The sequence below is a fragment of the Aegilops tauschii genome, chromosome 1, assembly GCF_002575655.3.
Source record: "Aegilops tauschii subsp. strangulata cultivar AL8/78 chromosome 1, Aet v6.0, whole genome shotgun sequence".
NCBI lineage: Eukaryota > Viridiplantae > Streptophyta > Magnoliopsida > Poales > Poaceae > Aegilops > Aegilops tauschii.
Window position 1 is genome coordinate 88,022,808 of NC_053035.3, and position 72,089 is coordinate 88,094,896.

Below are 72,089 nucleotides of genomic sequence, written 5' to 3' on the forward strand. Positions count from 1 at the left end.
CCAAATGGTAGTCTAACATGTTTGCCACATTGACATGCATTACAAAGAGAGGAATCATGAGAGACACTAGAACTAGGGATACAAAATTCCTGTAATAATGATGATAGTGTAGCTTTATTAGGATGACCAAGCCGACGATGCCATAGATCAACTGATGCAAGCATGGCGCGAGGAGTGGAAGTGGGGGCGCCATGAAGAGGATAAAGATCGCCTGTGCTATTGTACCGAGCTAGAACCTCCCCCGTTTTCAGATCCTTCACAGATAAACCAAAGGGGTCAAAGGTAAGAATAACTTGATTATCGATGGTAAACTGACGAACGGAGATAAGATTAGCAATTAAAGATGGGACTACAAGAAAGTTACATAAAAGAAAATTGTTAGAAGAATAGGGGATGTAAGAGTCACCGGTGCAAGAGACAAGAATAGTGGAACCATCACCGATGGTAATGGAAGAAAAAGAAGAAGGAAAACAAGCTGACAAAAAATTCATATTTGAAGACATATGCGTGGATGCACCAGAATCGAATATCCAATCCGTACCGTCGTTGTTGAGGGTGAAATTGTTCATGGCGGCGATGAAGGCAGCCTGATCCCAGCTTGGCGATGTTGTCGAAGGAGAGGGGGCAGGCACGTTCATTGGTGCATGCTGACCGTATGCGTACGGTGACGGGGTCGAAGGAGCACCTAGCGCATAGGGAACCAGGGCGTAGCCGGGCGGAAGCACGGGGGCGCCGGGCGGGGTCGGTATAGTAGTGGCGGTGTAGACGTGAGCCGGCGGTCAGGGTCCGAGGAGACCAGGAGAGCCGGTGGCAGGACGATGGCCCGGACTCCAGGATCTCGTGTATGCTGGAGGAGCGCCGTAAGGAGACGGAGCAGACCAAGGCATGGGCCATGCCTGAACCAGCCCGGTCCAGGGATCTTGCTGCGGGTGACATGCCGGTGGAGTAGATGCCGGTGTAGACGATGATGATGACGCTGAAGAGCTGGCGGAGCGAGGCTGGGGCGGCCGATAGACGGGATTCTTCCCGCGGTAGTTAGGGCTCGGGCGCCAGCCTAGAGGCGGCTGGGCAGGTGCCGGCGACAGAGTGGATGGAGCTGGCGCCGAAGACTTGGTGGTGGCGTGAAACACTTGCGGGCGAGTAGCCTTGCGAGCTTGGTTCTGAGCCTCGAGCTGAAGGAGAGAGCGGACCTCGCCGAAGGAAGGGTAGGGCCGCAACATGGGGATGAAGGCCACCTGTTTCTCAAACTGCTCACCGAGGCCGACGAGAAGAGCGTTTATGAGGACGCGGTCGTCGACGTGATCACCAAGCTGCCGTAGTTCATCACCGATCGACTTGATGCGCTGGCAGAAGACGGTGACCGGGGAGTCTCCTTGGGTGATGGTGCGGAGCTCGGTGTGGAGAGCGTTGATGCGGGCGTCTGAGTTGTCTTGAAACAACTGTTGAAGAGAGGCCCAAAGCTCGGCTGCGGTGGCATCGTCGTTGGAGACAAGATTGAAGAGCTCGGTTGAGATCCGAGTATAAATCCATTGGATGATCGTGAGATCGTCCTTCACCCAACGCGGATTGGCAGGCTGCGGGACAGAGGATGGATGTATATGGTGGCGTAGACTGCAGCGACCAAGGTGGATGTGGAAGAGATGGCGCCAGTGGTAGTAATTGTGGGCAGCGAGATCAAGCGAGATGGGTATGAACGACGCAACATCGGCAATTGTATCTGCTAGAGAGATTTGTGGTGGCGGAAGGGTGTATTGGTGGTGGGTAAGAGAACTAGGGTTGGAGGAGGAAGAAGAGACGGATGGCGATCTGGCGGCGTTGGACTTAGCCGCGGTAAAGAGAGGCCGCGCCGGGAGAGGTGGAGGGGCCGGCGGAGAGGCCATGTCGAGGAGATAACCTAGGCGACGGATACCATGAAGATTATTGAATTCTGAATATGTATTAGGGCCTCGAAGGGCTGTTTATATAAGATACAAAACTTGGGGGCCAAGGATAGTAGAGATAGATTACAACTTGAACTACCAAATATACAAACCGAATATATACTCTAATATAAAGACATCGCCGCGCGCAAGACATTGCCGACGCGGCTGGACAAACTCCTCCTCGACGGCGGCCATGCGCCAAACTACTCCGTGTTGCGGCACTCGCTCACGCCCAGCCAACAAGGAGTTGTCATTTAGATATCGGCTGTCCGGCACCCTTGCAGCTGGAAATAAACATGTTAGTGACGAGCAGCTGCATTTGTCCTGGCGCCCGGCCGGCGTCGAGGAGGAGTTAGTCGGCCGCCGGTGAGGATGTTTTGGCACCTGAACACCATCAACACGGAGTCGTCTTTTAGTGTAGCCGCCGTCGACGACGATCGGCATCTTGGTGTGTGATCATGATGAACGTAAAGTCCACCCAGCCAGCAACGCCGTCGGCGAGGCTCGCGTGGATGCCGGTGACCAGATCATTCGGCACGGCCATGGACGAGAAGTCAATAATGCTTCATTCCATGCGGCCACCGATGATGAGGTCCTTTGGCTTGGCCGTAATGAACGAGAACAAACAAACCCTAAATCGTAAATCGTTCTGTAATTGTGTACGTACATGTTCGAGCATACGAATTGCAATCGGGAATAGCAGTCGGATTGAAAATTAATCGTGAATAGCGGTTGGGATGCTTTGAGATTGTCAGTGCCAAGTGTCATCCATCAAGGTGAGTCTCACGTGGTGGCTTGTGAGACCTGGTCTCATAAGACACTTCCAACTCAAGTTTTTCTTCAAAAGATTTCATCATATCATCAACGATATGTTTAGTAAAAGCTTTATTTGGACCATAAATATGAGGAGAGTTCAACATGGATGCAACAAGTAAATATAATCTATCAAAGGACGATTATCATAATTAAAGTCCTTATAATTCAAAAGAGTGGGTTTATTGCTACTTAAAGTTTTGACCTCTCCAATCCCATTTTTATCAATTTTTGCATCAAGATCTATAAATTCTGAATCATTGAGATGCCTTTTAACTAAAGTTGACTCATCTCCAGTACCATCTTTATCAAGATTTATATTAAAAAACAAAGATTCAATAGGAGTCACATCAATCACTTTAAGATCTTCATCATTATTTTCACGAGAAAAATCGAAGAACACGCTTTTACAAACTAATCTTGCTTAGCACACACCCTAGCTGTTCTTTCTTTACATTTATCAATAGAAATTCGCATAGCTTTTAGAGACTCATTAATATCATGCTTGGGTGGAATATATCTAATTTTCAAAGAATCAATCTCAAGCGAAATTCTATCAACGTTCCTAACCAAATCATCAATCTTGAGCAATTCTCTTCAACCATAGCATTGAAAACTTTTTGGGAACTAATAAATTCTTTAATATTGTTCTCAAGATCAGTAGGTACTTTATTATAATTTCCATAAGAATTGTTGTAGGAATTACCATAACTATTTGAGGAATTACCATAACTATTAGAGGAATTACTAGGAAACGGCCTAGGGTTGAAATTACCTCTATACGCGTTATTACAAAAATTGTTCCTACCAACAAAATTCACATCCATAGATTCATTATTATTTCCAATTAAAGAAGACAAAGTCATATCATTAGGATCAATAGGAGCACTCTTACTAGCAAATAATTTCATTAATTCATCCATCTTTCCACTCAAAGTATTTATTTCTTCAATTGCATGCACCTTTTTACTAGTGGAAGATCTTCCGGTATGCCATTGAGAGTAATTTGCCATAATATTATCTAGGAGTTTAGTAGCTTCGCCTAATGTGATTTCCATAAAAGTACCATGCGCGGTGGAATCTAAAAGATTTCTAGATGCAAAATTCAATCCCGCATATTTTTTTTGTATAATCATCCATAAACTCAAACCATGCGTAGGACAATTTCTTATCATCATTTCATCCTCTCCCGAGATTGTGCAACATGCTCATGATCAATTTGCTTAAAATTAATTATATCGTTCCTAAGGGCGATGATCTTAGCGGGCGGAAAGTACTTGGAAATAAAAACATCTTTAAACTGATTCCATGAATCAATACTATTTCCAGGCAAAGATGAAAACCAAGTTTTAGCACGGTCTCGTAGTGAGAATGGAAATAGTTTCAATTTAACAATATCATTATCCACATCTTTTTTCTTTTGCATATCACACAGTATCAACGAAAGTATTTAGATGGGATGTAGCATCTTCACTAGGAAGGCCGGAAAATTGTTCTTTTATAACAAGATTCAGCAAAGCGGCATTAATTTCATAAGATTCCGCACTAGTGGCGGGAGCAATCGGAGTACTAATAAAATCATTATTATTAGTATTGGAAAAGTCACACAACTTGCTCTTGAGACATCGTGACAAAGCAAGCAATCTAACACATGAGCAAACAAAAAGCAAATGGAAAGATGAACGAAAGAAGGGCGAAAAAAGGCAAATATTTTTGTATTTTTCTGAAGACATTTTAGAAGTGGGGGAGAGGAAAATGAGAGGCAAATGGCAAATAATGTAATGCAAGAGATGAGAGTTTATGATGGGTACTTGGTAGGCTTGATGTAGACCTCCCCGGCAACGGCGCCAGAATTTCTTCATGCTACTTCTTGAGCTTGCGTTGGTTTTTCCCTTGAAGAGAAAAGGGTGATGCAGCAAAGTAGAGATAAGTATTTCCCTCAGTAAGAGAACCAAGGTATCAATCCAGTAGGAGGTACAATCAAGTCTCCAATCTATGCACCTACACAAACAATCAAACACTTGCACCCAACGTGATAAAGGGGTTGTCAATCCCTTCACGGTCAATTGCAATGGTGAGATCTGATAGAGATAGATATAAAAGATTACTAAAACGTAAAATAAAGTAAATATAAATAAAGTGCAGCAAGGTATTTTTGGTATATAGATCTAAAAATATAATATGGTAAATAGACCCGGGGGCCATAGGTTTCACTAGAGGCTTCTCTCTTGAAGGAAAATACTACGGTGGGTAAACAAAGTACTATCAAGCAATTGATAGAAAAGTGCAAAGTTATGACGATATCCAAGGCAATGGTTATGCATATATGCATCATGTCCACGTCAAGTAGACTGAAACGATTCTACATCTACTACTATTACTCCACACATCGGCCGCTATCCAGCATGCATCTAGAGTATTTAGTTCATAAAGAACGGAGTAACGTCTTAACTAAGATGACATGATGTAGAAGGATAAACTCAAGCAATATGATGAAAACCCCACATTTTTATCCTCTATGGCAATAATGCAATACATGTCTCGCTACCCCTACTATGTCACTCGGTGAAATCACGCAAGATTGAACCCAAAGCTAAGCACCTCTCCCATTGCAAGAAAAACCAATCTAGTTGGCCAAACCAAACCAATAATTCAAAGAGAAATACAAAGATATCAAATAATGCATATAAGAATTCAGAGAAGATTCAAATAATATTCATAGATAAGCTGATCATAAATCCACAATTCATTGGATCTCGACAAACACACCACAAAACAAGATTACATCGGATAGATCTCCAAGAACATCGAGGAGAACATGGTATTGAGAATCAAAGAGAGAGAAGAAGCCATCTAGCTACTAGCTATGGACCCGTAGGTCTATGGTAAACTACTCACGCTTCATCGGAAGAGCAATAGGGTTGATGTAGATGCCCTCTGTGATCGATTCCCCCTCCGACAGATTGCCGGAAAAGGCCCCAAGATGGGATCTCACGGGTACAGAGGCTTGCGGTGGCGGAAAAGTATGTTCGTGGACTCCTCTGATGGTTGTGGAATATTTGGGAATTTATAGGCCAAAGAATAGGGTTAGAGGGACTCCGAGGGACCCACAAGGCAGGGGGCGCCCCCCTGGGGCGCACCCTCCACCCTTGCCGTCGCCTCGGGACTCCTTTGACTTGGTTCTCAAGTCCTACGGGTGTCTTCTGGTCCAAGAAAAATCATCGTAAAGTTTTATTCCATTTGGACTCTGTTTGATATTCCTTTTTCGCGGAACTCAAAAGCAAGGAAAAAACAGAAACTGGCATTGGGCTCTGGGTTAATAGCTTAGTCCCAAAAATAATATAAAATGGGATAATTAGATTTATGCCCCTAGTTGTGTCCCACTCGTCTGTTTTACCCCTAATTCCCAAAAGTCACCGGTTCCGTCCAAGTCACTTTGGTCCTCTTATGCTTTTGCCCTTTGACCGTTTGACCGTCAGTTTAAAAACTTCATAACTAATTCATACAAAATCAAAAAAATGCAAATCAGATACCAAAATGTTCAGAAAAACATCACCTATATGTCAGTGTCACTTGCATTCATGAAAAAAGTGTTGGAAAGTGCACATCCTAGTTTTAGCTCTTTTGATACCACCATGAACAGTAAACTCTAAAAAAATTCAAAAAAATAAAATAAAAATATGGTGGCAAAGAATGACAAGTGTTGTAAGTGCTTGCCAAGTTTCATTAGGGAACGATATTCGTGGAAGTCGTGGCAAAAAAAATAATCTATTTTGGAGTGCTGAGTTTTTTTTTGCCGCGGCACCCACGAATGTTATTCCCTAATGAAACTTGGGAGGCACTTAAAACATTTGTCATTCTTTGCCACCAAATTATTTTTGAATTTTTTTGAACTTTTTAGATTTTACTATTCATGGTGGTAGCATAAGAGCTAAAACTCGGATGGGCACTTTCCAACACTTTTTTCATGAATGCAAATGACACTAACATATAGGTGATGTTTTTCTGAACATTTTGTTATCTTATTTGCATTTTTCTGATTTAGTATGAATTAGTTATGAAGTTTTCAAACTGACGGTCAAACGGTCAAAGGGCAAAAGCATAAGAGGAGCAAAGTGATTTGGACAGAACCGGTGACTTTTGGGAATTAGGGGTAAAACAGATGAGTGGGACACAACTAGGGGCATAAATCTAATTATCCCATATAAAATAGCATATTAATGCATATAAAACATCCAAAATAAATAATATAATAGCATGACACAATCAAAAATTATAGATACGTTGGAGACGTATCACAAGCCTACCGCACGGGAAGGACGCGGTGTCGCCGAAGCCAGCCGCGAAGCGCGCGGCAGAGGGACCGGCCGCGCCCGGCAAGACGGCCGCCAAGAGGGCGCGCCACGTCATCCCGTCCGCGACAGCAAGGCAGGCCATCCCGACGGTTATGGGGTTCCCGCGGACTAGGCGGCCATGGAACAGGCCTGGCTGGAGATGCCGGAGGGCATGGAGCCGGCGGAGACGGTCGTCGAGCCGTCGGCGAAGGAGGGGCGTGACCCAGACCGGGCAGAGAAGGCGGTTGACGACCGGGAGGTCATGGAGATCGGTGATGACACCCCACCCCGGACCGACGTGGTCGAGCGGGTAGAGGCCGGAGGAGGCAGAGGGGCAAGGGAACCCATCCTGGAAGGAGCGCCGCGAGCGACGCCGAACGGAGCGCCACAGGTGACGCCAGACGGGGCACCGCAGGTGACGCCGGACGGGGCATTGCAGGTGACGCCGGCAAGAGCGCCGGAGTCGACGCCGGCCGCGGAGGAGCCGAAGAGCGGTGAGCACGCCTTGGTGGTCAGGCAGCCGCAGGAAGCGCCGGGAAGCCACCCTGCCACCGGGTCGCCGCAAGCCCGGGCCGGGTCCAGCGGAGCCATCATCGGCTCACACACGCAGGAGGAGGCGGCGATGGATTTCGTGCACGGGCATCTTCGCGGACGTGCGGACCGGGTTCAGGCCTTTGCCCAGAGCGATCTGGAGCGGGCGCGCGAGATGGAACGCTCCGCAATCATAAGTTTTCTTGCTAGTCTTGGTTTTCCTTTGCAGCTAGTCAGTGGGGGCGCGCTAGCTCACTCACTTGGTGTAGCCCCCGAGATTTGGGCCAACTACGTTGTAGTTGGGTCGAATCTAAAAGATGTCTTTGTAGTTTGCATTGATCCTCGCTTTCTTGCAACACCTGGACAACCTTCGAGTCGGCATCCATAACCGGCTTTTGGAGAGACACCGCCAGGTCTCGGCCCAGCTTGCCGCTGCGGGGGAGTCGCTTCGTCTTGCCAAAGGTATGTCTTGCATGCTCTTAGTGGGGGCGCGCTAGGGCACCCAGTGGGTGTAGCCTCCGAGATTTGGGCCAACTATGTAGTAGTTGGATCAAATCTTAAAGGTGTCTTTCTTTCTTCCTTCCGGCATCTGACTTGAAATCTTGCCGCGAGCCGCCGCGGCCGAGGTGTCGGACCTGCGAACCCGGCTGATCGAAGCTGGCCAGCAGCACGACCAGGCGGTCGCCGATGTCGGCCAGCTCCGGGCTGAGGTGGAGCAGCTGAAGGCGGAGGCCGCCAAGGCGGCGGAGGCCCACCAGACGCTTGCCGAAGCCGACCAGCAGCCTGACCAGCTGGCTGGTGACAAGAGCCAGCTCCAGCCGAAGTGGAGTGGCTGAAGGCAGAGGCTGCCAAGACGGCAGAGGTCCACCAGGTGGAGCTCGCCCAACTAAGGGACGAGCGCGGGAAGGCAGCCGCCGCCAAGGACGACGGGCTAAAGGCAGCCGTCGATAAATGTGCAGAGCATGAGGAGGCGCTCGAAGCCCGTGGCCGCGCCGGAGACTTGGAGCGTCACGGTATGTTGTGAAAGGTGCAACACCTGGATGAGGTCTTCGCAAGTAAGTAATTCTTCGCCCGTCATGCCGGGCCGGTTGCAAGCCGGCCTACCCTTTACATGGCTGACCATTTTCCTCGTTCATTTGCCAGCGTACTTCCCGGAGAGGCAGGACACGGCGGACGAGGCCGTGCTCACCCACCGGTCGACCCCAGCGGGCGCGGGTGCCAAAGTCGATCCGCACGCCGCGAGGAGTTTCCCGGAGATCATGCATGCCACCGAGTCCCACCTGAAGGCCCTCGATGTGCAGACAGCAAGGCTCTCCGTCGCCGGGGTGGGCATGGCGGTGGCCCTCTGGCCAGGTGTGGTTGCGCCCAACTCCTTCACGTGGCTGGCACGCTGGCCGAAAGCCGCACCGGCACGGCTCCACGCATGGCGTGTCTCCACGGCATGCGCCGGTGTGGACTTGGCGTTGCGGTTTGTCATGTCTTGGTATCTAGGCCTAGACCTGAACCAGCTGGCAGCCCAGCGAGCCATCGCAGAGGCCCAGTTAGAGGCGGAGGCGGGCCGGATTGCCGCACGGGCCAGCTACCTTGCCTCATTTGCTTCGCATGACGAGTTCCAGGTGGAGCGGACCGAAGACGGCGTGGAGGTGCCGCCCGACAACTTCGGCCTGGCGCTTGACGACCCAGCGGGCAGCTCCGAGGAGTCGGGCCCTTACGCGGTGTTGGGGAACGCAGTATTTCAATTTTTTTCCTACGATCATGCAAGATCTATCTAGGAAATGCATAGCAACGAGAGGGGAGAGTGTGTCTACGTACCCTGGTAGACCGAAAGCGGAAGCGATATGACAACGCGGTTGATGTAGTCGTACGTCTTCACGATCTGACCGATCCAAGCATCGAACCCCCTCGCCGGCATCGACGGGGGAGGATAAGGACCCCCGCCCCCTCGGGCTCCTCCCTCCCTGCTCCACCCACTCGCCCACTTGCCCCCTCTCGGCCTCATCAGCACCCGAGATATTTCCCCATCGCTTGTTCCCCTCTCCCTCGTGCGCTCTCTCCTCCCAGAACACTGCCGTCGCCGTGCACTCCGAGATCCCGTGGCCACCAGTGTTTCCTCGCCCGTGGCTCGTGTCCATGAGCTTCGCCTCGCTTGCCTCCGTCAAGTTGGCGCTCTGCTTCGTCTCGGGGAGTAGCGCATCGACCTCATCGTCTTTGTCAACGGCCGCGGCCACCGGAACCTCGCCGTCGATCTTCTCCAACGCCGGCCACCACGAGCCCTCCCCGAGCCCACTCGTGGACACCTGCAGGACCACGATGAGCCCGCGGTCATCCCCCCTCGCTCGCTAGCTCGATCCCGCGCCCGTAGCTTCCCCCTCATCGTGCCCGAGCTCGTTGCCGTGGTGGTACTCGCTGCCGTGTCCACGACTCGCGTAGCTCGTTCCCGACCACCCCGTCATGCTCAGCGGCTCTGCCCGCTACCAGGCCCTTCGGCTCCCGCTGCTTCTGCCTCCACCGCTGTCTACAGCCGCTTGTCCCACGCCCACCCGCGTGTGTGCCGTCCGCAGCTTGGTTGCCGGCCCCTGCTCGCCGGAACCACCCCGCAGCCGCTCCTTGCGGTACCTCCCGCTCCCCCGCGCCGCGTGCCGCTGGCCCAGCCTGCTGCCCCGTGCCGCTGATAGCGGCTGCACCCTGCTCCCGCCGTCCGCCGCCCCACACCCGCTCGTCTCCATGCTGCTGCTCCGTCCGCGCAGCCTCATGGTGCTTGCCGCAGCCGCCCCGCCACTCCCCGCGCACCGCCGCGCCCAGCGCTGCACACGCCCGCGCCGGCCACCGCTCGCCGGCCCTGCCGCCGACCGCTGCCGGCGCCGCCTAGTCCCCTCCTCCCCGTCGCGCCTGCTCCGGCCGGCCGAGGCCACCGGCTGCGCCCCCTGGCCGCGCCACACCGCGGTGGTGCCCCCGCATCCAGAACGGCCGCGGCCGTCGCCCGGGTCTGCCCCGACGGGCACCCCTCGCCCGCGCCCGTTAAGCCCACTCCAGTGGGTTTTGTGCCACTGGCAGCTGGGGCCCTCTCCCCTGTTTTGTATAAAAAAAGAAGGGAAAAAATAATTTAATAAAAACAATTCACTTAATTAAATTGGTATATTTAGTTCTAATTAGAATTAATTAGCTTAATCACCTCGTTTAGTTATCTAATCAATTAGGTTAGCTGAGGTGACTATGACAGATGGGCCCCACTGCTCCTTTTGACCAGTCAACCCAGTCAAGGTTGACTGTTGACCCTGATGATGTCATGCTGATGTAATAACCCCATTTTAGATTTAATAATAATTCCATGAATTCAATAAATTTCTAAAAATTCATAGAAATAATCCGTAGCTCGGATGAAAAAGTTTTATACATGAAAGTTGCTTAGAACGACGAGACGAATCCAAATACGTGGTCCGTTCGTCTGTCGCATGCCCCTAGCATAGCGAACATGCAACCTTTCCCCTCTGTTTCATCTGTCCGGAAATGCCAAACTTCGGGAAAGCATTCCCGGATGTTATCCCCTTCGCCGGTATCATGTAGCACTGCGTTAGAACATCCCTAGCACCGCGTTTCGTCATGTCATGCATAGTATTGCACTTGTTTGCTCTGTATTTATTGTTTCTTCCCCCTCTTCTCTCTGGTAGACCCCGAGACCGCTGCTGATGCCCCTGTGATCGACTACGTCACCGACAACACTTCTTCCCTTTCAGCGGAGCTTTCAGGCAAGCCCCTCCTTTGATCATCCCGATATCGCCCATTCCATTCTCTCATGCTTGCATTAGATTTTGCTACTGTTATTGTTTGCTCCTATTCTGATGCATTGCCTGCTTTTGTAACCTGCTCATTGTACCTTACCTGCTTATCCTAAACTGCTTAGTATAGGTTGGTTAGTGATCCATCAGTGACCCCCACCTTGTCCTTGTTTCCCCTGCTTTAGCATCGACGACTCGATCAACGTGATCGACGACCAGAGCCTGACACCTCACATCACATCACACCCCTTTTGTTGCTCGACTCTGTAGAGCTACTATCAAGTGCCGAGGGTGAGACCTCACAACGCACTCCCGATGACAACTCTGTAGTGTAGCTATTCGGTCATGGTCATCGAGGGTGGTTCCTCCTTCACCATTCCCGATACGGCTCTGTCGTGCAACCCCTCAAGTGTGAACCTCGAGGGTGGTTCCTCTTACGTTCACCTTGATGATTACATCAAGTGGAATTCACCGGAGGTGATTCCTCAGGTTTTTCCCTTGGTGTTTGGACACACGGTTACCTTGACTTTACTTGAGACCATTGTTGAAGTCGGGTCGGCCCCGAGGGGTACCTGCGAGTCGATGTGAAAGTGGGGCGGGCCCGTTGAGCACCCGCGAGTTTTCTACGTGGCACGGCCGGGCAGTCTGGGCCCTTGCCGTAAGTCCATGAGACGGGGCGACGGGGTCACATTATCGTGAGTCTCTGCTCGTCTCCGCGAGCCCCCAATGCACTAACAGGTTTGGGTATTTGTTCCGAGTTGGCCTCTGGCCTTTACGCACTAACCACCACGTGAGAATAGATATGGGCCTCGATGTCGCAGTATCAGCCAAAGCTTTGTCAGACGTCCAGTTCAGCATTGTTGGCCTGTCGGGCCAGTGCCATCCAGTATGAGGTGGTGCTCGTCCCGGCTCGTCGCACAACGACCCGGAGTGCAACAGGCGATGGGCCCAGACCCCGAAGTGCTTAGGATGTAGACCGACGGGGACCTCACTTCTGAGCCTAGGTAGGGCTACGACGTGTTGATCTTTCGAGGCCGGGATTGACTCAGAAAAGTGTGTCCGGCCAGAGTAATCAAGCATGTTGGAAAACGTGGTGCACCCCTGCAGGGAAGATATATATTCGAATACCGTGTCCACGGCAACGGACGTTCAGACTTGTATCATGATCTTATACAACTAGAACTAGATACTTGAGATATGTGATGGATAATGTTGGCTCCGGGATTGCTTTTTGCAGGGAGTCGAGGAAGGATCTCTGGGCCGTAATGGTACAACATGCTTGTTAATTATAAATTGCTAATTCTTTACTCTTCTACATGCTGCAAGACACTTGGAGCAGCTTGAAGATGCTAGTCTTCGATAGGCTAGGCCTTCCCCCCTATTCTGGCATTCTGCAGTTCAGTCCATAGATGCAGCCCTTCCATTTGATACCAATGCATACTTAGTATAGATTTGATGCTTGCGAGTACTTTGGATGAGTACTCACGGTTGCTTTGCTACCCCTTTTCCCCCTTCCTTCTTCTTTCCGGTTGATGCAACCAGATGGTGGATCCTTGGAGCCAGATGCCACCGCCGACGGATGCTACTACGTGGAGACCGCCAACGACCAGGAGTAGTTAGGAGGTCCCAGGCAGGAGGCCTTGCCTCTTCGATCGTTGTTGCTTTTGTGTTTGCCTTCTTAAGGCATCCTTATTTAACTTATGTCTGTACTCAGATATTGTTGCTTCCGCTGACTCTTGTGTATCAAGCTATGTATTCGATCCCTCGAGGCCCCTGGCTTGTATCATAAAGCTTGTATTATTTTATTTGTGTCTAGAGTTGTGTTGTGATATCTTCCCGTGAGTCCCTGATCTTGATCGTACACGTCTGCATGGATGATTAGTGTACGGTCGAATCGGGGGCGTCACACCGATGCAGCTGAAGGAAATATGCCCTAGAGGCAATAATAAAGTTATTATTTATTTCCTTATATCATGATAAATGTTTATTACATGCTAGAATTGTATTCACCGGAAACATAATACATGTGTGAATACATAGACAAACAAAGTGTCACTAGTATGCCTCTACTTGACTAGCTCGTTAATCGAAGATGGTTATGTTTCCTAACCATAGACATGAGTTGTCATTTGATTAACGGGATCACATCATTAGGAGAATGATGTGATTGACTTGACCCATTTCATTAGCTTAGCACTTGATCGTTTAGTATGTTGCTATTGCTTTCTTCATGACTTATACATGTTCCTATGACTATGAGATTATGCAACTCCCGTTTACCGAAGGAACACTTTGTGTGCTACCAAACGTCACAACGTAACTGGGTGATTATAAAGGTGCTCTACAAGTGTCTTCAAGGTACTTGTTGGGTTGGCGTATTTCAAGATTAGGATTTGTCACTCTGATTGTCGGAGAGGTATCTCTGGGCCCACTCGGTAATGCACATCACTTAAGCCTTGCAAGCATTGCAACTAAAGTGTTAGTTGCAGATGATGTATTACGGAACGAGTAAAGATACTTGATGGTAACAAGATTGAACTAGGTATTGAGATACCGACGAGCGAATCTCGGACAAGTAACATACCGATGACAAAGGGAACAACGTATTTGATACTGGTTCTGTTGCTAATATTTGCAACTCGAAATAGGGACTACGGATTAAGCGGACACTGGCTAAGGACGAGGTGACGATGTGCGTGGGAAACGGTTCCAAAGTCGATGTGATCGCCGTCGGCACGGTACCTCTACATCTACCTTCAGGATTAGTATTAGACCTAAATAATTGTTATTTGGTGCCAGCGTTGAGCATGAACATTATATCTGGATCTTGTTTGATGCGAGACGATTATTCATTTAAATCAGAGAATAATGGTTGTTCTATTTATATGAGTAATATCTTTTATGGTCATGCACCCTTGAAGAGTGGTCTGTTTTTGATGAATCTCGATAGTAGTGATACACATATTCATAGTGTTGAAGCCAAAAGATGCAGAGTTGATAATGATAGTGCAACTTATTTGTGGCACTGCCGTTTGGGTCATATTGGTGTAAAGCGCATGAAGAAACTCCATACTGATGGACTTTTGGAATCACTTGGTACTTGCGAACCATGCCTCATGGGCAAGATGACTAAAACGCCATTCTCCGGAACTATGGAGCGAGCAACTGATTTGTTGGAAATCATACATACTGATGTATGTGGTCCAATGAATGTTGAGGCTCGCGGCGGGTATCGTTATTTTCTGACCTTCACAGATGATTTAAGCGGATATGGGTATATCTACTTAATGAAACATAAATCTGAAACATTTGAAAAGTTCAAAGAATTTCAGAGTGAAGTTGAAAACCATCACAACAAGAAAAATAAAGTTTCTGCGATCTGATCGTGGAGGTGAATATTTGAGTTACGAGTTTGGTCTACATTTGAAACAATGCGGAATAGTTTCGCAACTCACGCCACCTGGAACACCACAGCGTAATGGTGTGTCCGAACGTCGTAATCGTACTTTACTAGATATGGTGCGATCTATGATGTCTCTTATTGATTTACCGCTATCATTTTGGGGTTATGCTTTAGAGATGGCTGCATTCACGTTAAATAGGGCACCATCAAAATCCGTTGAGATGACGCCTTATGAACTGTGGTTTGGCAAGAAACCAAAGTTGTCGTTTCTTAAAGTTTGGGGCTGCGATGCTTATGTGAAAAGGCTTCAACCTGATAAGCTCGAACCCAAATCGGAGAAATGTGTCTTCATAGGATACCCAAAGGAAACTGTTGGGTACAACTTCTATCACAGATCCGAAGGCAAGACATTCGTTGCCAAGAAAGGATCCTTTCTAGAGAAGGAGTTTCTCTCGAAAGAAGTGAGTGGGAGGAAAGTAGAACTTGATGAGGTAACGGTACCTGGTCCCTTATTGGAAAGTAGTTCATCACAGAAACGGTTCCTGTGACATCTATACAAATTAATGAGGAAGTTAATGATGATGATCATGAAACTTCAGATCAAGTTGTTACTGAACCTCGTAGGTCAACCCGAGTAAGATCCGCACCAGAGTGGTATGGTAATCCTGTTCTGGAGGTTATCTTACTAGACCATGACGAACCTACGAACTATGAAGAAGCGATGGTGAGCCCAGATTCCGCAAAATGGCTTGAGGCCATGTAATCTGAGATGGGATCCATGTATGAGAACAAAGTGTGGACTTTGGTTGACTTGCCCGATGATCGGCAGGCCATCGAGAATGAATGGATCTTTAAGAAGAAGACTAACGCTGATGGTAATGTTAATGTCTATAAAGCTCGACTTGTTGCAAAAGGTTTTCGACAAGTTCAAGGGGTTGACTACGATGAGACTTTCTCACCTGTAGCGATGCTTAAGTCTGTCCGAATCATGTTAGCAATTGCCGCATTTTATGATTATGAAATTTGGCAAATGGATGTGAAAACTGCATTCCTGAATGGATTTCTGGAAGAAGAGTTGTATATGATGCAACCGGAAGGTTTTGTCGATCTAAAGGGAGCTAACAAGGTGTGCAAGCTCCAGCGATCCATTTATGGACTGGTGCAAGCCTCTCGGAGTTGGAATAAACATTTTGATAGTGTGATCAAAGCATATGGTTTTATACAGACTTTTGGAGAAGCCTGTATTTACAAGAAAGTGAGTGGGAGCTCTGTAGCATTTCTGATATTATATGTGGATGAAATATTGTTGATCGGAAATGATATAGAATTTCTGGATAGCATAAAGGGATATTTGAATAAGAGTCTTTCAATGAAGAACCTCGGTGAAGCTGCTTATATATTGGGCATCAAGATCTATAGAGATAGATCAAGACGCTTAATAGGACTTTCACAAAGCACATACCTTGACAAAGTTTTGAAGAAGTTCAAAATGGATCAAGCAAAGAAAGGGTTCTTGCCTGTGTTACAAGGTGTGAAGTTGAGTAAGACTCAATGCCCGACCAATGCAGAAGATAGAGAGAAAATGAAAGATGTTCCCTATGCTTCAGCCATAGGCTCTATCATGTATGCAATGTTGTGTACCAGACCTGATGTGTGCCTTGCTATTAGTTTAGCAGGGAGGTACCAAAGTAATCTAGGAGTGGATCACTGGACAGCGGTCAAGAACATCCTGAAATACTTAAGAAGGACTAAGGATATGTTTCTCGTTTATGGAGGTGACAAAGAACTCGTCGTAAATGGTTACGTCGATGCAAGCTTTGACACTGATCCGGACGATTCTAAATCGCAAACGGGATATGTGTTTATATTGAACGGTGGAGCTGTCAGTTGGTGCAGTTCTAAACAAAGCGTCGTAGCGGGATCTACATGCGAAGCGGAGTACATAGCTGCTTCGGAAGCAGCAAATCAAGGAGTCTGGATGAAGGAGTTCATATCCGATCTAGGTGTCATACCTAGTGCATTGGGTCCAATGAAAATCTTTTGTGACAATACTGGTGCAATTGCTTTGGCAAAGGAATCCAGATTTCACAAAAGAACCAAGCACATCAAGAGACGCTTCAACTCCATCCGGGATCAAGTCCAGGTGGGAGACATAGAGATTTGCAAGATACATACGGATCTGAATGTTGCAGACCCGTTGACTAAGCCTCTTCCACGAGAAAAACATGATGAGCACCAAGACTCTATGGGTGTTAGAATCATTACTGTGTAATCTAGATTATTGACTCTAGTGCAAGTGGGAGACTGAAGGAAATATGCCCTAGAGGCAATAATAAAGTTATTATTTATTTCCTTATATCATGATAAATGTTTATTATTCATGCTAGAATTGTATTAACCGGAAACGTAATACATGTGTGAATACATAGACAAACAGAGTGTCACTAGTATGCATCTACTTGACTAGCTCGTTAATCGAAGATGGTTATGTTTCCTAACCATATACATGAGTTGTCATTTGATTAACGGGATCACATCATTAGGAGAATGATGTGATTGACTTGACCCATTCCGTTAGCTTAGCACTTGATCGTTTAATATGTTGCTATTGCTTTCTTCATGACTTATACATGTTCCTATGACTACGAGATTATGCAACTCCTGTTTACCGAAGGAACACTTTGTGTGCTACCAAACGTCACAACGTAACTGGGTGATTATAAAGGTGCTCTACAGGTGCCTCCGAAGGTACTTGTTGGTTTGGCGTATTTCAAGAATATGATTTGTCACTCCGATTGTCGGAGAGGTATCTCTGGGCCCACTCGGTAATGCACATCACTTAAGCCTTGCAAGCATTGCAACTAAAGTGTTAGTTGCGGATGATGTATTACGGAACGAGTAAAGAGACTTGCCGGTAACGAGATTGAACTATGTATTAAGATATCGACGATCGAATCTCGGACAAGTAACATACCGATGACAAAGGGAACAACGTATGTTGCTATGCGGTTTGACCGATAAAGATCGTCGTAGAATATGTGGGAGCCAATATGAGCATCCAGGTTCTGCTATTGGTTATTGACCGGAGACGTGTCTCGGTCATGTCTACATAGTTCTCGAACCCGTAGGGTCCGCACGCTTAAAGTTCGATGATGGTTATATTATGAGTTTACGTGTTTTGATGTACCGAAGGTAGTTCAGAGTCCCGGATGTGATCATGGACATGATGAGGAGTCTCGAAATGGTCGAGACATGAAGATAGATATATTGGACGACTATATTCGGACACCGGAATGGTTCCGGGGGTTATCAGATATATACCGGAGTGCCGGGGGGTTACCGGAACCCCCCGGAGGTTATTGGGCCTCATGGGCCCAAGTGGTGGAAGAGGAGAGGCGGCCAAGGGGCAGCCGCGCGCCCCTCCCCCAAAGTCCGAATTGGACAAGGAGAGGGGCGGCGCCCCCTTTCCTTTCCCCCTCTCTCTCCTTCCCTCTCCTCTCCTACTCTGTGACGCCCCCGATTTGACCGTACACTAATCATGCACGCAAATGTGTACGATCAAGATCAGGGACTCACGGGAAGATATCACAGCACAACTCTAAAACATAAATAAGTCATACAAGCATCATAATACAAGCCAGGGGCCTCGAGGGCTCGAATACAAGTGCTCGATCACAGTCGAGTCAGCGGAAGCAACAATATCTGAGTACAGACATAAGTTAAACAAGTTTGCCTTAAGAAGGCTAGCACAAAAGTAGCAACGATCGAAAAGGCAAGGCCTCCTGCCTGGGACCTCCTAACTACTCCTCGAAGCCGAACTCCATGTAGCATCATCCTCGGGATCTCTAGCTCCTGGACTCCAGCATCTGGTTGTGACAATCAGGTATAGAAAGGGGAAAAGAGGGAGAAAAGCAACCGTGAGTACTCATCCAAAGTACTCGCAAGCAAGGAGCTACACTACATATGCATGGGTATATGTGTAAAGGGCCATATCAGTGGACTGAACTGCAGAATGTCAGAATAAGAGGGGGATAGCTAATCCTGTCGAAGACTACGCTTCTGGCAGCCTCCATCTTGCAGCATGTAGAAGAGAGTAGATTGAAGTCCTCCAAGTAGCATCGCATAGCATAATCCTACCCGGCGATCCCCTCCTCGTCGCCCTGTTAGAGAGCGATCACCGGGTTGTATCTGGCACTTCGAAGGGTGTATTTTATTCAGTATCCAGTTCTAGTTGTCATAAGGTCAAGGTACAACTCCGGGTCGTCCTTTTACCGAGGGACACGGCTATTCGAATAGATAAACTTCCCTGCAGGGGTGCACCACATAACCCAACACGCTCGATCCCATTTGGCCGGACACACTTTTCTGGGTCATGCCCGGCCTCGTAAGATCAACACGTCGCAGCCCCACCTAGGCTCAACAGAGAGGTCAGCACGCCGGTCTAAACCTATGCGCGCAAGGGTCTGGGCCCATCGCCCTATGCACACCTGCACGTTGCGTACGCGGCCAGAAGCAGACCTAGCCCCCTTAATACAAGCGCGAGCTTACGGTCCAATGTGGCGCGCGCCACTCAGTCGCTGACGTCAAAAGAGCTTCGGCTGATACCACGACGTCGGGATACCCATAACTACTCCCACGTAGATGGTTAGTGCGTATAGACCAAATGGCCAGACTCAGATCAAATACCAAGAACTCGTTAAGCGTGTTGTGTATCCGCGAACGCCGACCAGGGCCAGGCCCACCTCTCTCCTAGGTGGTCTCAACCTGCCCTGTCGCTCCGCCATAAAGTAACAGTCGGGGGCCGTCAGGAACCCAGGCCCACCTCTACCGGGATGGAGCCACCTGTCCTTTCAGCCCCCTCATCAGAATCACTTGCGGGTACTCAACGAGCCGACCCGACTTTAGTCACCACATGTGTCATGTATATAATGTATATAGTATATACCCGTGATCACCTCCCAAAGTGATCACGGCCCAGTAGTATAGCATGGTAGACGGACAAGAGTGTAGGGCCACTGATGGAACACTAGCATCCTATACTAAGCAGTAGGATAGCAGGTAAGGGTAACAATTGTAGTAACAAAGACAGGCTATGCATCAGGATAGGATTAACGGAAAGCAGTAACATGCTACACTACTCTAATGCAAGCAGTATAGAGAAGAATAGGCGATATCTGGTGATCAAGGGGGGGGGGGCTTGCCTGATTGCTCTGGCAAGTAGGAGGGATCGTCAACTCCGTAGTCGAACTGGGCAGCAGTAGTGTCGGTCTCGTAGCCTCCCGGAGAGAAGAGGGGGGAAGAAACAGTAAATACAATGCAAACATAAGCATGACGATGCGTGACATGACAATGAGCGGTACTAGGTGTGCCCTAACGCGGCAGTAGGTGGTACCGGCGAAGGGGGGGAACATCCGGGAAAGTATTCCCGATGTTTCGCATTTTCGGACAGATGAAACGGAGGGGGAAAGTTGCGTGTTCGATAGGTTAGGGAGGTGTGGTGGATGAACGGGCTACGTATTCGGATTCGTCTCGTCATTCTGAGCAACTTTCATGTTGAAAATATTTTAATCCGAGTTACGGATTAAAAGATATGATTTTCTAAAGATTTTATTAATTTCTGGAATTTAATTAATTATTTAATTTAATTCGAAATTAGGATTTATGACATCAGCATGATGTCATGCTGACATCAGCAGTCAACATTGACCGTTGACCTGGTCAACCTGACAGATGGGTCCCACCTGTCAGGGACTGTTTAGCTAATTAACAGTGATTAATTAGGTTAACTAGTTATTAGGTTAATTAAGTTTAATTAGTTTAACTTAACAGGATTAATTAAGTTAATTAATTATCTTAATTAATTAATTATTATTATTATTTTAATTATTTATTTTTATTAATTTAATTTATTATTTTTATTATTTATTTTTAATATTTAAAGTTTTAAAACATTTTCTAAATTGTTTTAATTCGCAATTAAATGTTAAATTGCTACGGGTACACAGAGAGTGTACCCAGCTATTTGTATGTGAGGATGATAGTGGGTCCCAGTTGACTGCTCAGTCAGCAGTTGACTGGTCCCTGTTGACTGGTCAAAGTGGGCCACGGGGTCCCACCTACCATTGACTGGGCTAGTCCTAGTCAGTAGTTTGACTGGTCAAAGGGCCCAGTGGGGCCCGAGTGTCATTGAGTGATTTGTTTAACAGACTTTTAAACAAAACCAATGAGATTAATTAGGACTGTGGGGTCCGATGTCAGTGGCTGTTAGGGATTTGGTTAGGGGGGTTAATGACGTCCACGTCATCGTGGTTAACGCCGGCGAGGAGTTACAGTGCGCCGGCGACGGCAGCAACGCGGGAACCCGCCGGGGCTTGCGCTACGGGCGTCGGTTCGATGCGCGAAGGGGACCGATGGGTAGCTAGGGGTCGACCACGTCGACCGGTGGTCGCGGGGCGGCCGGACTTGGCCGGCGTCGACGGCGGAGTCGACATCCGCGACGGCACGGGCAGCTACCGGAACAGGCGCGGTGGGGCGATGCGAGGCGGGCAGCGGGCGGGTACGGCGCGGGGAAGGGAGAAGGGACTGGAGGCCGGAGGTGGCCTCACCAGCGTTGGAGAGAAGCGGGGCGGCGAGGCTCGGGGGCGACCGTTGTGGAGGAGGATGGGGACGAGGCGTTGTCGCCGTGTCGGGGAGGCGGACGCAGTCTGGCGGGGAGGAGGACGGGGACGCGGCGACGGCGGGGCAGCATCAGGCGAGGTCAGCTCCGGGCGGCGGCGGTCCGGTGATGGGGCCATGGGTGGTGGCTCGGGCCGGGGTTGTCGAGGCCGACGCGGGGAGGCGAGGTGGTGGAGGTCGTCGCCGGCGGGCGGCTCATCCACGGCCGCCGGGTCGCCGGATGGTGCGGGGCTCGAGCGCGGGTGCTCCAGAGCCCAGGGTGGCGGCGATGGTGTGTGTGTGTCGCGTGCGTGCAGGAGGGGGGGGGGGCGGCGCCAGGAGGGAGACGAGGGAGTGGGGAAGTGGGGGGTTACGGCTAGGGTTTACTGGTGGGGGGCCTAGTAGGCCAGGGGCGCGGGGGGGTTGGGCCGGCAGGCCGCTCGGCCACACGGCCAACTGGGCCAAGGCCCAGTCAGGGGGGGGGGGGCAGTTGTTTTTCTTTTTCTTTTTTGTTTGTTTGTTTTAGTTTTAGTTCTTTTTCCTTTTCTGTTTTATTTTAGTTACACTTTATTCTTAGTTCAGTAAAACATGACAATAGCTCCAAATTAGTGTTCCAAAACAACCCACTACCCTAAAAAGTTTTACCTCAAGATAAAATAGTTTATGATTTTATAAAATATCAAAGGCATTTATTTAATAGTTTTACCTACTGTTTTAATCATTTAAGTGCATTTAAACTTTTTATAAAAATGTTGTTTCTTCACCATAACTACCTACGCAATATTTGTCACGATCCGAACATTTTAGTTTTAACATCTGAAAACTTTTGTTGTTTGCTTTTATTTAAATTTTGAATTTGTTTCGGTTCTGAACCATCGAGAGTTTATCAACAGTAACGGGGTGACGTGGCATCGTTAACGAGGGATTACTGTAGCTTAATTATCCGGGCGTCACATACTCCAACATGGAAGGGGGGGAGTCCTACTCCCGGTGGGAGTAGGACTCCTCATGAGGCGCGCCAAGGGTGGCCGGCCCCTCCCCCTCCTCCACTCCTTTATATACGGGGAGGGAGGCACCCCCTAGAGACACAACAATTGATCCCTTGGATCTCTTAGCCGTGTGCGGTGCCCCCCTCCACCATAATCCACCTCGGTCATATCGTAGCGGTGCTTAGGCGAAGCCCTACGTCGGTAGAACGTCATCATCGTCACCATGCCGTCGTGCCGACGGAACTCTCCCTCAAAGCTCGGCTGGATCGGAGTTTGAGGGACATCATCGAGTTGAATGTGTGCTGAACTCGGAGGTGCCGTGCGTTTGGTACTTGATCGGTCGGATCGTGAAGACGTACGACTACATCAACCGCGTTGTGCTAACGCTTCCGCTTTCGGTCTACGAGGGTACGTGGACACACTCTCCCCTCTCGTTGCTATGCATCACCATGATCTTGCATGTGCGTAGGAAACTTTTTGAAATTACTACGTTCCCCAACAGCAGCTATGTATTCCGCTTCACACGTAGATCCCGCCACGACGCTCTGCTTAGAACTGCACCAACTGACAGCTCCACCGTTCAATATAAACACGTATCCGGCTTGAGACTTAGAGTTTCCGGATCAGTGTCAAAGCTTGCATCGACGTAACCTTTTACGACGAGCTCTTTGTCACCTCCATAAACGAGAAACATATCCTTAGTCCTTTTCAGGTATTTCAGGATGTTCTTGACCGCTGTCCAGTGATCCACTCATGGATTACTTTGGTACCTCCCTACTATACTTATAGCAAGGCACACATCAGGTCTGGTACACAACATTGCATACATGATAGAACCTATTGCTGAAGCATAGGGAATAACTTTCATTTTCTCTCTATCTTCTGCAGTGGTCGGGCATTGAGTCTCACTCAACTTGACACCTTGTAACACAGGCAAGAACCCTTTCTTTGACTGGTCCATTTTGAACTTCTTCAAAATCTTATCATGGTATGTGCTTTGTGAAAGTCCAATTAAGCGTCTTGATCTATCTCTATAGATCTTGATGCCCAATATATAAGCAGCTTCACCGAGGTCTTTCATTGAAAAACTTTGATTCAAGCATCCTTTTATGCTATCCAGAAATTCTATATAATTTCCAATCAACAATATGTCATCCACATATAATATTAGAAATGCTACAGAGCTCCCACTCACTTTCTTGTAAATACAGGCTTCTCCAAAAGTCTGTATAACACCATATGCTTTGATCACACTATCAAAACATTTATTCCAACTCCGAGAGGCTTGCACCAGTCCATAAATGGATCACTGGAGATTGCACACTTTGTTAGCATCCTTTGGATCGACAAAACCTTCTGGTTGTATCATATACAACTCTTCTTCCAGAAATCCATTCAGGAATGCAGTTTTGACGTCCATTTGCCAAATTTCATAATCATAAAATGCGGCAATTGCTAACATGGTTCGAATAGACTTAAGCATCGCTACGGGTGAGAAAGTCTCATCGTAGTCAACTCCTTGAACTTGTCGAAAACCTTTCGCAACAAGTTGAGCTTTGTAGATAGTAACATTACTGTCAGCGGCAGTCTTCTTCTTTAAGATCCATTTATTCTTGATGGCTTGCCGATCATCGGGCAAGTCAACCAAAGTCCACACTTTGTTCTCATAGATGGATCCCATCTCAGATTTCATGGCCTCAGGCCATTTTGCGGAATCTGGGCTCATCATCGTTTCCTCATAGTTCGTAGGTTTGTTATGGTCTAGTAACATGACGTCCAGAACATGATTACCGTACCACTCTGGTGCGAATCTTACTCTGGTTGACCTACGAGGTTCAGTAGTAACTTGAACTGAAGTTTCATGATCACTATCATTAGCGTCCTCACTAATTGGTGTAGGAATCACTGGAACTGATTTCTGTGATGAACTACTTTCCAATTCGGGAGAAGGTACAATTACCTCATCAAGTTCCACTTTCCTCCCACTCACTTCTTTCAAGAGAAACTCCTTCTCTAGAAAGGATCCATTCTTGGCAACGAATATCTTGCCTTCGGATCTGTGATAGAAGGTGTACCCAACAGTCTCCTTTGGGTATCCTATGAAGACACATTTCTCCGATTTGGGTTCGAGCTTATCAGGTTGAAGCTTTTTCACATAAGAATCGCAGCCCCAAACTTTCAGAAACGACAACTTGGGTTTCTTGCCAAACCACAGTTCATAAGGTGTCGTCTCAACGGATTTAGATGGTGCCCTATTTAACCTGAATGCAGCTGTCTCTAAAGCATAACCCGAAAACAATAGCGGTAAATTAGTAAGAGACATCATAGATCGCACCATATCTAATAAAGTGCGGTTACGACGTTCGGACACACCATTACGCTGTGGTGTTCCAGGTGGCATGAGTTGCGAAACTATTCCACATTGTTTCAAATGAAGACCAAACTCGTAACTCAAATATTCTCCTCCATGATCAGATCGTAGAAACTTTATTTTCTTGTTACGATGATTTTCTACTTCACTCTGAAATTCTTTGAACTTTGCAAATGTTCCAGACTTATGTTTCATGAAGTAGATATACCCATATATGCTCAAATCATCTATGAAGGTCAGAAAATAACGATACCCGCCGCGAGCATCAACACTCATCGGACTGCATACATCAGTATGTATTATTTCCAACAAGTTTGTTGCTCGCTCTATTGTTTCGGAGGACGGAGTCTTAGTCATCTTGCCCATGAGGCATGGTTCGCAAGTATCAAGTGATTCATAATCAAGTGATTCCAAAAGCCCATCAACATGGAGTTTCTTCATGCGCTTTACACCAATATGACCTAAATGGAAGTGCCACAAATAATTTGCACTATCATTATTAAACTTATATCTTTTGGTTTCAATACTATGAATATGTGTATCACTACTATCGAGATTCAACAAAAATAGACCACTCATTAGGAGTGCATGACCATAAAAGATATTACTCATATAAATAGAACAACCATTATTCTCTGATTTAAATGAATAACCCTCTCGCATCAAACAAGATCCAGATATAATGTTCATGCTTAACGCTGGCGCCAAATACCAATTATTCAGGTCTAAACTAATCCCGAAGGTAGATGTAGAGGTAGCGTGCCGACTGCGATCACATCAACTTTGGAACCATTTCCCACGCGCATCATCACCTCGTCCTTAGCCAATCTTCGCTTAATCCGTAGCCCCTGTTTCGAGTTGCAAATATGAGCAACAGAACCAGTATCAAATACCCAGGCGCTACTGCGAGCATTAGTTAAGTAGACATCAATAACATGTATATCAAATATACCTTTCACTTTGCCATCCTTCTTATCCGCTAAATACTTGGGGCAGTTCCGCTTCCAGTGACCAGTCCCTTTGCAGTAGAAGCACTCAGTCTCAGGCTTAGGTCCAGACTTGGGCTTCTTCACTTGAGAAGCAACTTGCTTGCCATTCTTCTTGAAGTTCCCCTTCTTCCCTTTGCCCTTCTTCTTGAAACTGGTGGTCTTGTTGACCATCAACACTTGATGCTCCTTCTTGATTTCTACCTCCGCAGCTTTTAGCATTGCGAAGAGCTCGGGAATTGTCTTATCCATCCCTTGCATATTATAGTTCATCACGAAGATTTTGTAGCTTGGTGGCAGTGATTGAAGAACTCTGTCAATGACACTATCATCAAGAAGATTAACTCCCAATTGAGTCAAGTGGTTGTGGAAACCAGACATTCTGAGTATATGTTCACCGACAGAACTATTCTCCTCCATCTTGCAGCTATAGAACTTATTGGAGATTTCATATCTCTCAATCCGGGCATTTGCTTGAAATATTAACTTCAACTCCTGGAACATCTCATATGCTCCATGACGTTCAAAACGTCGTTGAAGTCCCGGTTCTAAGCCGTAAAGCATGACACACTGAACTATCGAGTAGTCATCAGCTTTACTCTGCCAGACATTCTTAACGTCATCAGTAGCATCTGCAGCAGTGGCACTTAGCGGTGCTTCCAGGACATAATTCTTCTGTGCAGCAATGAGAATAATCCTCAAGTTACGGACCCAGTCCGTGTAGTGGTTACCATCATCTTTCAACTTAGCTTTCTCTAAGAATGCATTAAAATTCAATGGAACAGTAGCACGGGCCATTTATCTACAACAACATAGACATGCAAAATACTATCAGGTACTAAGTTCATGATAAATTAACGTTCAATTAATCATATTACTTAAGAACTCACACTTAGATAGACATCCCTCTAATCATCTAAGTGATCACGTGATCCATATCAACTAAACCATGTCTGATCATCACGTGAGATGGAGTAGTTTTCAATGGTGAACATCACTATGTTGATCATATCTACTATATGATTCACGCTCGACCTTTCGGTCTCAGTGTTCCGAGGCCATATCTGCATATGCTAGGCTCGTCAAGTTTAACCTGAGTATTCTGCGTGTGCAAAACTAGTTTGCACCCATTGTATGTTGCTACCTCTTGAGCACTGCGTTGGTTTTCCCTTGAAGAGGAAAGGGTGATGCAGCAAAGTAGCGTAAGTATTTCCCTCAGTTTTTGAGAACCAAGGTATCAATCCAGTTGGAGGCCACACGCAAGTCCCTCGTACCTACACAAACAAATAAGAACCTTGCAACCAACGCGATAAAGGGGTTGTCAATCCCTTCACGGCCACTTGCAAAAGTGAGATCTGATAGAGATGATAAGATAATATTTTTGGTATTTTTATGATAAAGATTAAAAGTAAAGATTGCAAAATAAACGGCAACAGAAATAGCTAGTTGACGGGAGATTAATATGATGGAGGATAGACCTGGGGGTCATAGGTTTCACTAGTGGCTTCTCTCAAGATAGCATAAGTATTACGGTGGGTGAACAAATTACTGTCGAGCAATTGATAGAAAAGTGCATAATTATGAGAATATCTAGGCATGATCATGTATATAGGCATCACGTCCGCGACAAGTAGACCGACTCCTGCCTGCATCAACTACTATTACTCCACACATCGACCGCTATCCAGCATGCATCTAGAGTATTATGTTCATAAGAACAGAGTAATGCATTAGGTAAGATGACATGATGTAGAGGGATAAACTCATGCAATATGATATAAACCCCATCTTTTTATCCTCGATGGCAACAATACAATAAGCGTCGTTTCCCCTACTGTCACTGGAATCGAGCACCGCATGATTGAACCCAAAGCTAAGCACTTCTCCCATTGCAAGAAAGATCAATCTAGTAGGCCAAACGAAACTGATAATTCGAAGAGACTTGCAAATATAACCAATCATACATAAAAGAATCCAGAGAAGATTCAAATATTGTTCATAGATAATCTTGATCATAAACCCACAATTCATCGGATCTCGACAAACACACTGCAAAAAGAGTTACATCAAATAGATCTCCAAGAAAATCAAGGAGAACTTTGTATTGAGATCCAAAGAGAGAGAAGAAGCCATCTAGCTAATAACTGTGGACCCGAAGGTCTATGGTAAACTACTCACACATCATCGGAGAGGCTATGGTGTTCATGTAGAAGCCCTCCGTGATCGATGCCCCCTCCGGCAGAGCGCCAGAAAAGGCCCCAAGATGGATCTCACGGGTACAGAAGGTTGCGGCGGTGGAATTAGGTTTTCATGGTGCTCCTCGATGGTTTGGGGGTACGTAGGTATATATAGGAGGAAGAAGTAGGTCGGTGGAGCCACAAGGGGCCCATGAGGGTGGAGGGCGCGCCCAGGGGGGGGGGGGTAGGTGCGCCCCTGCCTCGTGGCCTCCTCGTTGGTTGGTTGACATCCACTCCAAGTCCCCTAGATCACGTTTGTTCCAAAAATCACGCTCCCGAAGGTTTCATTCCGTTTGGACTCCGTTTGATATTCCTTTTCTGCGAAACACTAAAATAGGCAAAAAAAACAACAATTTGCACTGGGCCTTGGGTTAATAGGTTAGTCCCAAAAATAATATAAAATTGTATAAATAAGCCCATTAAACATCCAAAACAGAATATATAATAGCATGGAGCAATCAAAAATTATAGATACGTTGGAGACGTATCATGTGTGAACGTAGAGCTTATCACACCCGATCATCACGTGGTGTCTCGGCACGACGAACTGTAGCAACGGTGCATACTCAGGGAGAACACTTATGCCTTGAAATTTAGTGAGAGATCATCTTATAATGCTACCGTCAAACTAAGCAAACTAAGATGCATAAAGGATAAACATCACATGCAATCAATATAAGTGATATTATATGGCCATCATCATCTTGTGCCTTTGAGCTCCATCTCCAAAGCACCGTCATGATCACCATCGTCACCGGCTTGACACCTTGATCTCCATCAAAGCATCGTTGTCGTCTCGCCAACTATTGCTTCTATGACTATCGCTACCGCTTAGTGATAAAGAAAAGCAATTACATGGCGATTGCATTTCATACACTAAAGCGACAACCATATGGCTCTTGCCAGTTGCCGATAACTATTACAAAATATGATCATCTCATACAACAATTTATATATCATCACGTCTTGACCATATCACATCACAACATGCCCTGCAAAACAAGTTAGACGTCCTCTACTTTGTTGTTGCAAGTTTTACGTGGCTGCTACGGGCTTAGCAAGAACCGTTCTTACCTACGCATCAAAAACCACAATGATTTTTCGTCAAGTGTGTTGTTTTAACATTCAACAAGGACCGGGCGTAGCCACACTCGATTCAACTAAAGCTGGAGAAACAGACACCCACTAGCCACCTGTGTGCGAAGCACGTCGGTAGAACCAGTCTCGCGTAAGTGTACGCGTAATGTCGGTCTGGGCCGCTTCATCCAACAATACTGCCGAATAAAAGTATGGCATGCTGGTAAGCAGTATGACTATTATCGCCCACAACTCTTTGTGTTCTACTCATGCATATAACATCTACGCATAGACCTGGCTCGGATGCCACTGTTGGGTAACGCAGTATTTCAAAAAATTTCCTACGATCACGCAAGATCTATCTAGGAGATGCATAGCAACGAGAGGGGAGAGTGTGTCTACGTAGCGTCATAGACCGAAAGTGGAAGCGTTATTAAAACGCGATTGATGTAGTCGTACGTCTTCACGATCCGACCGATCCTAGCACCGAACGTACAGCACCTCCGCGATCTGCACACATTCAGCCCGGTGACATCCCACGAACTCTAGATCGAGCTGAGGTCGAGGGAGAGTTTCGTCAGCACGACGGTGTGATGGTGGTGTTGATGAAGCTACTGACGCAGGGCTTCGCCTAAGCACTGCAACGATATGACCGAGGTGGAAATCTGTGGAGGGGGGCACCGCACACGGCTAAACAATCAACTTGTGTCTATGGGGTTCCCCCCTCCCCCGTATATAAAGGAGTGGAGGAGGGGGAGGGCTGGCCTCCTATGGCACTCCCAAGGGGGGGAGTCCTACTCCCAGTAGGAGTAGGTTTCCCCCTTCCCTAGTTGGAGTAGGAGAAGAAGGAAGAGGGAGAGGGAGAGAAGGAAAGGGGGGCCGGCCCCCCTCCCAATTCAGATTGGGCTTGGGGGGGGCGCACCCCCACCTTGGCCGCCTCCTCCTCTCTTCCACCATGGCCCATTAAGGCCCATTAACTCCCCGTGGGGTTCCGGTAACCCCCCGGTACTCCGGAAAAATGCCCGAACCACTCGGAACCTTTCCGGTGTCCAAACATAGCCTTCCAATATATTAATCTTCATGTCTCGACCATTTTGAGACTCCTCGTCATGTCGGTGATCACATCCTGGACTCCAAACAACCTTCGGTACATCAAAACACATAAACTCATAATACCGATCGTCATCGAACGTTAAGCGTGCGGACCTTACGGGTTCGAGAACTATGTAGACATGACCGAGACTCATCTCCGGTCAATAACCAATAGCGGAACCTGGATGCTCATATTGGTTCCTACATATTCTACGAAGATCTTTATCGGTCAAACCGCATAACAATATACGTTGTTCCCTTTGTCATCGGTATGTTACTTGCCCGAGATTTGATCGTCGGTATCCCAATACGTAGTTCAATCTCGTTACCGACAAGTTTCTTTACTCGTTCCGTAATGCATCATCCTGCAACTAACTCATAGTCACATTGCTTGCAAGGCTTATAGTGATGTGCATTACCGAGAGGGCCCAGAGATACCTCTTCGAAACACGGAGTGACAAATCCTAATCTCGATCTATGCCAACCCAACAAACACCGTCGGAGACACCTGTAGAGCATCTTTATAATCACCCAGTTACATTGTGACGTTTGATAGCACACTAAGTGTTCCTCTGGTATTCGGGAGTTGCATAATCTCATAGTCATAGGAACATGTATAAGTCATGAAGAAAGGAATAGCAATAAACTAAACGATCATAGTGCTAAGCTAACGGATGGGTCATGTCAATCCCATCATTCTCTAATGATGTGATCCCGTTCATCAAATGACAACACATGTCTATGGTTAGGAAACTTAACCATCTTTCATTAACGAGCTAGTCAAGTGGAGGCATACTAGTGACACTCTGTTTGTCTATGTATTCACACATGTACTAAGTTTCCGGTTAATACAATTCTAGCATGAATAATAAACAGTTAACATGATATAAGGAAATATAAATAACAACTTTATTATTGCCTCTAGGGCATATTTCCTTCACGCGGATGAAGAGGCCGGGTTGGACGACACCGGCATCTCGGCGAACCCGGAGGTCACCATTGAGGAGTGATACGTCCATTTTGCATCATGTTTTCCTATTGTTATTTACAATGTTTTTTATCTATAGTAATGCTTTTTGGAGTAATTCTAATGCCATCTCTCTCATAATTTGCAAGGTACACACCAAGAGGGAGAATTCTGGCAGCTGGAAATCTAGACCTGAAAAAGCTACGCCAGGCTATATTCTGCACAACTCCAAATGAGCTGAAACTTCACGGAGATTTTTTATGGAATATTTAAGGAATATTGGAGCCAATAACTACCAGAGGGGGGCCACCAGGTGGGCACAACCCACCTGGGCACGCCAGGCCCCCTAGCGCGCCTTGGTGTATTGTGCCCTCCTCGGCCCACCTCTGGTGCCCATCTTCTGGTATATAAGTGCTTTTGACCTAGAATAAATCAGAATAATACTTTTGGGATGGAGCGCCGCCGCCTCGAGGCGGAACTTGGGCAGGAGCACTTTTGCCCTCCGGTGGAGCGATTCTGCCGGGGGAACTTCCCTCCCGGAGGGGGAAATCATCGTCATCATCATCACCAACAACTCTCCCATCTTAGGGAGGGCAATCTCCATCAACATCTTCACCAGCACCATCTCATCTCAAACCCTAGTTCATCTCTTGTATTCAATCTTGTTGCCGGAACTATAGATTGTTGCTAGGGGGTGACTAGTAGTGTTGATTACATCTTGTAGTTGATTAATGTATGGTCTATTTGGTGGAAGATTATATGTTCAGATCCATAATGCATATTAATACCCCTATTTGCCATGGGGGCGTAATTTGCCATTGGGAATGGCCGCTCGACCCACTTTTGGACCGATCTTTGGATAGGGGCCCAACCTCTATGGGCTGAATTCCGCGATTTGTACGAGATAGCTGTGGACCCAGCAATGACGGTGGCGGAGGCGTTCGCGTCGACACCACCAACGATTTACTTTAAACGGGAACTCAATGGGCAAGAGCAGACTAGTCTCGCAGCTCTGTTGCAGCTCATCGGCCCAATCAACCTTGCGGACGAACCGGACACAGTGAGCTGGGCGCTCACCAGCTCCGGAAAGTTTACGGTTAACTCCTTATATCGCAAGTTGTGTCGAGGGACGGCGCAACTTGCGATTGCAGGGTTGTGGATAGCACGGCTGCCCCTGAAGATCAAACTCTTCATGTGGCAATTGTTCCGTGATAAGCTGCCCACCTCCTTAAATGTGGCCAAACGCAACGGACCGACCACCGGGCCGTGCGTGCTGTGCAGGGCTCCAGATGCCAACCATGTGTTCTTCAACCGCCCTCTTGCAAGGTTTGCATGGAGAGCGGTCCGGACCGCGACTGGTGTCCAATGGGATCCTTGATCGGCTGTGGAGCTTACCCACCTTCTAGATGCGATCCACGGTCGTGCTAAACGGATTATGTGGAGTTGTGTAGGGGCACTACTCTGGGCTATGTGGTTAACTAGGAACAAATTCACTATTGAGGGTTGCTTCCCTATGCATCCGGCTAACATTATCTTCAAATGCAACCTCCTCTTGCAGTAGTGGAGTCCGTTGCGGAGGCGCAGGGATGCTGAGCTGATCAAGGCCGCCCAACAACGTCTGATGCAAGTGTATGTGATGGCTAGGGAGCCTTGACTATGGTTCTGACTGTGGTCCCTTTTGGTGCTTGACGAGCCTGCGCGCTCTGTACGGGCTATGCCCTGTAATCCACTAGTGGTTTGTTAAGTCGCGCTTGAACTATTTTGGTGATCCTTTTGCGTAGGCCGGAACGGCTTGTGGTGATGTCTTAAGACTTGGTGTTGTGCTACGCTGCCTGTTGTGGGCTTTATTAATTTAAAGCCGAACGCATCTGGCGTCTTTGTTCTAAAAAAAATTAATACCCCTTTGATCATGAGCATGTTGATGAGTTGTGAGTAGTTACTTTTGTTCTTGAGGTCATGGGATAAATCATGTTGCAAGTAATCATGTGAACTTGATATGTGTTCGATATTTTGATAGTATGTATGTTGTGATTCCCTTAGTGGTGTCTTGTGAACATCGACTACATGACACTTCACCATATTTGGGCCTAAGGGAATGCATTGTGGAGTAGTAAATAGATGGTGGGTTGCGAGAGTGACAGAAACTTAAACCTCAGTTTATGCATTATTCCGTAAGGGACCGATTGGATCCTAGAGTTTAATGCTATGGTTAGGATTTATCCTTAATACTTTTCTCGTAGTTGCGGATGCTTGCGGGAGGGTTAATCATAAGTAGGAGGTTTGTTCAAGTAAGAACAGCACCTAAGCACCGGTCCACCCACATATCAAATTATCATAGTAGCAAACACAAATCAAACCAACATGATGAAAGTGACTAGATGAAATTCCCGTGTACCCTCAAGTACGCTTTGCTTATTATAGGAGACCGTTTTGGCCAGTCCTTTGCCTCAAAAGGATTGGGCTACCTTGCTGCATACTTGTTACAATTATCGTTACTTGCTCGTTACAAATTATCTTGCTATCAAACTACTCGCTACTTACAGTTTCAGCACTTGCAGACATTACCTTACTGAAAACTACTTGTCATTTCCTTCTGCTCCTCGTTGGGTTTGACACTCTTACTTATCAAAAAGAGCTACAATTGACCCCATATACTTGTGGGTCATCAAGGCTATTTTCTGGCGCCGTTGCCTGGGAGTGAAGCGCCTTTGGTAAGTGGAATTCGGTAAGGAAACATTTATATAGTGTGCTGAAATTTATTGTCACTTGTCACTATGGAAAACAATCCTTTGAGGGGTTTGTTCAGGGTATCTTCACCTCGTCCGGAACCACAATTAATTGCCCTTCAACCTACTGCACCTACTGAAAATATTGAATATGAAATTCCTTCGTGTATGATAGAACAACTGCTAGCTAATCCTTATGCAGGAGATGGAACAGAACATCCTGATATGCACTTGATACATGTGGAACAAATTTGTGGATTGTTCAAGCTTGCAGGTTTACCCAGAGATGAAGTTATGAAAATGGTTTTCCCTTTATCTTTGAACGGAAAAGCATTGGCATGGTATAGGCTATGCGATGATGTTGGATCATGGAATTGAAATCGTTTAAAATTGGAGTTTCACCAAAAAATTTATCCTATGCATCTAGTTCATCGTGATCGGAATTATATATATAATTTTTGGCCTCGTGAAGGAGAAAGTATCCTCTAGCTTGGGGGAGGCTTAAGTCAATGTTATATTCACGCCCCAATCATGAGCTCTCAAGAGAAATTATTATTCAGAATTTTTATGCTTGGCTTTCTCGTATGATCGAACCATGCTGGATACTTCTTGTGCTGGTTCTTTTATGAAGAAAACTACTGAATTCCGGTGGGATCTCTTAGAAAGAATTAAACGCAATTCAGAAGATTGGGAACTCGACGAAGGTAAAGAGTCAGGTATAAAGCTTAAGTATGATTGTGTTAAATATTTTATGGATACCGATGCTTTTCAAAAGTTTAGCACTAAATATGGACTTGACTCTGAGATAGTAGCCTCCTTCTGTGAATCATTTGCTACTCATTTTGAACTCCCTAAAGAGAAGTGGCTTAAATATCACCCACCTATTAAAGATGAAATTAAAGAACCAGTACCAGTTAAAGAAGAAACTATACTCTATAATGTTGATCCAGTTGTTCCTACTGCTTATATTGAGAAACCACCTTTTCCTGTTAGGATAAAGGAGCATGCTAAAGTTTCAACTGTGGTTAAAAAAGCTATGTTAGAACACCTAAACCAGATGAACAAATTAGAGTTGAACCTAATATTGCTATGGTTAAAGATCTCTTAGAAGAAGATGTGGATGGGCATGATATCTACTTTTGTGAAGAAGCTGCTAGAATTGCCAAACCTGAAAAAGGGGTAAAAATAGAACAGTAGTTGGCCTACCTGTCATCTCAGTTAAAAATAGGAGATCACTTTTATCATGGTTTATGTGACCTGGGTGCTAGTGTGAGTGCTATTCCTCGTAAGTTATATCAAGAAATTAGGGAAGACATAGCACCTATTGAGATAGAAGACATAGATGTTACTATTAAACTTGCAAATAGAGACACTATATCACCAGTTGGGATTATTAGAGATGTTGAAGTCTTGTGTGGGAAAGTAAAATACCCTACTGATTTTCTTGTTCTTGGTTCCCCACAAGATGAATTTTGTTCCATTATCTTTGGCAGACCTTTCTTGAACACAGTTAATGCTAGGATAGATTGCTAGAAACAAATTGTGGGTGTTAGCTTTGGTGATGAGTCTCATGAGTTTATTTTTTCCAATTTTAGTAGAAACCATCATGAAAAAGAGTTGCCTAGTAAGGATGAATTGATTGGTCTTGATTCTATTGTTGTGCCACCTACTGATCCTTTAGAACAATACTTGCTAGACCATGAAAATGATTTACATATGCATGAAAGAAATGAAATAGATAATATTTTCTTTGAACAACGTCCTCTGCTTAAACACAATTTGCCTATTGAAACTCTAGGAGGTCCTCCTCCACCTAAGGGTGATCCTGTGTTTGAATTAAAACAATTGCCAGACAATCTGAAATATGCTTATCTGGATGAAAAGAAAATATATCCTGTTATTATCAGTGCTAACCTTTCAGAACATGAAGAAGAAAGATTATTGAAAGTTCGAAGGAAGCACCGAGCTGCTATTGGATATACTCTTGATGATTTAAAGGGCATTAGTCCCACTCTATGTCAACACAAAATTAATATGGAACCTGATGCTAAACCAATTGTTGATCACCAACGTCGGTTAAATCCGAAGATGAAAGAAGTGGTAAGAACGGAAATATTAAAACTTCTGGAAGCATGTATAATCTATCCTATAGCTGATAGTAGATGGGTATGTCCTGTTCATTGTGTCCTGAAGAAAGGAGGTATTACTATTGTTCCTAATGATAAGAATGAACTTATTCCACAAAGAATTGTTACAGGGTATAGAATGGTAATTGATTTCAGAAAATTAAAAAAAGCTACTAGAAAAGATCATTACCCTTTGCCTTTTATTGATCAAATGCTTGAAAGATTATCTAAGCACACACACTTTTGCTTCCTTGATGGATATTCTGGCTTTGCATAAATACCTGTATCTCAACCTGATCAAGAAAAGACTACTTTTACTTGTCCTTTTGGAACTTATGCTTATAGACATATGCCTTTTCGTTTATGTAATGCACCTGCTACCTTTCAAAGATGCATGATGGCTATATTCTTTGACTTTTGTGAAAAGATTGTTGAGGTTTTCATGTTTGACTTCTCTATTTATGGGAAGTCTTTTGATGATTGTTTAAGCAATCTTGATCGAGTTTTGCAGAGATGTGAAAAAACAAATCTTGTCTTGAATTGGGAGAAGTGCCACTCTATGGTTAATGAAGGCATTGTATTGGTTCATAAAATTTCTGAAAAAGGTATTGAAGTGGACCAAGCTAAGGTTGATGCGATTGAGAAAATGCCATGTCCTAAGGACATTAAAGGTATTTGTAGTTTCCTAGGTCATGCTGGTTTCTATAGGAGATTTATCAAGGACTTCTCTAAAATTTCTAGGCCTCTCACTAATTTATTGCAAAAGGATGTCCCTTTTGTTTTTGATGATGATTGTTTAGAAGCCTTTGAATCACTCAAGAAAGCTTTAATTTCTGCACCTATTGTTCAACCACCTGATTGGAACTTGCCTTTTGAAATTATGTGTGATGCTAGTGATTATGCTGTTGGTGTTGTTCTAGGACAAAGAGTTGATAAGAAATTGAATGTTATTCATTATGCTAGTAAAACTCTAGACAGTGCTCAAAGAAATTATGCTACAACTGAAAAAGAATTCTTAGCAGTGGTGTTTGCTTATGATAAGTTTAGACCTTATATTGTTGATTCCAAAATAACTGTTCACACAGACCATGCTGCTATTAAATATCTTATGGAAAATAAAGATGCTAAACCTAGACTTATTCGTTGGGTTCTCTTGTTACAAGAATTTGATTTGCATATTATTGATAGAAAAGGAGCTGAGAATCCAGTAGCTGATAACTTGTCTAGGCTTGAAAAAGTGCTTGTTGACCCACTTCCTACTAATGATAGTTTTCCTGATGAGCAGTTAGCTACAATAAATGTTGCTAATAGTACTCCTTGGTATGCTGACTATGCTAATTACATTGTTGCTAAATATTTACCACCTAGCTTTACTTACCAACAAAAGAAAAAATTCTTCTATGATTTAAGACATTACTTTTGGAATGACCCGCATCTTTATAAAGAAGGGGTAGATGGTATTATTAGACATTGTGTACCTGAGCATGAGCAGGGACAGTTCCTATGGAAATGTCACTCTGAACCATATGGAGGGCATCATGCTAGAGATAGAACCGCTCACAAGGTATTGCAATCTGGATTTTATTAGCCTACTCTCTTTATAGATGCTCATAAGTATGTCTCATCTTGTGATGAATGCCAAAGAATAGGTAATATCGGTAAGCGTCAAGAAATGCCTATGAATTATTCACTTGCTGTTGAACCATTTGATTTTTGGGGATTTGATTACATGAGACCTTTTCCTTCCTTTAATGGGTATACGCATATTTTGGTTGCTGTTGATTATGTTACTAAATGGGTAGAAGCTATTCCAACTAGTAGTGCTGATCACAACACCTCTATTAAAATGCTTAAGGAAGTTATTTTCCCAAGGTTTGGAGTCCCTAGATACTTAATGACTGATGGTGGTTCACACTTTATTCATGGTGCTTTCCGTAGGATGCTTTCTAAGTATGATGTTAACCATAGGATTGCATCACCTTATCATCCTCAGTCTAGTGGTCAAGTTGAGCTTAGCAATAGAGAAATAAAATTAATTTTGCAAAAGACTGTCAATAGGTCCAGGAAGAATTGGTCTAAGAAATTAGATGATGCACTTTGGGCTTATAGAACAGCTTATAAAAATCCTATGGGTATGTCTCCTTATAAAATGGTTTATGGAAAAGCTTGTCATTTACCTCTTGAGTTGGAACATAAAGCATATTGAGCAGTTAAAGAACTCAACTATGATTTCAAACTTGCCGGTGAAAAGAGGTTATTTGATATTAGCTCTTTAGATGAATGGAGGACCCAGGCTTATGAAAATGCCAAATTATTCAAAGAGAAAGTTAAAAGATGGCATGACAAAAGAATCCAAAAGCGTGAGTTTAAAGTTGGAGAATATGTCCTTTTGTACAACTCTCATTTTAGATTCTTTGCAGGAAAGCTCCTCTCGAAATGGGAAGGCCCATATGTCATCGAGGAGGTCTACCGGTCTGGAGCCATCAAAATAAATAATTTCGAAGGCACTAACCCGAAGGTTGTCAACGGGCAACATATAAAGCACTATATCTCAGGTACGCCTATTAATATTGAAAGCAATATTGTCCAAACGTTGACACCGGAAGAATACATAAGAGAGTCCTTTCGGAACACTCCAGAATCATCAAAATAAGGAGGTACGTGATACCGTAAGTAAACGGACTCTGAAAAATCCGCAAAAATATTTTTTTTGTCAGTTTTGGAATATTCTAGAATTTTAGGGATAAAGAGACTTCAAGGAAGCGTCCCCTGGTGAGCACAATACACCAGGGCGCGCCAGGCATGCCTAGCGCGCCCTGGTGGGTTGTGCCCACTTGGGGCACCTTCCGGACTCCGTTTTTCTTCTGTATACTTTTCCTGCAAGATAAAAATTCTATATTTACTTCCCGAACCTGTTAACCACCGTATCACGAAGAAATCCTCTGTTCTCTTTTCTTGCCGTTTCTAGTCAGATTTATCAAACGAGGCATCATGTCTTACTACTTCTCCAACAACATGGAAGAAGATGCTTGGCTGATGAAGACCGAGGAGGAGGAGGAAGGATCTCTTGACCCTCAAGGACAGGATCGCTTCATCACCTTCTTCACCACCAAAGGAGAACTGAGTATTGGGTATGGGCACTCCCCTTGGCTTCCGCCAAGCTTGGGGGAGGTGCCCCGGTATCGTATCATCCCACTATCTTTTTGCCTTTACTTATCTTAGTTCAATATTTTGCTTAGATGAATAAAGTTTAGTTCGATCTTTTCTTCCTTGAGAGTTTGCTTAGTGATCTATCATTGTTATCGTGTGCAAGTTATATAATAAAGTTAGCTCGAGTTTTTACTTTCTTTACTTCCTTGTTGCAAATAAAGAAAAGAAAAAGAGAAAGAAAGCAAACAAAAGAAAGGGAATAAATCAATAAGATCATATACTAATCCTATGGTAAGTGATAGCACCACACAAGGAAACGTATAAGTAAGAGAATTTTATTAGAGATTGACAAACATAGCATTGGTCAGTGATGCAACTCATGAAAGAGTTAATAATGGAAGGGAAGATTCACATATAAATATACTCTCCTAGAAATCTTTTGTGACTGTGAACCCTCACCAAAATATTATATGCCGAAATTGTTGACGTTGGACAAGGAAGACAATGTAATGGTTTATGTATGTTTATATTCACATAGAAGTCATATTGTCATAGATCCTTTAACATGTGATGCTTGCCTCCTATCTTTGCTAGTCAAAATTCTGCACTAAGTAGAGATACTACTTGTGCATCCAAAAACCCTTAAACCCAAATCTTTTTCAAGTGTCCACCATACCTACCTAGGGATTGAGCAAGGTCCCTCAAGTAAGTTGTCATCGGTGCAAAAAGGCAATAAAAATTGCTTCTAAATGTGTGAGATTGTTTAGTGTAAGACAAAATTGAGCGTTACACAAACTTGGATGACAAAGAATAAAAGCACAGACTGCATAATAAAGGTTGTCATCTTAAGGGGCAATGTAACGTGATGTTCTCTTGCACTAAGGGATTGAGCATACAAACAAATAAGTGGATGTCAACCTCTGCTTCCCTCTGCGAAGGGCCTATCCTTTACTTTTATGTATTTACTTTTATGCAAAGAGTCAAAGTTTCCCTTCTATTCCTTTTATTTTTCTCCTTTGGAAAGCATCATGTGGTGAGGAAAGATCTAGGCACATATGTCTAGCTGAATATAGATAGCATGAGTTATTATTGTTGACATCACCCATGAGGTGAGCATGTTGGGAGGCAAAACTCTAAGCCCCTATCTTTCTATGTGTCCGGTTGAAACGTTTTGCTCATGAGTACAAGGTGAGTGTTAGCAATCATAGAAGACTATATGATGGTCGAGTATGTGGATGATACGACGGTAAGTTATAATCGTTCCATGCCAATATTATACAACTTTCATATACTTTTGGAAACTTTTTATACTATGTTTGGGACTAACATAATGATCCAGTGCCCAGTGCCAGTTCATGTTTGTTGCATGTTTTTTGTTTCGCAGAAAATCCATATCAAACGGAGTCCAAACGGGATAAAAATTGCGGAGATTTTGTTTGGAATATATGTGATTTTTGGGAAGAAGAATCAACGCGAGACGATGCCCGAGGGGGCCACGAGACAGGGGGCGCGCCCCTGATCCTCGTGGCCACCTCGTAAGGTGGTTGGTGCCCTTCTTTCATGTCACGACCGGTTTTTCAATAAAATAATTATTGAGAGACCAATCCCTTTTACGGACCAGCGAGGAAGAATTCCTTCTCACTGGTAGACAATATCTTGGTCACAGAAGGAAAATACCAGGAGTACTAAATATAATACAAGGTTGAGCAGAGACTGCCCAACAATTTATTACATGCGCGCCGCTAAAACAAAACGGCGGATGGGGTGGCAACTACTAACTCACGATAATAACGGTGGTGAAAATATCACCGCGAAGCGAGTGATATGATTCCAGAAGACTACAGCTCTTCGAGCGTCGGAGTGAGGCTCGAGAAGACTTATTGCGGGTGGCGGAAGCGTATACAATACAAGTGACCAATATCCGGGATCGCGCAGGACTGATTGGGACTCCTCTAGGCATCGGACGCGCTATCAAACTCTTCATCCAAGAGACAAGCCAGGAAGCTCCGGCAAGCAATATTGCAAGATCCACCGCACCAAGGGCCACGACCTCCAGAACCGCCGACAAGTCGAGCTGCTTGCTGAGAAGCAAAAAGCTGAGTATGAGAGGCGGGACAAGGAGAAAGACCTGGATGGTTCCGAGGGATCCGGCAAGAAGCGTGGCGGCCAAGGAGGCCGCCGCGGCAAGGACAACCAGCAAGAAAGGCCCGCCCGGGGCCGTGACAAGAAACAAGAAGACAATGATCACGACGAGGATGACGAGTCCGGTGAGCAAGAGTTCCAGAAGGCTATGGAGGCCATGTGCATCGATGGTGGCGCCTCGCTGCATACTTCTAAACACTAGCTCAAGCAGTGGGCGCGTGAGATTACAGCAGTGGTCTAGCACGCCCCTCATCTTTGACGCCGAGGACCACCCTGACCGCACAACCGCGGTCGGGTGTTTGCCATTGTTGGTCTCACCAACGATACGCAACCTCAAGGTGAACAAGATGTTGGTTGACGGTGGGGCCGGCCTGAACTTGATCTCGCCTATCGTGATCAAAAGACTGCAAATTCCTGATGGAGACCTCGAGGAAATGGGTACGTCTCAAGGGGTCAATCCGGGGAGGAGCCAGGCGAAGGGGAAGGTCACACTGCCCGTGACGTTTGGAGGAGAGTTAAACTATAGGATGGAGAGGATCATCTTCGACGTGGCCGAGATCCCCTTGCCCTACAACGGGATCCTCGGCCGCCCGGCACTAGCCAAGTTCACGGCGGCATCACACTACGCCTACAACATGCTAAAGATGCCCGGGCCGTTGACCATCACCTCCGTCCCCTCCGACAAGAAGGACGCGCTAATCTGCGCCGACCAACTCTACCGGGAAGCAGTTGCAGCAGCTGCTGTCAAGGGACCTGCTCCTGCCGCTGGAGGCCCGGAAGGGAAGGGGAAGCCCGGCAAGACCTCTCGCACCCACTCCGGCAAGCACGCCTCTTCGGAGTGCTACGCTACCATCGAGGACGTGCCAGAGAGCTCTATCGGCAAGAGCAAGAAATCCAGAGCTGAGCCACCGCAGACCAAGAAGGTGTCCGCCAGGGAGGATGGCACGGGAGGGGCCTTCACCATAGGCTCCACCCTCGACAGCAAATAGGAAGGCGCGCTCGTCACCTTCCTGCGGGCGAATGTCCACGTGTTCGCGTGGCAAGCATCCGACATCCCCGGTATTCCCAGGGAGGTGATTGAGCACCACCTAGCTGTCTGCCCTCATGCGCAGCCCGTCAAGCAGAAGGTCAGAAAGTAGGCTCTGGAGAGGCAGGAGTTCATCACGGAGGAGATCAGGAAGTTGGAAGCGGCAGGTTTGGTGAGAGGAGTGCTCCACCCGACGTGGTTGGCCAATCCGGTGGTGGTGCGCAAGGCGAATGGGAAGTGGAGGCTATGTATTGATTACACAGATATCAATAAGGCTTGTCCTAAGGATCCCTTCCCGTTGCCGCGCATCGACCATATTGTTGACTCCACGGCCAGGTGTGATCTGTTATCATTCCTCGACGCCTACTCGGGCTACCACCAAATCTTCATGACAAGGGAGGATGAAGAAAAGACAGCATTCATCACCCCGTGTGGTACGTATTGCTTTTTACGGATGCCTTTCGGGTTGAAGAGTGCTGGCTCGACGTTCGCAAGAGCAGTCCAAATTGGTTTTGAACCTTAGCTCCATAGAAATATGGAGGCATACATGGACGACATAGTGGTCAAAACCAAGGACGGGCCAACTCTTGTGCAAGATCTGGAGGAGACATTTGCCAACCTGTGCAAGATCAACCTCAAGCTGAACCCTGAGAAGTGTGTCTTCGGTGTTCCGTCCGTCAAGATTCTCGGGTTCTTTGTGTCACAGCGCGGGATCGAGGCAAACCCAAACAAAATCAAGGCTATTGAGCAGATTGAGGCGCCCAAGCGGATCAAAGATGTGCGTCGGCTCACCGGCTGCATCACCGCCGTGAGCCGATTCATCTCCAAGTCCGCTGAGCGCGCCCTTCCTTTCTTCAAAATCTTGAAGAAGGCGGGCCCAATGGAGTGGACCCCAGAAGCCGAGGCAGCATTGCAGGATCTGAAGAAATACCTTTCCTCCACGCCAATACTGGTTGCGCCTAAACCACAAGAGCCATTGCTGCTATATCTGGCGGCGACGAATCAAGTCGTCAGCGCCGCACTGGTGGCATAGAGGGAGGTCGACGAGGAGGCAGTGACGGCGGCAGAACCAGCGGATGGCAAGCCAAAGATTCCCCCGGCAGGGCCTGGTGCCGGCAAGGCGCGGCCCCCGGCAGAGTCTGATGCCACCAAGGCAGTGCCCGCGCAGTCGAGTGAGGTGGTGCAGAAGAAGAAGATGATGCAGCACCCGGTTTACTTTGTCAGCTCCCTCTTGCAGGGGGCTAGGTCGAGGTATTCCGGTGTGCAAAAATTTCTCTTCGGCCTCCTTATGGCCTCGAGGAAGCTGCTTCATTACTTCCAAGCCCACGAGATCACTGCCGTCACCCGCCTCCTGTTGCAACGGATACTGCATAACCCAGATGCAACCGGAAGGATTGTGGAATGGGCCTTGGAGCTATCAAGTTTCGGTTTGAAGTTTGAAAGTACCCTGACAATCTAGAGCAGAGTCTTGGCGGAGTTCATTGCAGAATGGTCGTCAACGCCTGACGAAGAAATCCAGGAGACCACTCTCCCCGGCAAGGAAGCGGACCGCGACTGGATCATGTACTTTGATGGGGCTTTCTCGCTGCAAGGCACCGGTGCCGGTGTGCTGCTCGTCGCGACCACCGGAGAGCACCTCAAGTACGTGATCTAGATGCACTTCCCCAGGGAGATGTCCACCAACAACACTGCTGAGTACGAGGGATTGCTCGCCGGTCTCAGGATCGCGGCAGACCTCGGGGTTAAGAAGGTCATCGTCAGGGGTGACTCGCAACTTGTTGTTAGGCAGGTCAACAAGGATTACCAGAGCTCATTGATGGAGGCCTACGTAGATGAGGTGAGGAAGCTGGAGGAACGCTTTGACGGTATCCAAGCGGAGCACGTCCCCCGAATGGAGAATGACATCGCCGGTTACCTGCCAAAGCGTGCTGCATTCAAGCTACCTGTGGAACCAGGTACCTTTTTGCTCCGGTTAAGTCAACCATCCGTCGAGCCATCAACGGGGCAGAACAAGCGGAGGAAGTCAGGTCCCGGCAATTACTTTCCTACCGAGCCCCCTGGGGCCGCCGGCAAGGGTGCTGCCGCGGACGCTGGGCCTGCCTAAGAGCAACTGGCTCCAGCAGGGCATCAAGCCTTGGCCGTAGAGACAACCACTCCCGTGGCGGAAGAGATGCCTTTGGTCCTTGCCGTCGAGCCCCAGGCTCCGGCATGGGCGCAGCATACCGTCCAATTCCTCCAAACAGGGGAGCTTCCTGTGGAGCAGGAAGAAGCGGAGAAAGTAGCCCGTCGGTCCGCCCTGTACCAGTTCGTCGATGACGTCCTGTACAGGAGAAGGCCGAACGGTGTGAAACTAAAGTGCATCCCCCGGGAGGAAGGACTGGAGCTGTTGGCGGAGATACATGGAGGCATATGTGGCTCCCACGTAGGGTCGAGGGCCCTTGCCGGAAAGGCGTTCCGGCAAGGTTTCTTCTGGCCCACCGCCCTCCAGGATGCGACGGCACTAGTAACCAAGTGTGAAGCGTGTCAGTTCCATTCAAAGAAGCTTCATCAACCAGCTCAAGCCCTTCAAACAATCCCTCTCTCCTAGCCATTCTCGGTGTGGGGGCTCGATATACTGGGCCCTTTCCCCCGTGCTGTCGGGGGCTTTGAGTACTTGTACGTTGCAATCGACAAGTTCACAAAGTGGCCGGAAGTGGAAGCAGTGAGAAAGGTGACTGCTCAGTCAGCCGTCAAGTTCTTCAAGGGACTGGTCTGCCATTTTGGTGTGCCAAACAGAGTCATCACCGACAACGGCACGCAGTTCACAAGCCACACCTTCATGCAATACATTCAAGACCTCGGTAGCAAGGTCTGTTTTGCTTCCGTGGCACACCCACGGAGCAACGGCCAAGCGGAGAGGGCAAATGCTGAAGTGTTGCGAGGCCTGAGAACGAAGACCTTTGACAAGCTGCACAAGAGTGGAAGGCGCTGGATTGATGAGTTGCCGGCGGTTCTTTGGTCGATCAGGACAACGCCAAATCGAGCCACCAGCCAGAAACCTTTTGCCCTGGTATACGGGGCAGAAGCAGTTCTCCCCACGGAACTCATATATGGGTCACCTCGAGTGCTCGCTTATGATGAGCTTGAGCAAGAGCAGTTGCGCCAAGATGACGCGACGCTCCTTGAGGAAGATCGTCTTCGGGCGGCTATGAGAGCAGCACGCTACCAACAAGCCTTGCGCCGCTACCATAGCCGCAGGGTTCATGCCCGAAGCTTTGAGGAAGGCGACCTTGTTCTTTGGCGCGTTTAGTCGGCCAAGAATTCCAACAAGTTGACGCCGAAGTGGGAAGGCCCTTATCGGGTAATGCGAGTCACCAGGCCTGGCGCAGTCCGCCTAGAGACCGAAGATGCTGTCCGAGTGAGCAACTCCTGGAACATCGAGCATCTTCACAAGTTTTACCCGAAAGGCGTGGTTTGCCGGGCCTCCCGGCAAGCCACCTTTTGTACAAGCTTTGCCGGCAAGGCATGTGACCCTTTGTACAAAGCCAGGCGCAGACCCTGAGCATAAATAAATGAAGCGCTGGTGCTTAAGTTATAGCATGCATGCTAGGTCGAGTCTCTTCCTTGGTTAGGGTTGATAGTGCTTAGCGGCGACTAACCCCTAGCCTAGAGGTCGAGTGCACGTCTATCTGTCTCTTTTCTGTCCTGCCTTAGTTCGCAGGGCACATGAGCACTTCTGCTGAGCTACTTGGAAGAAAGGAAACGTACCGACGTCCCGACCCTGGCAAACCAGAGTTGCCGGGGGCTGCAAGCACAAGGACCCAACCGCGGCAAGACAAGGTTGTTGGGGGCTGCAGATCCAGATAAGTCTTTCATCCTCTATCATGCATTTCGGAACGGAACTGGGATATGTGAAACCTCGTTTTATTTCTAGGCCACCGTGCTCCCCTTTTTCTATACCCAAGGATTATCTCCTGGGCCCGGATTTGGTTGTAGTCGCGGTGGCAAGGAAGTAGAACGAGGAGCCTAAGCCCGCTTCATCCCTGCCTCCGCCAAGGGCGCGAGAATGGTCGAGCGAAGTGGGGGGACGGCAAGGCCTGTTGCCGGGTGAAAACGTTTATCTTAAATTGTAACAAGGACTCGCTCCTTGTCGCGGGGTCTACCCACGAACGAAAAACCCGGCAAACATCCCTTTTTCATTTAAAACATCCCACACAGGTACAGTCCATACGGAATGAAAAACATGAGCAAGGGGATTACAAGCTTTAAATTTAACAAGGCCCGAAGGCTTACAGACTAAAAAAGAGATAAGATGCCCGTAATCCCTTTCTTGTCCCTCTCCTCAGGAGGCAGGTCAAGAAGGCTAAAGGGCAAAAGGGGCACCTAGGCGAGCTACGAGCAGAAGAAAGCGCCAAGAGAACACCTCGGTGGCCGCCCACGGGTGGGCCGGTGATGACGGTGCTGGGAAAGGAGCTGGAAGACGAGGCGACAAGACCGTCAATACGCGATGAAGGCGTTGGTGCCCGCGTACTGCGAGTTGACGGCCTTGCCGCCCGCCCTCTTCCTCTTTCGCAGCCTCCCGACGCCAGCCGCCCAAGGAGACGGCCCCGAGAAGTTCAAGGAGCTGGCCCCATCCCCGGCAAAACTCTGCCGGAGGAGCGGCCAGGTGCAGATGCTGCTGCTTCCGCACCCGCCCAGGCGCGGGGCATCCGATGCCTAGTCGGACTCGTCCCCGTCATCTGCCCCGCTGTCCTCCTTCGTCACTTTCGCTCGAGGAAGAGCTTCCATCGTCGGAATCTCCGTCGGAGGAGCTCTCCACGCAGCATTTCAGGCGAGTTCCGAAGTCTCCGAAGACCTTGATGGAGAGCAGGCCGTCCTCCATTAATTTGAAGTAGAGGACGAGCCCCGCCATCGGCTGTGGATACGAGCGAACGTCTTCCATCCGTGACGGAGGTACATGACCCGAGGAGCCGGGAATTCGACGTCGACCCACATGCCCCCATTCCCACAGCCCATGATGTGCAATCTTAGGGATTGGGGCGGGTCACGCTCCATCTCCTGAGCAAACAGGGCGGGAAGACGAAGACGGCGACGCGGAGGCCGGCGCATCCTGATGAAGAACTCGCGGGGATGGTCTCCGACATGGCCTTCTATCGGAAAAGGCGTCATTGGAGGGGGCGAAGCCGGCGTGCTGCCCTGTCCTCCTCTTCCCCGAGCACTGCGACCTCTGCTCCGGCCTCACCCACGGCCTCGCCCCCTCCCCCTTCCCCTCACGGCCGGCTCCACCACCGCGGGCTCAGGAGGAGGAGGGACGCGCTGTCGAGCGGCGACCCTCGCCGCCACCGTCGAAGGACCAGGATTCCCTTTCTCCATGGCGAGTGAAAGGAAGAAGCAGAAGCGAGAGGAGATAGATGACAGAAGAGTGCGGGACGCCATCTCCCCTTCCCCCTCCTTATAAGGGAGCGGGGTCGGGGCTCGGCCGCCCCGCTCGGCCAATCCAGCCACCAGAGGCGTAGGGAATCGGGACCGACCCGCTGCCCCAACAAGCGACGGCTCGGTTTCCCGCCTCCACCGCTTGCCACCCTAAGTGCATGAAGGACGCGTGGCGAACGTGCAGAATCGAGGGGACGGGTGAGGCGACCTCTCCCCACCCCGTGATCATGGGGTGTGGACGCCTTGAAGACCGCGACCCAGCCCCGTGCGGTAAATGAGCCGCGCCTCCACGCCTCCCTCTTTTTATGGGGAAGGCGGGAACCGCCTATTTTACTACGATATGGCGCATGCATGCGGGAATTGCCCCACGCATGCTGCCCACGTCACGCGCACCCCTCCACGCCACGCCGCGCGCGCGGGTCGTGGGAAGCGCCGCGTGCGAAAAGTTTTACCGTGGTAAAAACCGCCCCGCCTGCCCGCGCACTGTTTTGGGCCTGGCCCAACAACGTGTCGCGCTTATGTGTGGCCCAAGCCCGGGGGCTCTTGTCGGTGTACAAAAAGAGGGGTGCGTTTTTGTACCCCTATACCTGTGCACGGGCAGTCGGAGCCGCGCCTACAGTCACGCCAAGCAGAACAGGGGAGGTGAGCCAAGGTAAGACCAAAGCCCAAGATAATAAGAGCAACGCCAAGGCCAAGACCACTAAGAGCAGAGGGACGAAGCATGTTCCCCCGGCAAGACCCTTGCCGGGGCAGCCTCAGCAGCCCCGGCAAGATCCTTGCCGGGACAGCTCGCCCCGCACCAAGAGAGCGAGCCACCCTTGAGCCCACGGTCTCCAACATCACGTTGGGCCAGGGCTCGGGAGGCGCCTCCGTGGTGGCATGCAGATCTTTGTGAAGACATATTCAAGATCAGATGATGATTAGAAGACGACGATCCTCGGCAAGATCCTTGCCGAGGAAGGCCACCAGACCCCCGGCAAGGCCCTTGCCGGGGACGACAGCGTGCCATGGCAAGACCCTTGCCGAGCCACACGGCAAGACCCTTGCCGGGCCACCCGGCAAGGCCCTCACCAAGGACGCCAGCAGGGCCACCGCCAGGCCCACGCCAACCAAGCTTCCACCGCCGTTCACATGCAGCTGCCAGCCCAACCAGCTCGGCGGGCACCTGCATGGAAACATGCAGCTCCCAGGCCAACTCATCGAGCGCCTGCGTGGTGGCATGCAGATCTTCCTGAAGGCTCCGCCACTGCGCCACCTCAGCTGCTTGCCTGCCTACATGGCACCACGCGCCTCACTGGCCAGGGCGCGTGTCAAAGCAAGGAGGAGCGTGGACGGACGGGACGGGCCTCGCCCCGTCCCCAATAAAGCAAGGGGACACCTAAGCTACGCATTAAATGCGTCTTGTCCTGTAATACGAGCGATAAGCTCAGGGCACTGTACACCTTACCACCTCCTGTGTGCCACTGTGGCAGCCCCTTCCGACTATAAAAGGAGGCCCATGGCATACTGGAGAAGGATTCGGCTCTTTCGAACCACGCACTGACCACAGCTAGTTCGAGAGCTCAGGAACTCTCTGAAATACACCCACCAAAGCAGGACTAGGGTTTTACGCATCCTTGCGGCCCGAACCTGGGTAAATGATCCTTGTGCTGTCTACTAGCCCTGCTCTTCTCGCAACCCCGCGCCCTGGCAACCGTAGTAGGGATTCTTGTGATCCCATAGGTGTCGTTCCACACCGACAGCCGTGGGCCGCAGGCAGGCAGGTCTGGGGACCCCCGTTCCCAGAACGCCGACATATGTGATTTTTTGGAAGAAGAATCAACGCGAGATGATGCCCGAGGGGGCCACGAGGAAGGGGGCGCGCCCCTGACCCTCGTGGCCACCCCGTAAGGTGGTTGGTGCCCTTCTTTCGTCGCAAGAAAGCCAATATCCGGATAAAAATCGTGTCCAAATTTCAGCCCAATCGGAGTTACGAATCTCCCGGAATATAAGAAATGGTGAAAGGCCAGAATGTGAGAACGCAGAAACAGAGAGAGACAGAGAGACAGATCCAATCTTGGAGGGGCTCTCGCCCCTCCCATGCCATGGAAGCCAAGGACCAGAGGGGAAACCCTTCTCCCATCTAGGGAGAAGGTCAAGGAAGAAGAAGAGAATGGGGCTCTCTCCCCCTCTCTTCCGGTGGCGCCGGAACGCCGCCGGGGCCATCGTCATCACCGCAATCACTACAAGAAAGTTGTTAATACATGACGGTCCTGGTCCATCACAAATCATCCAAAAACTGTCATGCGTGCCCACCCATGACGGATTAGAAATCCGTCATGTATATCGCGTCATAATTTCACATCTAACCTTCCATGGCGGTTATTGGTCGTGAAGGATCTGCCCCAGGCCCGCCCGGCCCAAACTAGGATATGACGGAACAGACCGTCACCGATTTACATGACCTGGAATCAACGTGGACCTAACATGGCGCCTACATGGATCTAACATGGAGGCGAGCATGGGCCCAGTTAGGGTTTTGGCCTAATAATTTCGTTCCAGTCAGACTAATAATTTCATTCCATCCCACCCCCATTTGCCCCTTTTTTAGTCCAGCCTGTTTTATCGATGCATCACAATTTACAAAGACAACAAATTATATTCATTCAAAAAATAGCATTTGTTCACAAGACAATACAAATTTCCTACAATCTGGTCTGATTTTGAAAAACAAAATTAATATCAAAACATCACAAGCATATCTAGAAGGCGCTATAAGCATTTAAAAAAATCGAGTAACATGACTCCGTTGAAAAAGCACTACTGGGTGATTTTAATCTCCAACACTACACAGCCACTTCCACGCAGCTAATTGGACCCAAGTAATCCTGCTGAAAAACTTTAATCTCCAGTAACACGGACTAACTGCAAAATCTGCAAAGAATCCAAAACACATCAGAATGATAATAAGTTATAACAGCCAGCTCCCAAATGAATACAAAGAGCAATAATTAGTTGATTTTCCAAGCAATCATCTGATGCACACACCACTACTATATCAAGGTAGCATAAAAATGTGGGCAACACACGCTAAGAAAAAGCAGAATAGTAATACTGGAGGCATACTTTCTTCATCAATTAAAAGTAATTATGTTAATAAACTAGCCTTTTGCATGTAATGTGAAATAAAAACCACTCAAAGGCAAGAGCATTTTAGGGAATTAAATGATCCACTTAGTACGATAACCTTCACATCTAGATTAACAACACCTGGGAGTTGTGAAGAACAATGACATATGTTGGAATAAAAAAACATGCATTCTCTAATTTACTGATTAGCCTTCATGGCATACAAGGTACATAATCATCTTTGCCCTCACTTCAGTATGAGATGGTATGAAGAATTGAGATAGAGCATGTGTTGAAATTGTATATATGCCACTTCCTGATTATTATCTTTACTAGCAGGATTACTAGCATATTCTCTATTCCTGATTATTATCTCAATTGCTTTCTACAAAGAGCCCCCACATGAAAATGTATTAAGTATATAATTCAAGGGAATATACCTGATCTCTTTTTTTGTATAGTTCTGGTTGTATACCTAACATTTTAGTTTAAAGATTACTAGCACACCATTAATTAATTATTCTTTCCAGTAGGCTTTCACCAATGACGTGGTGTGAATAATACCGAGAAATAGAGAATATGCTAGGAATAATACTGAAATTTTGAGACTGAACAAATGCACGATGTAGCAGATCGAACACTCTTAAATCTGAAGCGAAAATAATATACCATCTATTAGGTATCTTAAAGAAAAAGCATGCAATCTTCACTTCCATCGCTCCTTCAGATTGCAATTCTGTGAATACGCATTTCCAGAAATACAATAGTACAAACCCATCACTTCTACTATAATAAGCAAAAAAACTCAGCATCATATAAACTGTTGCTTGCAAACCCCAAAAAGAAGGGAAAACAAAAGGATTATTCATCCAAGTATATTAAGAAGTCAGGCAATAATTGAATAAGACATCAAGGCAGTAATGAAGAAGTCAGGTAATCAATTCTTCTTTCTTTCATTGTTACTTACAATTTTCTTTTTGGAACAGAAGTATGGACACACAAAGTATACTCGGGAGACAAAGAAGGTAAACAAACTACAAAAGTTAATTATTGTTTCCAAGTAACGGCGTCAGCGCCTTTTTCGCCATTTGGACTTTTGACCCATACTGTATGCAGAGCAGAAAACCATCATGGACATTAAAGAGGTACAATCAGGTAGAAGTGGAAGTGAACTGTTGCTAAAGAAAGCCAAGCATGGTTTTCTTGCATTTTTAATTGTTGTTCTGAACATATCCTACTCTCCTTTCGAATAGCCCATGATCTCTACCTGTTAATTGGAGCACGCTAGCGGTAACTCAAATATCTAGACATCTCTTCTACCTGCGACCTTTTTGTATCTAATTTTGTATCTAAACATCTCTTCTACCTGACACAAAGGCCAACCTTTTAGTACCACCTCTCCTAGATTCACACATGAAAAAAATGCATCGTACCTACAAACTGTAAAATGGATTGCCTAGCTCTTGTATATATGATATGTATGTGAATCGGTTCTTAACAGACTATGTCACCGATATATTGAGACTTCTGTTATGTGTTCCCTCCGTCCAGATGTGAAGGACAGGAGAGGCATAATCAATTTTACAACTCAAATATTCTCCCCTTCAAAACATACAGACCACTTCCCCTTATTAGATAAAAGAAATAAACAATCAGCTACATCAACAAAAAGATATTCATATACTTTGCAACAACATATGCTCTTACCTACTTTAGAGAAAAATCAATTTATCAATCTATATGGCGCGGCAGCAAGACGCTAGTATGTTGTATGCGTGCAGAACAGGAACTTGTTCAGAATAGTGACCTGCACTATAGATTGCATTTAACAGTGTTGTTGAACCTGCAGTTTAGATCACGGGTTCAGGGAACTTCTTGTAAACAAATGTAAAGGTTCATTTACTAGCTATCTAGTCATTGAGAATCAAGCTTCTCTGATTTTGAATTTGAATATGTGTGTAATGGGGAGTTTTTTTGCATGCAGACATACATAATGCTACACATAGGCTGCAATTATCTCTCACCAAATTTTGACTCTATTCTACTCTATTCAGCCTGTACTGCCCACTCACAAAACAATAGTTGGGACTATCAATGCCCATGGCTACAGAATTCCTCTAAACAACACTTCTGTACTTGTTAAATTACTCGAATGTAACTATCCCCCGTTTTCTGGAACCAACAATTTTTAAATCTATGATCCATAACTAAAAATGCATTAGTAAACTGCAGGGCCATGCTAGGAAATCGGGAAGGTCTTCCTTGGTATGAATGCACCAAGTGCCTTTTCCAAACTCTGGGTGTTCCTGACATCTTTATGTATTGGGTGAGAATTAGATGGCAGAACCTATAACAATTTGGTGAAAATTATATGTTCAAATACTTACATGAACCTATAAATATTTAGGTTGAATCATTACCTGTTTATTTATATGGATGAGCACGTTCAGTCAGATAAAGCCCATCCTAAAAAAAAAGATGCCGACGGGAGAGAAAGATGGGGTTTGAGGTGCTCACCTGGGCAAGGGAGGGCCTCTAGTGGTCCAAATGCTGCAAAGGAGGTCGCCACAGGATGCACAGCCGCGCCAGAGATGTGGCAGAGGAGGTTGGGGTCGCCGCCGTGCAGCCCAACGCGGGCGAACACACTGAGCTAGGAGAAGCCATCCAGAAGGTGGAGATGGCGCGAGTCCGCGCGGTGTGCAATGGAGCGAAGCCGCCGGAGACGTGCCGAGGATGGACGCGATCTGCAGCCGAAACCCTAGCCACAGGCTAGGCGTCACAGGCGAGCGCAGGGGAACGGGTGCGGCGGATCCAACTGGCTTGGAGGACGAGGGGTCAGAGACCAGCTCATCTATGTGTTGCGCGGTGGTGGAGTCACCGGAACCGGCGGGCGTTGGCTGCGGCGTGAGGGATGCGGCGGATCTGGTAGCTACTGGTGCTGCGAGGTGAGAGGAGAGAAGGGGGAGGGCCAATGGCGAGCAATGACAGGAGGGAGGCGAGGAGATGGTTGGTGGCGGCGATGTGGGAGGGACGATGGGGAATCAGGAGGGAGCTGCGGAGGAGGGAGGGGATGAGGGTTAGGGTTAGCTTTTTATATGGGTGAAGTCTAGGCGGGCTTTTGCGGGCTTTGGAGGGCTTGCAGGGCTCTGCCGGGCCGTCCATGACAGTTTCCGAAAACGTCATCAGAAATCCGTCATGGATTAACAGGTTTCTTGTAGTGAATCTACACCAACACCTCCGTCATCTTCACCAACATCTCCATCACCTTCCCCCATCTATCTACAACGGTCCACTCTCCCACAACCCGCTGTACCCTCTACTTGAACATGGTGCTTTATGCTTCATATTATTATCCAATGATGTGTTGCCATCCTATGATGTCTGAGTAGATTTTCGTTGTCCTATCGGTAATTGGTGAATTGCTATGATTGGTTGAATTTGCTTGTGGTTATGTTGCTGTCCTTTCACTACTAGGAAAAGGGCTATAGATATATGGACACTAACGGCGCACCACACATGTGGTGCGCCACTACTATATACTAATGGCGCACCATGTGTTGGTACGCCATTAGTGTCCAAATACTAATGGCGCACCACATCCACAGTGCGCCACTACTAACAATTTTTTTAATTTTATTTCAAAAACTAGTAATGGCGCACCAGGGGATAGTGCGCCATTACTAGTTTAACTAGTAATGGCGCACCACACCCTCGGTGCGCCACTACTAACAATTTTTTTTCAATACTAGTAATGGTGCACCGAGGGGACAGTGCGCCATTACTAGTTTTAACTAGTAATGGCGCACCACACCCTCGGTGCGCCACCACTAAAAATTCGCACCACACCCACGGTGCGCCATTACTAACTTTGCCCAAAAATTCCACCGAATGCACCCCCCCATGGACCGCCTTTTTAGTTTTAGAAAAAATAAAAGAAAATGATGGAAATGTCAAAAAAATAAAATAAAATAAGTTTCCCATGTGATATGTGGTCTAGTTGTTGGGAAAATTTACAAATATGAATTTCGACTTTATTTGCAAAATCTCTCTGGAATTTGTAAAATGGGCATAACTTTTGCATACGAACTCGGATTAAAAAGTTTTTTATATGAAAAATCATCTACTTGAAAAGACGAATTGAACGGGGGAACCCCATTCAACATCTTCAAAATCCCCAAAAACCTAACAGAACGAAAGATACGGGGCTTTTAAGATCTAGAGGGGGAAAAATGAAACAAATTTCAAACTTACTAGTGGCGCACCATTTGCTAGGTGCGCCACTAGTAACAGGAAAAAATTGGTTTCAAGAAAACTTTTTTTGGAATTTTTTTTTTCAAAATATGATACGTAATATGACCAGGAAGTTTGAAATATTTTTTCAAAATTTCATCACACTCATGAACATGAACAAAGTCCTAGACATCAACAAGGTTTAATAGGATTGATATGATAGATATATCAACAAGTGCCTGTGAAGTGAGCTGGTGCTGGGGTTGGATAGAACTGCGAAGTTAAGTGTGCTCGGGCTGGAGTAGTAAAAAATTGTTAGTAATGGCGCACTTCTGTGTGGTGCGCCATTACTAAGTCAGATAGTAATGGCGCGCCGTGGGATATACTAATGGCGCACTCCCTGGTGCGCCATTAGTAAAAAAATCTAATGGCGTGATGCTAGTGGCGCACGTGCGCCATTAGTAGCCAAAACATGTGCGCCACTAGCAGGCCTTTTCCTAGTAGTGTTTGGTGCCCATAATATGAGCGCGCGCGTGGATCACACCATAGTGTTAGTTGTATGTTGATAGGACTATGTATTGGAGGGTAAGAGTGACAGAAGCTTCAACCTAGCATAGAAATTGATGCATACGGGATTGAAGGGGGATCAATATATCTTAATGCTATGATTGGGTTTTACCTTAATGAACGTTAGTAGTTGCGGATGCTTGCCAATAGTTCCAATCATAAGTGCATAGAATTCCAAGTCAGGGATTACATGCTAGCAGTGGCCTCTCCCACATAAAACTTGCAATTGGTCTAGTAAAGTAGTCAATTGCTTAGGGACAATTTTGCATCTCCTACCACCACTTTTCCACACCCGCTATACTAACTTTATTGTGTCTTTATCTAAACAGCCCCTACTTTTTATTTACGTTCTCTTTATTATCTTGCAAACCTATCCAACAACACCTACAAAGCACTTCTAGTTTCATTCTTGTTCTAGGTAAAGCGAACGTTAAGCGTGCGTGGTGTTGTATCGGTGGTCGATAGAACTTGAGGGAATATTTGTTCTACCTTTAGCTCCTCGTTGGGTTCGACACTCTTACTTATCGAAAGAGGCTACAATTGATCCCCTATACTTGTGGGTTATCAGTGGACTTGCTTAAGGGCTCTAACACGTGACCCTTTCCTAAAAAGATGATGAATTGTAGTTGCAAAGTTGACTGAGAACATAGTTTGTTGGTTTCTAATAGAGGTTTTGCTTTATACTTTGATTGTGTGATGAACTGCTACTTATTCATAGGAAGTATATGATGCAAGTTCTATTATTAAAGTCTTATGTTTAAATTTGTTGCTGTTATAATAATCAACATGATACTTCTATGTCTGTATTTTGTTTTTATTGACACCTCTCTCTCAAAGCATGTGGACATGTTTTTCGATTTCGGTTTTCGCTTCAGGACAAGCAAGGTCTAAGCTTGGGGGAGTTGATACGTCCATTTTGCATCATGTTTTCCTACTGCTTTTATAATGTTTTTATCTATAATAATGCTTTTTGGAGTAATTCTAATGCCTTTTCTCTCATAATTTGCAAGGTACACACCAAGAGGGAGAATTCTGGCAGCTGGAAATCTGGACCTGAAAAAGCTACGTTAGGCTACCTATTCTCCACAACTCCAAATGAGCTGAAACTTCACGGAGATTTTTTATGGAATATTTAAGGAATGTTGGAGCCAATAACTACCAGAGGGGGGCCACCAGGTGGGCACAACCCACCTGGGCGCGCCAGGCCCCCTGGCGCGCCCTGGTGTATTGTGCCCTCCTCGGCCCACCTCCAGTGCCCATCTTCTGGTATATAAGTGCTTTTGACCTAGAAAAAATCAGGATAATACTTTCGGGACGGAGCGTCGCCGCCTCGAGGCGGAATTTGGGCAGGAGCACTTTTGCCCTCCGGCGGAGCGATTCTGCTAGGGGAACTTCCCTCCCGGAGGGGGAAATCATCGTCATCATCATCACCAACAACTCTCCCATCTTGGGGAGGGCAATCTCCATCAACATCTTCACCAGCACCATCTCATCTCAAACCCTAGTTCATCTCTTGTATTCAATCTTGTTGCCGGAACTATAGATTGTTGCTAGGGGGTGACTAGTAGTGTTGATTACATCTTGTAGTTGATTACTATATGGTCTATTTGGTGGAAGATTATATGTTCAGATCCATTATGCATATTAATACCCCTCTGATCATGAGCATGTTGATAGTAGTTACTTTTGTTCTTGAGGTCACGGGATAAATCATGTTGCAAGTAATCATGTGAACTTGATATGTGTTCGATATTTTGATAGTATGTATGTTGTGATTCCCTTAGTGGTGTCATGTGAACGTCGACTACATGAAACTTCACCATCTTTGGGCCTAAGGGAATGCATTGTGGAGTAGTAAATAGATGGTGGGTTGCGAGAGTGACAGAAACTTAAACCCCAGTTTATGCACTATTCCGTAAGGGACCGATTGGATCCTATAGTTTAATGCTATGGTTAGGATTTATCCTTAATACTTTTCTCGTAGTTGCGGATGCTTGCGGGAGGGTTCATCATAAGTAGGAGGTTTGTTCAAGTAAGAACAGTACCTAAGCACCGGTCCACCCACATATCGAATTATCAAAGTAGCGAACACAAATCAAACCAACATGATGAAAGTGACTAGATGAAATTCCCGTGTACCTCAAGAACGCTTTGCTTATTATAAGAGACCGTTTTGGCCTGTCCTTTGCCTCAAAAGGATTGGTCTGCCTTGCGGCATACTTGTTACAATTATCGTTACTTGCTCATTACAAATTATCTTGCTATCAAACTACTCGCTACTTACAGTTTCAGCACTTGCAGACATTACATTACTGAAAACTACTTGTCATTTCCTTCTGCTCCTCGTTGGGTTCGACACTCTTACTTATCGAAAAGAGCTACAATTGACCCCCTATACTTGTGGGTCATCAAGGAGTCGACGATCATGAAACCCGATGCGGCCGGTGCCTGAAGCCGTTCTGCTTTTATCTTTGCTGAACTTTTTGTTAAGCGACAAGTCCAGCCACTGGGCTTGTAAAGTAAATGTAATGAACTCCGGCTGTGGGCCTTTATTTCTATAATGTAAATATTTTCGCAAGTGTTTGCGCTCGTGCTCTATTCTTGAGCTTTTTCCGTGCGTGCTCCTTTTCTTTGCCCCCCCCCCCGCGAGTCGAACAGTCGGGTTCCAGTTTGTGACAAGGAGTTCGGCCTTGGGAAGAAGTGGGCAGTACTTAGGCTTTTTTGAATGTTGAGCGCGAGCAAAACACCCACTGGGCCGGCTGGCGGCAGGCGGCGAAGCCGTCTGGCACACAGCTAGTCGTGCGGCAACTAAGTGTGATGGTGCCGGATTGCCCGATCCGGCTTAGAGGATCTCTTCGTGCCGGTGCCTTGGCTCTTGGCTAGGGATGTAAATGGATCGGATCGGATAATGACTTTACCAAATCATTTACCACATTTTTTTGTCGGATTCGGAGTGGATCGGATAATGACCGGATGCGGATTCGAATACAGATTATATCAGACTATGGACTCGGATCGTAAATGGATAAAAAAAATCTATGTACATCCTTTCCATAATATCTATCATGATCTATGCAAAGAAGAAGAATATATAAGTAACCAATCAATTTTTTCTGGTCAATGAAATTAATAGCTTACACGTTGCAGCAAGCAAGACATAGACATCGTAGGTTCATAGTGTTCTCTAGTCCATAATAGAGTCTGCTTAAATATTGGCTAAGTTAGCTTGTACAGTACGTGTTCTCAAGTCTATTGGCTACGCTTGTATGTACATGTGATGTGTACAGTCGTACGAGGGTACTATTAGGGTTAGGGTTATATGAAATTTATATATGGTGATTCTAATCAGTGGTCTAATTGGGTATTTGGGCTTGTCGATTGGGACAAGTTTATCGGATAATCCTATTTGATAACACCGGATAATCCGCAAAAAATATCGGATAATCCACATCGGTCGGATATTATCGATACCATATCCGCTACCATATTCGTCGGATATCCGGTTGACCAAAATCCGTATCCGCATCCCTATCGATTGGATTTGTGAAAGTGCATACCATATCCTTAAAAATGGATGTGGTTGCGGATTCAGAGTAGAAATTATCCGTACCATTTACATCCCTACCTGTGGTCCATGCCGGCCGAACAGCCGAAGCCGGATTGTGGCTTAGGGCGAAGGGGTGGGCCTCGGTGACTCGGACATGCCAAGAAGGACTAAGTGAAAGATGGGATTGGTCAAGCCGGCCAGCCCCCGAGCCGGATGGACCAACCTGATGGTGGGGGGCCTAAAAGTCACAGGGGTGTGCGAGACACAGTAATTGGTAGGAAAAGGTAGCCCCCGAGTGAATTTCGGGGGTCCTGCTGTCTTTCATTGAACATCAAAAGGTAGCGATACATACGTGTGTACAGCTGATTGTAAAACGGGTGGAGGAGCTCTGCATTCCACGACCGGCTTGTCTCTTCGCCGACGTGTCTCTCTTGCGTTTGTTTTGCTTGCGTGCGTTGATGAGGTAATATGCGTTGCGGTCGCACATGACTTTGCTGACGATGAAGGGGCCCTCCCATGGCTAGGCCAACTTGTGCTGGCCAGCTTACTGCTGGACAAGACAGTGTATGAGGTCGCCCTCGTGGAATCTGAGGGGCTTGATCTTCTTGCCGTGGTAGTGCCTCAGGTTCTGCTGGTAGATGGCCGATCGGCTAAGGGCCAATAGGTGCGCCTCCTCGAGCAGGTCGACGCCGTCTTCGCGGGCTTCTTTGGCTAGCGCTTCTGTATACATTGTTACTCGTGGTGAGTCGAACTTGATGTCGGTTACAATGACGGCTTCAGCTCCATAGATGTGGAAGAACGGGGTGAACCCGGTTGACCGGTTTGGCGTCGTCCAGAGGCTCCAGAGGATGACCGGTAGCTCGTCAAGCCAACTGCCGGGTGCACGGACGAGAGGCTCGACGAGTCGCGGCTTGATGCCGGACAGGATCATGCCATTGGCCCGCTTGACCTGGGCATTGGACTGAGGATGGGTGACAGAGGCCAAGTCAAGCCGGATGCTGGAGACAGAGCAGTATTGCACCAGCGCTCCTTTGGCGAAGTTGATGCCGTTGTCCGTGATGATGCTGCGCGGGGCGCCGTAGCGAACCATGATGCCTTTGATGAACCAGACGACCGTTGGCCCGTCCTGTTTCTTGATCGGCCACGCTTCGATCCACTTGGTGAACTCGTCGACTGCCACCAGCAAGTGCGTCATGCCGCCTCGAGCGGTCTTGAAAGGTCCCACCATGTCGAGCCCCCAGACTGCAAAGGGCCAGGTGATCAGGATGGTTTGCAGAGTTGAAGCCGGCTAGTGGCTGCGTTTGCTGAAGCGGTGGCAACCATTGCACTTGAGGACCAACGAGTCAGTGTCTTTGAGGGTCGTGGGCCAGTAGAAGCCATAGCGGAAAGCCTTGGACACCAGGGACCGGGCGGTGGCGTGGTGCCTGCACTCACCCTGGTGGATGTCGAGGAGGTTCTCTGTGCCCTTGTCTTGCTCGACGCAGCGATGGAACATGCCGGTCGCGCTGCTCTTGATGAGCTCATTGTTGATGATGCTGTACACGGACACCCGGTGTTTTACTTGTCGGGCCTCGGTTTCGTCCATGGGAGCACCCCATTCTCCAGGAAGGCCAAGATTAGCTGGGCCCAAGACGGAGTCGTTACCACGGTGAAGACGGCCAATGGGACGGGATCTAGGGCGGCGGCGGCCCCCGGTCCGGGTTTAGCAGTCCGCCAGGTTCAGCAGTACCCGGGCCGGGATGAGCCACCGCTGGGACGGGATGAACTGCCCCCGGGTTGGGGGCGGCAACCCCTAGGACGGGATGAGCAGCCCTTGAGACTTGGCCAGGATCTTCGGGGTTCGGCGGGGGAGCCGCGGGGTCATCCGGGATGAAGATGGACTCGGACTCCAGAGACGACTTGATGGACGGCTTGCACAGGTCCTCGAGGGAGACGCCAGATGGGATAGCTTGCCGGGAAGAGCAAATCTTGGCTAGTGTGTCAGCGGCTTCATTCTTCGCGCACAGCACATGGAGGAATTCGTAGCCGTCGAAGTTGTCGGACATCTGCTGAAGCAGGAAACGATAGTTGGCCATGTTGGCATCGCGCTCGTCCCACTCACCGAAAGCTTGTTCCACCACCAGACCCGAGTCGCCGTAGCAGAGGATGTGCCGGATGCCGAGTTCCTTGGCAAGCCGGAGGCCTTGCACAAAGGCTTCATACTCGGCAACATTGTTGGTGGCGGCGAAGTGGATTTGTAGGGCGTACCGCGGCCTGTTGCCCTTCGGGGAAGACAGCATGATGTCGGCCCCCAAGCCAGATCGCATCTTGGAGCCATCGAAGTGCATGCGCTAGTGCGTCGGATCCGGCGGTGGTGGTAGGTACTGCATCTTGGTCCAGTCGACGAGGAAGTCGGCCAGCGCATGGGAATTGATGGTGGTGCGGGATTCGTAGAGGATAGTGTGGCTCGCCGGCTCAATTGCCCACTTGGCTACCCGTCCGGAGGCATCCTTGCAGACCATGATCTCGCCGATGGGGGTCGTGCTGACCACGGTGATGACATGTTCTTGAAAGTACTGCCTTAGCTTCTTGGCGGTGAAGTACATGCCATAGCACATCTTCTGGTAATGGGGGTAGTTCTGCTTGGAGGCGGAGAGCACCTTGCTCAAGTAGTACACCGGGCGCTGAACTCGCTGGGTCTTGCCCTTCTCTGGTTGCTCGACCACTAGCCCTGTGTTGACTGACCGCGAGGTGGTGGCGATGTATAGCAACAGTGACTCCTTGTTGGCCGGTGCGGCCAGGACGGGTGCGGTGGGGAGCATGCGCTTGAGATCCTGGAATGCTTCATCTTCCTAGTCGTTCCACTCAAACGATGACATCTTCTTCATCAGCTGATATAGGGGCAAGGCCCTCTCGCCCAACCGGCTGAGAAACTGGCTGAGAGAGGCCAAGCAGCCGGTGAAGTTCTGGACATCGCGCAGCCGGGTTGGTTTGCGCATGCGCTTGGTGGCCTTGATCTTCTCGGGGTTCTCCTCAATGCCGTGCTCCGAGACGAGGAAGCCGAGTAGCTGACTGAACGGCACGCTGAAAACGCACTTTTCTGGGTTGAGCTTGATCTGGTACTGGCACAGATTGGCGAAAGTTTCCTTCAGGTTGTCAAGGAGCGTGAGGTGCTACTTGGTCTTCACCATGATGTCGCCGCCGTAGACGTGGATGTTGCGGCCGAGTTGTGGCAGCAGGCATTTCTGCATGCAGCGCTGGAAGGTGGCGCTGACATTCTTCAAGCTGAATGACATGGTGATGTAGCAGTACGCCCCAAAGGGAGCTTGATCTGATGATAGCCGGAGTAAGCATCCAACAAGGACAGGAGCTCACAGCCGACCGTGGATTCGATCACTTGATCTATCTGAGGGTGGGCAAAGGAGTCCTTGGGGCAGGCCAAGTTCAGGTTGGTGTAGTCGATACACATGCGTCAGGTATCGTTCTTCTTCAGGACGAGGACTGGGTTGGCCGGCCACTCCGGGTGGAACACCTCCATGATGAAGCCGGCCGCGAGCAGCCGGACGACCTCTTGACCAATGGTTCTTCTCTTCTGAAAAGCAACATAGGGGTTGATGGATAGGCTTGGCATCCTTGCAGACGTGTAGTTTGTGCTCGGCGTACTTCCTCGGAACACCCGACATGTCCTTTGGGGACCATGCAAAGATATCTCGATTCTCACGGAGGAAGTCGACGAGCTCGCCTTCCTATTTGTTGCTGAGGCGGGTGCCCACAACAACGTACTTGCTGCAGCTTGGGTAGGACGGGTTGAGCTTGACCTTCTTTGTGTTTTTTGATAGCTGGAACGAGGCCTCGCCGGCCGACTCCTTGGCCAGAGCCGGCACGACCGACTGCTTGCCTGCCAGCACCACAATCCGATTGATCTGGCGCCGCTCCTCGGCTATGACCAGGGACTCGACTAATTTGGCGTCGTCTTGGGCGCATTGCAGAGACTTCTTGTAGTCGCCAGCAACAGTGCTGTGACCCTTGGGACCTGGCATCTTCATCTTTAGGTAGGTGTAGTGTGGAACCGCCATGAAATTGGTGAGTGCAGGCCGACCCTGTAGTGCGTGGTAAGGGCTAGACAGGTCCACCACCTCGAACCAGATGGGCTCGCGCCAGAAATGATCGTGGGTGTGGAACATGATGTCGAGCCAGATCCGGCCAATGGGGGAGCAGGAGAGGCCCAGCACGATGCCGTGGAACACCGTCCAGGTCGACTCCAGCTTCTTGGCCTCAATGTCGAGCTTGGTCATTGTGTCACGGTAGAGGATGTTAATGTTGCTGCCACCGTTGATGAGGACTCGGGAGAACTTGCAGGTGCGCTTTGTAGTGACTATGATGGGGTCGAGGACGAGGGCATACCCACCTGGAATGGGCATGACGGCCGGGTGGTCCTCCCGGGTCTAGCTAACCGGACGCTCCAACCAGTGCATGTACTCAGGCACTGCCTGGATGACGGTGTTCACCTCCTGCCGCAGCAGGCGTTCGCTACATTTGTCATCACCAAAGCTGGTGAAGACACTACTGCAGGATGCTGCTAACGTGACACTACGATCAGAGACCCTTTGATGAAACTATGTGCGATGCAATAATCGCAAACGGTGATGTAAAAAACCATCAAAAAAAGATGCAAAATGTTTGCGATGGCGGATACATCAAACACGGTTCAGATTTTAGTTGCGTGTGCGATCCAGGGCATACGATTGATCCATACGAACTTTTTGCGATGAGACAACAACAAAAACGGGCTGCCTTATCAAGGTGTGTGCGATATACGGCATACAGTTCACTCAGATGAACAGTTTGCTATTAGGGAATGCAACAGAAACGGTTAGCCAGATCAATGTGTGTGATATACGGCATACGCTTCACTCGGACGAACAGTTTTCGATTAGGGAACATAACAGAAACGGTTCAACTTAACAAGATGTGTGTGATATGCGGCATACAGTTCACATAGATGAACTGTCGTTTCGTGTAAACAAGATGTGTGTGATACGCGGCAAACAGCCCACTCGGATGAACTGTTTGCGATGAGAAATTATAACACAGACGGTTACTACAGTTAATTCGTGTACGATTCTGTGTGTACAAAAAACTTTGAAAAATGCAAACTAGTTGCTTGCGGTGGCTAGAAGTATCGCACACGATGCGTCTGCGAGTACTCGTGTGCGATTATTAGTAAGTTACACATACGTTTCCTTATGTTAACACGTGTGTGATAGATAACACGTGGCACCGCATACGGTATTCGGGTTGTGTGCTCCACTTAGTCTTCCCGCGCTCCACATGGGTGAATTGTAAAATCCCCGCCTCTTCCCTCATCGGTTTCCCGCCACTAGCTAATGGCTTGTTGCATAGAACCCAGGCCGCAACGCACCGTCGTGACACTATGCACAGATCTAGTCCTCACACATCTACCATTAGTTATCCAAGCATTCTAGGCAATGACCAAAGCTTCGACATCGACCCCTACCTGTGTTACATCTTCGGTGAGGAGAACGAGCCGGAGTAGGTCGGGGAGCAAGAGCTTCATCGGCCGGTGCAGGCACCATGGCCCATCAGCAGCGATATCGGCGTGACAGTCCTTGGGCGCATAATCGACATATTGCAGTGAAAGTGTGATGAGCAGTTTGCCATCCAACGTGCAAAAGATCCAGAGTTGCTCGGCGGCATGATCGACGACCCACCCGAAGAGCCGCCGTCACCAGTGCTCATCGAGAGCCTGATGCCCCACAAGGAATGGGCAGAGGACCTCTGTGATTCAGTCAAGACATAGCCAGCCTGCGGCTTCATAATTGTCGTCGGCGGCCGTGTCAACCTCAATCCCGACAATATGGTGGCCAGGCTCAAGCGCATCCTTGGCGGAATTGACATCCCCGACGAAGTAGAACATCACCAACGTGGTATCTTGAGGATGCAGGTGATGGATAGAATTTGCTACCAGGCTAGAGACATGGAAATGGAGCGGTTCCGCGGAGATGTCATGTGCGCAATTGCACGCTGTCAATCTCTTCTGGAAGAGGCCCAGCAGCCCCAAGAGCCTCCCATCGCCAGCAGCTCCGTAGGCGGAGGCGGGTCGGGACACTTGGAATGAACAACCGCAAGGGTGCTATGCTGATCATGGAGTCCGAGAAGACCATCGTCGGAAGGCCGCCAGCTCAGCCTTTTAGCCTATAGTTTATTATAATTGTATGCATATGTAGGTCGTGAGTGTTTTGGGCATTGCAGCATGTGGCATTTTAAATTATCCTGAATATGTAAGACAATTATTAACCGTTGCCATTGTAAAATTGCCTCAACGCGTGCGAGCAGGGACGCCAGATCGGAGTGCGTCGTGGCTGCCTCAATGGCGAGCAAAACGCGTGGACGGACGCGAGCAGAGCGCGCCGCGGCCACCTCAATGGCGAGCAAAAAATGCGGACGGATGTGAGCAGAGCACGCCGCGGCCGCCTGAACGACGAGCAACCACATACATGGTCAACCTTCTGGCACCCCGTGGGAGGCGCGATGGCGCATCCATCGGACACGATGGTGATATCTTGATCATGTGTGCTAGTGGGCAGACACATACACGTACATCCGAGAACGCGGGCCCATGCACCCCATCCGGGGACCGTTTCGGGTTCCGATGCGTGGCATACGGTTGATCCAAAAGAACTGTTTGCGATGAGCCACTAATAAATTTTGACCTTGTTTCTTGTCACATCGCAGATTACAACGCAATAAGTAATTGCAAATCTGTTCACACCGATCAAGCCAATATGTGTTCATACCTTGCACCGGGTTATAAAAACTACCCACTAGAAAATTACTTCATAGTTCCTCTCCTCACCACCCACAAAACTAGTCTTTCCTGTCATGTCGTTCCGCCATGACTGGTAGGAGGAGTTTCGGGTGGACATATAACCAGGCAGCAAAGACCAAGGCTACGGAAGCACTAGAGAGGTCCTACCGCAACGCGGTAGCCGCAGTAGAGATGTCTCGGCGCCGCGGAGCCCTGGAACAAGCTCTCACCGGCACGCGAGGGCTCTCACAAGCGCACTCACTACGTCAGCAATCGCGACGAGCTGGCGTTGCTGAAGTCCTTGGCCAGCGACGACGACATTCTCGTTGGCCTCATTAAGTAGCAGGAGCTGGTCGACGACTTGATGAAGCTGCTCGAGATCAGCGATGGCTTGGTTGAGAAGGCGACCGGCCTTATCGAGCAACTCATGGGTGACAATGTGAAGCTCCTCAAGGCGCTCACTGAGAAGGAGGACGAGGCCGCCGGCTAGGAAGATGCTGCATGAGCAGAGAAGTGCTTTGGGGATGACGCAGAAAGCGGTCGTCGAGGAACTGATGGGTGACTTGAGGAAGCTCCAGATCAAGCATGAGCAAGAGGTGGAGGAATCCGTGACTACAGTCAAGCAAAGTCGTGAGGAGTTGAAGAAGGAGCTGGAGGATGTTGTCCACCGGCGATCCATCGAGGAGTGGAGACCGTAGCGACCTAGATCGCTGTCTGCGATTTCCTTCTTCCGGGCTTTGCCTCATGTGGCATTTTAAATAATCCAGAATATGTAAGAGAATTATTATTCCGCCATTGTAAATTTGTCGTCGTATTATCCGTTGCCATTTTATTTGTCGTCATATTATCCGTTACCCTATGTGGCATTTTAAATTATTCGGAATACGAGTTGAAAACACGAACATAGCAAATGCTAACATTGAGAGGGGCCATGGGATCACAAGCAAACACCATCCGTCTAGGTGCTTTAATTAACCGCCTGTTAAACAGTGCCTCGACCGCCATTAATGGAGAAGTTGTGAGCGAGGCCGGTGGCTGGTGGACGGAGGTCAAAGAGCTCGCCTCCCAGTGAGCACGGGCGGCCTTGCTAGTCGCACGTGTCCCGTCGAGCCTGCGAGCTGGACAGGATGCACGTGTCCCGTCAAGCCTGCGCGGCGGACTGCTCGCACACGTCCCATTGAGCCTGCACGGCAGACTTCTCGAGCTCGTCCCATCTAATCAAACAGCTGCATACACGCCACCGAGTATGGTTAAATTTTGGCACAAAATACAAACATGACCAATGAACGAGGACGGAGGTAGTACTATCCCATAAGAAAAGTGGGACACGTGACCGATCTTAAATGGTTACCGGAACACACGGTTCATATAATACAACCGTTTGCGATATTAACGTGTCAGCTATTTCTTTTAAAAGGACTTTGTTGGCTATTAATGTGTGTGCCTTGTCTCAAACTGGATGATTATTTTACCATGGCATATATGTGCCATGTCATGAAACCATGCCAAGTTTCATGTTTTCTGGGTGAGTTTTTGATTTACTGGGATGTAAAACCCGAGATTCTCAATGTTTCAGGACTACGAGACGTTTGTAATTCATTCCCATTCCTTCAATGAGATCAAAACATGCACCCAAAGACACATGTACGATTTTCCACCCATTTTGCTTCACTGGAGCATGTGCTTCTAGTTTAAATTTGAATTATGGACTACATTAATTGCCTAGGAAACTCAATTAATATATAAAATGGCCAAATGAACCCTAAACAGTTTCAAATTTCAGCACGGCACTCATGTTATTTTATGTTGCATGTAGAAAACAAAATTCAAGACGATAAGAGACAGAGATTAACCTTTCGCCCACAGGAGGGGCATGTTTCCCTACCGGAACCAGGAGGGTTACGAGAAGCTTCGGTTTTGTAAGAGGCTTCTAGTATAGCTTGGCCCAAATTGGAAAAAAAATTACCACGACATATATGTGCCATGTAGTGACACCATGCCAAGTTTCATGATTTTTTGGTGAGATTTGGATTTACAGAGATTTAAAACGTTTTACTGACAATATTTTTATGATGACATATATGTGCCATGACGTGACACCATGCCAACTTCCATGACTTGCTGGTGAGTTTTGGATTTGCGGGGATTTAAAAACCGAGATTCCAAATGTTTGAGGACGAGCCAGGACGTCGGTACAGTTGTAATTCATTCCCATTCCTTGCATGGGAACGAAACACACACCCAAGGACACATCTATGATTTTTCTAGCCATTTTGGTGAACTAGAGCATGTATTTGTAGTTCAGATTTGAATTATGGACATTAAATGCCTAGGAAACTCAATTAATGTTAAAAAAGGCCAAACAAACCCTGAGTAATTTAAAATTTCAGCACGGATATCCTATCGTTCCATGTTGCTTGTAGAAGAAAATACAAGGCGAAAAGAGGCAGTTTTGCCCACAAGGGGGACACATTTCCCTATCGGAACCATGAGGCTTCTTGAGAGAAGCTCCGGTTTGTAAGAGGCTTGTAATAAAACTTGCCTCAAAATGGACAAAAAAATTCCTCGACATATATGTGCCATGTCGTGATACGATACCAAGTTTCATGATTTTCGGGTGACTTTTGGATTTACGGGGATTTAATAACCGAGATTCTCACGAAATGTTTTCAAATAGCACACCGTTCACTTACGAAAGTCGTGTGCCAGCGCCGGAGCTAGCACACAAGCGCTGGGTTCAAGTGAACTCAACGAATTTTTCTACGCACGTGCTTGTAGGTACATGTTTGGTTGACCTGAACCCAGTAAAAAATCCTACCTGACCCCAATAACGTGACGTGGTCATGTGAACAGCGTAAGCAAAGGGGCCAAAAGCCCACGAGTCGTCAATGCCTAGGCACCCAGCTGGCTAGGCCTAAACTATGATTTTAGTCATGTACTCTGTACTCACGCTTTGTATTCGTATATACGCACGAACGCAACCACACGCCTCGTCGGGTCATCATCCGTTCGTTTTCCAATTCGCATCTCCCCTCCTCTCGTCTATTCGTGTTCCTCGGCGTCTCGGCCGCCGCACACCAGCGGCAAGCAGGCTGCTACAGATCCACAGCGGCAACAATCTTAACCCAAAATTTTAGGTAATTAGAACACATTGCCACATCTCCTCATCTTCTCTCTCTTATGTACTACTATGTTCTATCTGGCTTGATAACTTAGGGTGATAGTGATTTTTTGCCCTAGTTTTTTATTTGTTTTTCTCCATGGACTTTGATTCATCAAGGCTATGAAGCGGTATTATTCAAAGAAAACTCGGACACAAATCCAGAATGATACAGGCACATCAAGGTCACCCAGTAGACATAGGAAAAATGCATCAAATGTTACTACAACTAGTTTACCGAAGCCCACTATTGACAACGAAATTAACTTAGATGAGTTGCCTTATGTACCGGTTGACCGAAAGATAATTTTAGAGTACAGAAATCCAAAGATGCAAGATGATATTAGGCGTATATATTTAACGAGGAAACCTTATAGGCCATTGTCTAATTTTTATTACCCGTTGAGGAAGATTGGAGATACTCAATGTAGAAATAATCCCGATTAGTTTGATGAATATGGTCGTTGGCTTGGCTTGAGTATAGTGCCAAGTTGCATAAGGCCTTTTGTTTGTGTTGATACATTTTAGAGATTACAATGAGGAACAAGCGGGGAGTGATGCATTTGCAATTAATGGTTGAAAAAAGAGCCTAGTTCTCATAAAGAGTAAATGAGCGAACCCAATGGCCAAATTTTCCGGCTCCTCCCCTGCCGTGTGCCTACCAAACCGTGGCCGATGCCCCCCTGCTGCACCCGCGATCTTAGTTGTGCGTTCTGATTGGCCAGAACCCAAACCCCACGGATTGTATGCCTGCACCGTTGGATGCTCCCAGATCGAATGGCAATCCTCATCCCTTTCGACAACACATGCAATTCCGGTTTTGATTTTATTTATATGGGTAAGCACTCTGTGCATGCGTCCTGCCAGCTCACACTTCCTTCTCTACTAAGTTTTCCATATTCATGTAAAAAAGGTTTCCATATTAATGTTGTTATATATCCAAACACGCTACCGTTTCCCGCCACTCCTCCCATCGGTTTCCCGCCTCTTCTCCCATCGTTTTCCCGCTGCCAGTGTCAGTGCTCATAGAAGGCTAGGCGGCGACACATCGGCCATGTAATTATTGACCACAGTTTCTAAAAGCACAAACGTGCGTGATAGTAGGGGTTAGTCCCATAGATTGACCAGCGTGAAATGCCTTAAAGACAAGGAGGCAATTCCCATCAGCAAGGGGTGGTTTCCCATCCACTAGCCTAGTCGAATAGAACGCAGAAGTTAAGCGTGCTCGGGCTGGAGTAGTCTAAAGATGGGTGACCCGGTGGGAAGTTGCATATCTCAAGCTTCATTTAAACGATATGATACGGTCATTATAGAGATAAATGTCTCTATAGTGACCTGTCATGACGATTATATAAACCTTGCGATCCTTGTTTTGCTAATTTGTAGACTATTTTTTTATTGGTTATTTTTGTTCTAAAAAATCAAAGAATGATCGACATCTGTAGGACCACACAAATTATCCCTTTAACCCAAGGCACGAGAAGGGTTTACTCTTTGCTCCCTGTGCTATGTTAGAGCAAATCAAGTTTCATCACATGCGTTGGATGGCACCCGGCCCCTACAACCCCACCCACCTCGAAGCTGCGTTCCTGACATCGTACGTCTTTAATCTGTCCGCGGGGGTATGATGTTCAGTTTGTAATGTTACTGATGTAGTTGGTGCCCCATCGAACTTGTGCTTTCATGATTTGAACAAATCACACACCAGACCCATATAATTTTTCGGCCGCATGCAGGGTATAGGGGGCCGGGTGATCTGATCGAGCATGCATGTCTCCCTTGTGCGGTTTATAGACGCCACACATATATGTGGGCTCCCCAGGGTATATATATATAGTGTTACTATTCATCACCCAGGGTGCAGAATAAGTTATTCTTTACCCGAGGTAATCTTCCGATCATTTAATAAATAAATTACATTTGAAATACAAATAGTTACATTCATATTGATTTACTGCATAAAATTTAGCATAACAAAAAATATATAGGTCAAAAATTGTATTTTATGTACATTTTACACTATGTTTTTACTTTTGTAATTTTACGTAACATAAAATATTTTTTACGACAATTATAGATTTTCTTGCGTTCTCTTTTTATGTCTAAAATAAGACAAAATTTACAAAACGTAAAATTACGGTGTATACATGTTAAAATAGATGTGGGTGAAGAATAACTATTCCTATATATATATATATATCATCCTTGATCATTAACGAGGGGGCCCACACAATCTATCCCTTTGACCCAACATACGAGAATGGTTTGACCACGATGGTTTCCTATTGCTATGTGTGCCATGTTAGACCAAATAAAGTTTGAGCGCATGCGTTTAATGACACCCCCCGCCCCCCGCCCGCCTCAAAGTTGGGGATCCGACATCGTACGTATTGAACCTGGCTTTGGGGTCGGGTACGGTGTTCAGTTTGTAATGTAGTTGGTGCCCCATCGAAGTTGTGCATTCGGGGTTTGAACACATCACACATGACCGTACCCATACATATTTTTGGGCTGCATGCAGTGTATAGGGGGTCTTCTGATCTACCACGTCTCCCTTGTGCGGTTTTCTGTGACGACACGCATATCTGTGGGCTCCCCGAGTGTATATATATCATCCCTTTGACCGATAACAAGGGGTATGTGTTGGCGATGAATGGATTCATCCTAGTTCGTGTTAGGCCCGGTCACCGTCACATGTCATTCAACCAAAGCTTGAGCTCATGTGTTGTCAGGATTCCCTCCGACACGCTCGGATTGCTGGGTTCGACCAACACCGTACCATGCATATCTCGTCCTTAACTACCCGGCTTTCATGGTTGTTGTATGTATCGAGAGGCAGGTGCCACATCTAATTTGTACATTATTCGATATTGAAAACACACATCAGCCCTTCCAACGTACATCATTTTGGGCCGCATGCAGGCGGTGCCGGTT

At 47.4% G+C, this 72,089-nt stretch overlaps 1 protein-coding gene and 1 long non-coding RNA gene across 3 annotated transcripts; one reads left to right on the forward strand and one right to left on the reverse strand.

Moving 5' to 3' along the window:
- Positions 1 to 32,074: 32,074 nt before the first annotated feature.
- On the forward strand, positions 32,075 to 32,530 carry LOC109752800 (uncharacterized). Its single transcript, XM_020311704.1, has one exon. The coding sequence runs from the start codon at positions 32,075 to 32,077 to the stop codon at positions 32,528 to 32,530; it is 456 nt and encodes a 151-aa protein (XP_020167293.1).
- A 17,823-nt stretch (positions 32,531 to 50,353) lies between these two features.
- On the reverse strand, positions 50,354 to 53,919 carry LOC120973530 (uncharacterized). 2 transcript variants are annotated; one of them, XR_005768563.2, is made up of 2 exons: positions 53,361 to 53,919; positions 50,354 to 50,648 (listed from the first exon to the last, which is right to left on the reverse strand). It is a non-coding gene; the product is annotated as an uncharacterized lncRNA (long non-coding RNA). The 2 variants fall into 2 exon arrangements; XR_006669924.1 differs by lacking the exon at positions 53,361 to 53,919 and adding an exon at positions 51,513 to 52,544.
- Between the last annotated feature and the right edge of the window lie 18,170 nt (positions 53,920 to 72,089).

Excerpts from the sequence above, each read along its gene's own strand:
- LOC109752800 (XM_020311704.1), top strand. The coding sequence starts at position 32,075 with ATGACGGTGGCGGAGGCGTTCGCGTCGACACCACCAACGATTTACTTT.